The following is a 72,089-nucleotide window of genomic DNA, read 5'->3' as shown; positions in this document are numbered from 1 at the left end:
CAGCCCCATTTATGATTAAGATTTAGGCCATTTTAGATCAGAATTTTAAGGTTTTTGGTCATGGCCATTAACAATCTTACAGAACAGATGATTACTTATTCTGATAATGGCATTGTAAGGGATTAATTTAAAGCAACGTAGAGGCTAAGTTCCTGAGCATGAAAATAAGTAACATTCCAAATGGATTTAAATTTTGGAAATATCATTATTTTACTTTAACCACTAGGTCTAAAGTGCATATTTCTCCTATCTTTAAAACAAATGATTTAAAAGACTCTAAGGGTGATTAATTATATTGTTGAAGCAGTAACATATCTTTTCTCAAATTGATCTTAAACATGTGTCTGTCAGCTTGTCCCCAAGGACTGTCTGGCATGATACTTGTCACAGTGATTTCAGAAATTAGTCAGCCATAGAGCAGAGGTAATGGAGATGCGCCATTGCTTTCAGGAGTCAATACTCTACATTATTTTTAAATGTTCTTTGCTTCTTTGTGTGGTCTTTTATTCAGGACCCAGTATAGCTTGGACCTACATTTGAGCTGTGTAGGAAAGAATGTGATATTTGCAAAGAAATTTATTGGCAACTGGATGCAATTGTGAATTAAAGATATTTTAAATTTTTTGTCATCTTTCCCATTTTGTCTTCTAGTAAAGGTGCTTTTTGGGTAAGCTGAGATTTGTCATTTGAGTCTAATGATCTAATTTCTTTTCAAAGGAATAAAAGAAAAAGCCAACACTCGCACCTGAAAACTTGGCACTTAGGCATGAAATCAAAACGCCCATCTTTGTCACACATTAAAGCAGGTATGGAAGACAGTGGGCCTTCCCTGGTGGCTCAGTGGTGAAGAATCTGCCTGCCAATGCAGGAGACGGGGGTTTGATCCCTGGGTTGGGAGGATCCCCTGGAGGAGTATTCTTGCCTAGGAAATACTAGTAATTACTCTAGTAATACTGAAGGATCCCCACTCCAGTATTCTTGCCTAGGAAATCCCATGAGCAGAGGATCCTGGTGGGTTACAGTCCATGGGGTTGCAAAGAGTTAGACAGGACTTAGCGACTGAACAACAACAACAACAGTGGAAGGCAGTTTCCAGGATGGCTCCAAGTGACCCCACATTCTGGTTGTTCTGTCCTTGTGTAGCCCCCTGAGTTGGGCACAACTCTGTGACTCATTTCTAATGCAGAGAATCCAGCATATAAGAGACTGCAGCTTTCCTCGAGTCACCTGTTTCTGATTCTCTCTTAGATTTTTCCCTCTGAAGAAAGCCAGCTTCTGTGCTGTGAGCTGTCCTATTGAGAGGTCTGTGTGGTGAGGAACATAGGGAGGAACTGGGGCCTCAGCCCAACATCGTGGGTCCACTAGTCCCTTTTGAGCCTTGAAATGGCTACAGACTCCTGAAAGACTCTGAACCAGAACCAGAACTGGGGGCTAAGCAGCCCCAGACTCCTGACCATCTCAGAAACTATGAGATAATGAATGTTTGATGGTAATTTGTAATAAAGCAATACAAAGGTATTACCAAACATAACTTCTGACACTTTAACAACTAAAATCCATTGGGCAGAGGCCCAGAAGGACCAGTTTTATGCCACGTTCTACTCCATAACTAGTAACATTATATAATATATGGAGTAGGTGTTTAGCTAAATGCAGAGATAGCATCTCCTATTCCTTAATGTGAGATTTCATTTTCTAGAAGTCAGGAAAGAGCCTCAGGTCTGGTGTCAGACTGCCTGGGCTTCAATCTTGACTACTGGTTATCAAGTGTATAAATCTGAACAAGTATTCAACGTACCGAAAACACTCTTCTTCACTTTGAATGGAGGCAATGATCATACTGTTGTGAGAACTGAATGAGGGGATTCATTTAAACGACCAGTACACACTAAACATGGAAAATTACTATTATTATTGTCATCATTATCAGGTCAGAGAAAAGACAGTGGCAGCTTTTATTCCAAATATATTTTCTTCACAGCTTGAAAAAGAGTTACTTACTCTATAAAATAAGAACATGACTAAGTTCATTTTCTTCAGAAGACTATTGCTAATATTTGTCTCATGTTATAATTTAATTGCCAGTTCTATTTAGAGAGTACTTCCATTCTTAAAATGACATTGATATCCCTTTTTTCACCCTTAAAATATTTTTGATTTATAAATGTCTTATTTGCTCTGTGATGAAGTTTTTGTAAGTTTAACATAGGATGAAAAATGCAAGTACTAGAATTATCAGATTGATGACAAAACTTTTGAGTACTTCTTAGAAAACATCAATGTTGCTACAACATGCAGTATGTCTATAAGATGAGTGATTTTTTTTTAAAACAGGCAAAACTACCCATTCAAATGAATTGTTTCCTTCAGAATAATAACTTTCATTCAGAATAATAACTTTCATTCATTCCACAAGCATGTGTTAGCACCTCCTGTCCCAGGCATTATTCCAGGTGCTAGGGATTCAGTGATAAACAAAGTACAGTCTGTGCCTTCAAGGAATTTGCAGTTGGAGACAAAAGAGTTTCAAGCAACTTTGTGTTAGTTTAAGGGGTTCAGTGGGATAGGCTCTGGGTGCCATAAAAAAATAGGTGTGGGAGAAGACTCCTTGGTTGGGGTGAAGGTTGACATAGGTCCCAAAAGGTTAGCCAGAATCACTGGGCAGGGGAAACAGACAGGGCGGGTGGTTGGTGTTCCAGTCTGGGCAGGAGCCTGGAGACAGCAGAGCATGAGGCATGTCTGGGAGGCAACCAGTATTCACTGTGGTTGGATTTTGCCAGGCTACAAAGAGAGGAATGACCAGAGGTGAAGCTGGGGAAGGAAGCACAGTTCCCGTCATGAAGCATCTTGGGTGCCATTCCAAGCATTTTGGACTTTATGGGGAATGCTTTGGTGAGCCAAGGAATGACTTTAAGAAGAAAGTGTTCCCATGGGTAATATTCAATAATGCTCCTTTACTCAAAACTTTATAGAGCTCCTTTTAAATTACATTCAGCTTGCTCTTTTTAAAAATTCTTTTTCTTGATGTGGATCATTTTTTAAAGTCTTTAATGAATCTGTTACAATATTGCTTCTGTTTTACGTTTTGATTTTTTGGTCATGAGGCATGTAGGATCTTAGCTCCTTAACCAGGGATTGAACCCTCACCCCCAGCATTGGAAAGCAAAATCTTAACCATTGGACAACCAAGGAAGTCCCTAGCTCATTCCTTTGAATAGTCTCACTGCTGAGAATGCTTTTGAGGGTAGACTGGATTTAGGGGTGGGATGAAAGGTAAGGAATGGAAAAGAAACCAGTGAGGAGAATTGTGTTCTTTGCGTTCTATAAACAAAGTTGACGATGAAGCAGGTTAATATTAGTGAAGGGGTCAAAAATGTACTCTGATTATAAAGCCATGAGGTTGAATCTTTGCTTCTGACTGCATTTCATGGAACACACATCTGTACACTTTAGAATGTGTTCATTGGATGGCCACTTATGTTTTTAACTGACTTGGCAGCAGCTGAATCACCCAGATTCTTTGAAGGAATATTATCTCCCAGCCTTGGAAATGGCGCCCTGGGAAGCTTCCGGTCTCGGTCAGGGCTCCGCAGTCAGAGCAGAGCTGTGGGGCAAAATTTCCCCACTGTCCACACTTCAGACCACCAGCTGCACCAGCAGATGCAGCTAGGATTCTCATCTTGCTACACTGTCTACCAGTGTTTAAAGCATTTTTATATGCACTTATCTCCTCTAAAGTGTTGAGGACAAACTCTTCCAGTTCAATTCTATGATGTGTGAAGTCCTTATCATTATAGTAAGATGTTTAAGGCTGATACTGAGCATCAATGTTTTACATTCATCCTATTCACAAGTTTATGGCATTTGGAGGAAAGTTAGTATTTTTTTCCCCCCAGGGACATCATATAGCGTATTTTTACCAAGGAACAAAGCAGAAACTCATACTTGGGACTAAAGTATTCTATTAAAGCCATTTTATAGCTGTGAAATGCTTAACCTCACTTTTTACTTTTGATATCTAGTACATTGGTAGTTGTTGTTGTTGATTTGTTTGTCGGCTGCACCCTGTGCAGGATCTTAGTTCGCTGATCAGAGACTGAACCTGGGGCCGTGGCAGTGAAAGCATCGAGTCCTAACCACTGGATCCCCAGGAAAGTCCCTGCTGATAGTTTTTCTAATTTGGGAAATCAAATATCTTAGTAGTTCTTCTTCTTTAGCAGAAATACTCTCATAATCCTATCTATTTTCAAAAAGATTCTGCTGTGAGGAGAAAAGAGGCAACAGAATGAAAAAACAAAAGTAAAGGAGTCAAGAAAAAGGAGAAAAAAAGAGTACAAAAGATAGGATCAGGAGTCAGGTTAGCATACAAAATAGATACAGTGAGGATGGCACTTTTAGGGAGAGGGATACACATTTGCCTTAAAGCTTTTTTTATTGTTGTTGTTAAAGATGTATTTATTTATTGGCTGTGGTGGGTCTTCATTGCTATGCATGGGCTTTCTCTAGTTGCGGCCAGTGGGGCCTCCTCTTTAGTGACATCTTCTCATTGCAGTGGCTTCTCTTGTGGAGCATAGGCTCCAGGCACGTGGGCTTCAGTACTTGAAGCTCATAGGCTCAGTAGTTTCGGCTTGCCGGCTCTAGAGTGCTGGCTCAGTAGTTGTGGTGTGCACACAGACTTAATTGCTCTGCAGTATGTGGGATCTTCCCCCACCAGGGACTGAACCAGTGTCCCTTGCATTGCAAGCCTATCTTAACCACTGGACCACCAGGGAAGCTCTGCCTTAAAGTTTTTTAATTTTAATAGTCAAGAGGGAAAAACCAACACCACTGGTCGCCATTCCCAGAATCTCAGTGGTACAGTATCTGCTGGCAAATACAGGAGACTTGGGTTTGATCCCTGAGTTGGGAAGATCCCCTGGAGAAGGGAATGGCAACCTACTCCAGTATTCTTGCCTGGAGAATCCCGTGGACAGAGGAGCCTGGTGGACTACAATCCATGGAGTCGCAAAGAGTTGGATGTGACTGAGTGACTAAGCATGCACAGCATAGATGATTTAGAAAGATCACATCACCAGTAAAATCACCATCAGCAGCAGCAGCCTGCCTTTGGAGAAGCCTAGCAATTTGTGGTTGTGAGACCAAAGAAATTTATCATCCTCTAAGTACAGCTCATCAACTGTGAGGAAACCAAATAGACTATAAAGTAGTTTATTGTGGGTTACCTAACTTGGTAATATTTTGTACTGAAATAGCTAGAGACAAAAACCAAAAAGGGACAAACTCAAGTGGAGTTAATAATGATTTAAGACATTTTATAAAGAAGGGGCCATCAAGAAAGTTCCTATTTAATGACTCCAGCTCCACCCTACCTCTGCTAATGGCCACCAGCAAAATGGCCAGCTTGTATCTGCCTCTCCTCACTTCACTCCATTTTCTTAGCTGCCACAGAATCTGGGAACTGCAGTTTTTAGCCTCCCAGTCTCAGCTGTACGGGAAGACACAGTGGAAGGAGGTTAGAAGTCATACTGTGTAAATAAGTTCACAATATCTACCTCAGCAATTTTAATCCTCTGGATACTGATTAGTCTAAGAATAGGCATGGAATCCTGTTCTCACTGATGAAATGGTGATGGCTATTTTTCTGACAAGGGCTTCCCTTTTTCTTTTTAAAAAACATTTTATTATTACAGTGCTGTGATTTACAACATTCTGTTTCAGGTGTAAGGCACAGTGACTCAGTTTTACATTAATATATTCAGTTTACATTGCATAGATTTACATATATCCATTCTTTTTCAGACTCTTTTCTCATAGAGGTTATAACAGAATATTGAGAAGAGTTCCCTGTGCTATTTAGCAGGTTCTTGTTGGTTATCTATTTTATATATAGTAGTATGTGTATTTTAATCCCAAACTCCTCATTTATTCCTCCACCCTACATTTCCCCTCTGGTACCCATAAGTTTGTTTTTGATGTCTGTTTCTATAAATAAGTTCACTTGTATAACTTTTTAAAATTATATTTCACATACGAGTGATATTATATGATATTTGTCTTTCTCTTTCTGACTTCACTTAATAGATAATCTCTAGGTCCAAGGGGCTTCCTTTTCTGAACAAAAGACAAAACTTGTGAAGGAAATCATTCTCCACCCATACCTTTCTTCTTATCTGAAACACAGATGCAATGGCTGGCAATGTAGCAGCCATCTGGAGAACATGGGATAACGAGCATGAGAATGAAAGCTAAAATATTAAGGATGATAGAAAAGGAAGATAGAGCTGGGTCTTCAATGGCATTGTTGCACCAGACCTGGATTGCCTACCCTTGGACTACTTTTATGAGAGAAAGTATAAAGCTCTCTTTGTCAAAGTTATCATAGATGAGTTTTCTGTTGTTTGCTACTGAATGCATTCCTAAGACAGAACCTATTACAGTATTCCAGGCAGACACAGGAGTGATAGGTGTGAAAGCAGAGAGAAGCATTCAGACTCAGAATATATTTTGAAAGCAGAACCACGAGGACTTGATGATGGGTTGGCTGGAAAGGGATGGTAAGGGATGGAAGAAATCTAGGACGATGTCTACCTTTTGTCTAGATATGACAGATGGAAATGTAAAATCTTATTTTCATTCAGAACATGGGAAAATTCTTTCTCCCATCACTGCAGAAATAGCTAAGGAAGATAAAAACATTTTTTTTTTTTTTTGGATAAAAACATCTTCCTGTTGTTCTCCTGACACCTGTTTTCCATTGAGCCTAAGGGAAAATTGGGTTAAACTCATGTTAAATAATGCAGAAAAGGGTTGGAAATTCCTAACATCTATTATGGATCTTGTAGCTGGAACATACACATTCTCTCCAAAGCCATCTCATCATCAAAGCTTTTTACCCCATTGAGGTCCAGGTACACAAAACTAAATCCTGACATCAACCATTGTATTCTGGTTTTTATTGCTTGCAGGAGTAGACTATCATAATACTAATACCTCTAAAGAATATTATTAATTTCTTGAATCAGCAGGATAATGCTCCACAGCTGGATCAAATAAACATTCCAAACCAGAGCTTTTCTTTTTTTAAAGAATGTATTTTTTTAAAATGTCTACTATCATTACATATCTATATTTTAACATCAGGTGGAAAAAAAGAAAGATGACTTTGTATGTTTTCTGCTGATTACTTGCATCGCAAAGGCTTTTCTTTTGCTGATGAGAATATCCTAGGAATGTCAAACACATTGCCTGCTGAAACCAGTTACTTCTAAGGAAGATGGATCACCCCCCACACCTCCTAAGAGGGCAGATTTGAGGTACACGGATCACATGACCCCCTTCAACTCCCGTCCTGGCCCCAGCTGAAAGGACAGTAAATTCACAGGCGTGACACGGCATGACTAGGCTTGAAAGGGTGAGCGGACCACTTAAATTCTCTCCTTGTCAGGAATTTGAAATGAAAAACTTTAAGTGAACGAAGCAATCTGCCTGGGAAGGTAAAACTTAAAGTTATGAGGTACGGCGATGCCCTGAGAGCAGCCTGGAGGGCCTGAGAGGGAAATGAAGAGTTACGCTACTGGTCTGAGAGACAAAAGAGCCAGCCCCCCGCCCCCGCCCCGCCCCGCCCCTGGTGGTGGAAGATTCCCTAGTCCTCCTCCCTCCTCTGCCCACCCTGGGGAAGCTGCAGAAGGAAACCAGGTTGCAGCCCTGGCAAGACAAGCCTCAGGACCGACACAGAGACACTCAGGAAGTGAGCAAAGCCCTGTAGGTGACCCCAGAGCAGGGTGTCTTCTGCACAGCCTCCACCCACAGGCCCCCTCCCTATCTCTCAGTGAGCTGAAATAACTTGAGTCAGGCTCTGACTTTTGAAACAGCTCAACTAAACCCCAAACAGTAACAAAAGTTTAATGTCTTTTACAGTGTAAATAATAATTATTAATAATAATTAATTATAATGCCAGAATTATTGTTGTAAACAAATAATTACACCTTTGTAGTCTCTCCAGGCTCATGCTCCCTAACTGCAAGGATTATAGGAACATAGAATGCTTTCATATAAATGCCCCTGAGCAATATTTTATCCAAGGGTGAACCCAAACCTTACAGGAGGCATTTCATTCAAACTGGAGCATTCTGTGAAACAGGATGTCCAGAGAAAACATCTGTGCACCTTACTCCACAGGCCTGGGCAGGGTGTGATGTGTGAGGGAAGGGGGCAGACAGGGGCCTGCCTGACAGCCCTCAAAATAGCGTGGGATTGTGGCCCTCCACCCCGACCCCAGTAGGACAATTTTGTATCATTTTCCCCTCCTTGGGCCCACTCCCCATCCCCCTTCTTCTCTCCTCTTTCCTTTCTCCCCAGATGTTGGTTTCACCAGCCCAAAGGCAGCATTTTATAGTGTGAAAGTATTTGCATTGAGAGAGGAGACAAGAGTTGACTTAGCAAGTAAACAACAACAAATTTGCAGACAGTCGGAGGAAGCTTGAGGGAATATGGTAAAGTGGAATTGCAAGAAATCCAAATTGAGATATACATACTTGATATAGAACGATCAATGTTTCTGCTGATACAGGACACCATTTCTGCCAGGAATCTGCCACCTGGGTCCTGGGGAAACGGCAAATATGCAGGAGTCCTTGCTTCTCTCCCACACACTTCTCTACCTGCCAGGTACCCAGTTAGTCACAGACTAACGGACTTCATATTTGCATTTTAAAGGAAAAGGCTATAGTCCTTCCTCTCCCCAACAATTAATCTAAAGCAGGTGATAAGGGAGCTGCTTTATCTAGCTTCCTGGAAGATAGTAACACAGGTCTTTCAAATTCCACCATCTCTTGTTTGACACTTTTTTTTTTTTTAATTCCTCTCACTCCCTTTTAAACCAAATTTAACCAGTTCAAATACCCCCATAAACTGTACTCATACATGGTCGCTAAAGCAAAGATAAAGTTTTCTTATACCTCTTTCATTTGTTAAGTAAGAGATACTGAACCATTCCTGACACACGTCAGCCTTCAGGAATCTCATCCTATAGTGACCGCGGGAAGTTTCTCTATGGAGAAATGAGAACTTAAGGGCGAGAAAAAAGAAAAAACCCCAACGGTGCTAGAACCAGCAAACTAGCAGAGGAAGCAGCGTACACAAAGGCCCCAAGTCAAGGCAAGAGTCTGAGATACATAAGGAATTAAAACAAGAGCCAGTGAACTGGAGCATATTGAACAAGTGGGAAATGGCAGGATTTGATCTTGGGGAAATATGTAGAGGACAGACTGTGTTGGGACTTGCAGGCCACAGTAATAGGTTTGAATTTTAGTCCAAGCATAAAGGAAGCCTTTGAGGAGTTTAGGCTGTACTGTTATAATATGTTTTATGTTTCAAACATGTTGATACTGGTTATACAATGTTCAGAAATGGGCAAAACTCATCTATGGCAATAGAAGTCAGGAGAGTGGTTACTTCTGGGAGGTAATGACTGGGAGGAATTATATGGAGGGTTTGGGGGATACTAATAACATTCTACTTTTTGAGCTGAATATTGGTAATGCAGCTCTGTTCAGGGTGTGAAAATTCATTGAGCTGAATATTTATGATTTATGCATTTTTCTGTAAAAATTTGAACATACACATACACACACACACACATTCTCAGTATCTGAATAGAGAACATATTTCAGAAGCAATGCAGAAGGGAGGCCCCTTAGAAAGTTATTACAGTAGCACAGAGAAAAGTACATGGTGGCTTGAGCTGATATGCTGAGCGTCAAGATAGAGAAGAGAAAGATAGGAGACATTTTGGAGTGAAACTGATAGAACTTGATGATGATGTAGATATAGGAATTTTTTTTAAAAAAAGAATGAGTTCCAGGTTCCTGACTTGAGCAATTAGGTAAAGGGTGATGCCGTTCACTGAGAATGGGGAGGAGCAGATTTATAGGTAAAAGGTCAAGGATTTAGCTTCAGATATATTATGTGATTTTAGATGCCCGTGAAGCATTCAAATGGTGATATCAGGTAGGCTGTCTGGTAGATAAATTAGTGTTCAGAGAAGAGATCTCTAGAGAGGTGTAAATGCTGTCATTGCAGACATAGAGATGACAATAGAGTTATAAGGATATGTGAGACCATTTAGAAAAACAGCATTAGTCTCTCAGTCGTGTTCGACTCTTTGTGACCCCATGGATCTTAGCCCACCAGGCTCCTCTGTCCATAGAATTCTCCAGCCAAGAATACTGGAGTGGGTAGCCATTCCCTTTTCCAGGGAATCTTCTCGACCCAGGGATCTAACTCATGTCTCCTGCCTTGCAGGCAGATTCTTTACCATTGACCCACCAGGGAGCCCTAGGGAAAAGAGTAGAGACAGTAAAGCAGATGGACAGGACTGTGTCTTAAGGAACCTCATCACTGAGAGTTAAGGTAAAGAAGGAAGAACCAGCCAAGGGGACTAATAAGGTGGGGAAAGAGCTGGCAATCATGTTTGCCTAAGAGGGTTGCCTGATGCTGAGGCTGAAAAAGATGACGGAAAAGGGTCCACTGCATTTGACAGCATGGAAGGCTATTAATAACATTGGTGAGCATCTCTGTCACCATATTAACTATTCTAAGCCTTGTTTCTCTTAAAGCTCAACATTCAGAAAACTAAGATCATGGCATCCGGTCCCATCACTTCATGGGAAATAGATGGGGAAACAGTGGAAACAGTGGCTGACTTAATTTTTCTGGGCTCCAAAATTACTGCAGATGGTGATTGCAGCCATTAAATTAAAAGACGTTTACTCTTTGGAAGGAAAGTTATGACCAACCTAGATAGCATATTCAAAAGCAGAGACATTACTTTGCCAACAAAGGTCCATCTAGTCAAGGCTATGGTTTTTCCAGTGGTCATGTATGGATGTGAGAGTTGGACTGTGAAGAAAGCTGAGCACCGAAGAATTGATGCTTTTGAACTGTGGTGTTGGAGAAGACTCTTGAGAGTCCCTTGGACTGCAAGGAGATCCAACCAGTCCATTCTGAAGGAGATTAGTCCTGGGTGTTCATTGGTAGGACTGATTTTGAAGCTGCAACTCCATTACTTTGGCCACCTGATGGGAAGAGCTGACTGATTTGAAAAGACCCTGATGCTGGGAAAGATTGAGGGCAGGAGGAGAAGGGTACGACAGAGGATGAGATGGTTGGATGGCATCACCAACTCGATGGACATGGGTTTGGGTGGACTCTGGGAGTTGGTGATGAACAGGGAGGCCTGGCGTGCTGTGGTTCATGGGGTCACAAAGAGTCGGACATGACTGAGCAACTGAACTGAACTGAAGCCTTGTTTCCTCAGTAAAATGTCATAATAATTGTACCCTCTTCTCAGAGCCTTTAAGTGTGTAAAGCACTTCCTACCCTTGTATAATGTCTAACTAAATGTGAGTTGTTACATGAGCTAAGAACAAATGCTTGCATTTATGTAAGATAAGTTTACTAATATTCTCCTCATTAACTTATTATGAGGAATAATATGTTTTTAAAAGTAGATTTTTTGGATTTTCCTGGTGGTCCAGTCATTTAGAATCCACCTGGGAATGTAGGAGACACAAGTTCGATCCCTAGTCTGGGAAGATTCCATATGCTGTGGGGCAGCTAAGCCCATGTGCCATAACTACTGAAGCCCGTGCACTCTAGAGCCCATGCTCCACAAGAGAAGCCACTGCAATGAGAAGCCTGTGCACTGCAACAAAGACGGAGCACAGCCAAAAATAATTAATAAATTAAAAGAAAGATTTTTAAAAAGAAATTAGCTTTTTAAAAAAAAGCCACAGATAATTCCACAATCCCTATACTTGAATTAATTCTAGCCAAGTACATCTGGGAATAAGATGACCCAGCCATTCTTCAAGGAAGTAAAAGACTCCATAGTAGAGTTAGGCACTATCATCCATTTGCTTATGTCAGAATCCTAGAGAGAGGTAGTTGGATGTCAGTAAAAACCAAAAGAGCTATGTTGCAGAAAACATTATGATAAATTAAAGCACCATTTCTTTCATTCTCTACAAGAACACCATCTGCCTAGCTCCCTATGGTTACATTGCTGATGTCGATGCTTGCAGATGCACTGGGATTTAGCCAAAATTGTCACAGGGCTGAACAAAGGCAGTGGCCCAGGATGAAGGGATCCAATACCAGGAAAGACAGAGCCATGGGGTTGTCCACAGATTTTTCAGCACGAAAGCCAAGACGAGTCCAGGAACGTGAGGCCTTGCTCAAGGCCTTCATTTTCTCCATCTTCCTTATCTGGAGGTACAGTTCTAAGAAGACAAGTATAACTGGTTGCTGGGGCTGGCCCAGCACTGAGCCATCGTGGGTACTAGAGTTAGTTCCTCTATTCCTTTTTATTATTATTATTTTTTAAGTCTTTGTTGAATTTGTTAAAACATTGCTTCTGCTTTATGTTTTGGTTTTTTTTTTGGCCGTGAGGCATGTGGAATGTTAGCGCCCAGACCACAGATCAAACTTGAACCTCCTGCATTGAAAGGCAAAGTCTTAACCAGTGGATCACCAGGAAAGTCTCTCTTCTATTCCTTTTAACTGTGTGTGTGCTCAGTCGGTTCAGTCCGTGTCTATAGCCCGCCAGGCTCCTCTGTCCATTGGATTCTCCAGGCAAGAATACTGCAGTGGGTTGCCATGCCCTCCTCCAGAGGATCTTCCCAACCCAGGGATCAAAACTGTGTTTCCTGCATTGCAGGCAGATTCTTTACCACTGAGCCACTGGGGAAGCCCATCCTTTTAACCGAAGTTGGACTAATTGATCAGGTTTTCAAACTAATGTGGTGGAAGGTCATCTTTGGCAGCCAATGAAAAAAATATTACTCATCAAATTAGTTAATAGAATAAATGGAAAGAAACCCTAGAACGACTCTGGAAGCACACAGGGACTCATTCCTGGACCACCTGACACCAGAGCAGCTGAGAAGGAAACTCTCGTCTGCAGACGACAGGTCCATCTTCTCAGCAAAGGGCAGGTGGTGGGGTGGTCAGGATACCAGGAAAAACAGCGCTGACTGCTTGCCGAGCTACTGTGTTTGTGATCCCATTCTCTGGGATCAGAGAAGCCAATCGAGACCATTTCAAAAACAAACACTAAGAAAGTTCAAAACACAGTTTACTGGTCAAGTCCAAGTTAGGAATATGGGAATGAAAAAATTCAGCTAGCAATCACAAAATAGGAAAACAAAATCAAGTCAGTTACGGGGAGGAGACAAAGGCAATTCAAATCGGACTCAGGAATCAGATAACCAGCTAGGAAAAGGCTGGAGTCTGCAATGCCTGCATGTGTCTGAAAGGGCGTCTTCCTTCATCAGAGGCCAGGGTACAAGCTAAACAATTCTTTCACACATCAACACAGATCAGCTTCCAAAATCAGCAGCATGTCTCCAAGTCTCTTGAATTAATATAAGAAAGGCTGCAACATTGAGAAATGGTCTCCAGTTGTTCAAACTTAAGAAGAGTTAGTTTGTTGAAACTATCTTTGATCATGGATAAGTTATTGAATGGCAAAGCAGGATAATCAATTATAGGGATGACAAATCAGCTAGAAATTATATCTTAATATTTTTTGGTGTTGGATAATTCAGTGATTAGTTGATATTTGTTCAATATTAAAGAACAAGGGATACAATGAATTTCACTTTTATATCATTAGCATTTTGACCAACAATTCATTTTTTACTTTAAATTAGGGTGCCAAACTTAATTATTGATGATTCATTCATCTTCATTTGTTTGGAAATTGCCTGCTGCTGCTGCTGCTGCTAAGTCACTTCAGTCGTGTCCGACTCTGTGCGACCCCAGAGATGGCAGCCCACCAGGCTCCCCCGTCCCTGGGATTCTCCAGGCAAGAACACTGGAGTGGGTTGCCATTTCCTTCTCCAATGCATGAAACTGAAAAGTGAAAGTGAAGTCGCTCAGTCATGTCCAACTCTTCTCGACCTCATGGACTGCAGCCCACCAGGCTCCTCCATCCATGGGATTTTCCAGGCAAGAGTACTGAAGTGGGGTGCCACGGAAATTGCCTGAAAACTGCTAAATACTGCTTTTAGGATAGAATCTTGACTGACTGTAACTAGACTGTGAGAAAAAAATGTCCAAGTACAGTTTATATTTTAAATAACTGAATCATTACATGATTGTTTGGCTTTCCTAACAATTGATTTTGAATTGACACATTCTAATTTCTTCACAGAATGGAACTCGTCATTAACATAGCCAATTTAAAAAACCCTAAGCTCTACAAAAATTATTTAAGAGACTGTCTTTTGTCATGATATATAAGAATACAGCTCACAGTAAAGCTGAAATTTAGCAATCATCTAGTTAATTTGATTTATGTGGACAGATAAATTATCTGGTTGTCAAATACATAACCCAACCAATATTTCATTTTCTATTTTATACATGTGACTTTAATGATATGAGCATTTTACATTCAAGTTAAGTTTGCACCTGAAGTCTCTAATTAATTCATTTTCCCCCATGTATCTTACACTGATAACTTAATTGCCCAGATATAAGGAATGGTATAAACCAAAGCAGATTATAGATCATTAAATGCTATTTTAAATGGGACTTAGACTTGTCAGTTACTTTTGACCAAGCAAAATTGTGGACAAAACGTTTATCTCTGTTCCTCAACAATTTTCCATCCTTAGCCCTCTTTCTGCCCCTTCCACCTCCTCAAGTTCTCTCTCCATTCATATTAATTACTCAGTGCCATAAGACTTTCTTCCATGTACCAGCATTAGCTCTGACACTCATTCAAAAGTATAAATTATTGATAACATCTGAGAATATGAGTTTTGTTACTATTAGTTGGATTTTACCTACATTGTAACATCTAAGCTAAAACTCTGAAAGGGTCAATAAATGGGTAACAGAAGTATTTTAGAAGGATACACTCCTTGCAATTGCTCTTGAAATTGTACCAAGTGGCAATTTGCCTACTCCACCTGTGACAAAGGCAGGTAAGAATTCTGCACCAATCCCCTCTTCTCATAAAACTCTTTTGTTTTATAGAACCAGAAACTGTTTATCTTAATCATCTATGTATTGGTTTCTATTTTCCCTGCATCTTTGTAAGGAAGAGCATGGTGAAAGTTACAACATAAATCTTATGCTAAATATTCTAAATAAAGAATTAAAATGACAATCTCTAGATGCCATTTCAAATGACTGATTTTATTTCACAGTGTTCATAAGGATACTTTAGGAGTTTCCACCCCGCCCACTAAGTTAGTTAGTTTAAAATAATTAGGTAATTTCTAATTCCTCAGCAGAAAATAAATTATGTAAGTAGGCAAAATATCATTAGAAAAACAATTTGGTAGCCCCACTCTAAATTGCCTACAGTACAATGTACAGTATGCAAATGTTCATTCGTTAATTTTAGAGGACAGCATTTAACTGCAATAATTGAAAACAGCTCATAGCCTGTTCTGTGAAGAAACAAAACATTGTTTGTGTTAGTGTCAAGTAAGTTAATTATGCTTTATAATCTTCAAATGGAGCATATAATTGATTTATGAAATTCTGTTACCATTGCGTTTAGACCATTAGTAATCAAGAATTCTAGTAGTTTCTGATTATTCTCGAAGTATGAAATCAGCTGAGTATTCTATATGTTTAAAAACAATTCTGTTCAGAATACTTGTACTATAATAAAGTGAAGAATTTAAAACAATATATGAAAATGAAAATATATGAAAATGTGTTAAAACCACTGAAAAGATTACTTAGTTTTACAAAACATTCCATTTATTGTAGTAATAATTTTTAATTCAGTAAAACAATTATGCAAATTTTCTGTATTACTTGTAGAATTTTCATTATACTACTTAAGATCAATGGCTTACATGCAATTTTTATTTGTGACATAAAAACTGTAACATTTTAGCTGATCAACATTCTTTTACTCTGTTATTTTTAGATCTTTACAATTATTTGAGAAATTGAGGCATTGAACACATTGCCAAATATTTAGCTGAAAACAAACAAAAATGTTTTCAAACAAATGTAGATTTTAAAAAAGCAGTAAGATTACCTCAGTAACTCCCATCACCATCCCTGCAACCACCATCAGCACTACATACACTTTTCTTAGAATATTTTGGTATCATATACAGCCCTCTTAAAGCAAGACATAGTAAAATAAAAGGAACACTATTCCTAAATTTCCACTTAATGTAAAGAATTATAACTTTTGAACTTGCTGTATTTCAATATCTATGTTCAACATATTCATTGTTCAGATGACCTTGAACTTCAATAAATTCTACATATTTGATAAATGAGTGCAAGTGTGCATCTTAATTTTATGTTAAAAAGTTGTTAAAAGCTTTTAACTACATTTCTCATAAAACAATTAAGAAACAACATTAAACATTAACAGGGGAAATTTTAAGATATTTCATTATCTAAGTGTTTGATCATGCTTGGTATCCAGTAGACATAATCAGAAGAGTAATTAACAAAGCAATGGATTGGGAAGTGATTGCTAAAGAATATAAACTGTATTACTTTTTAATATTTTAGTACAAAAATAAGATCTTAGCAAACTTTTAAATATTTTAGTAAAAAAATAAGGTCTTAGCAAATAACTTACTTCATGTTTTTAACTGAATGTTCTTAAAATGACTAGAATTATAGAAAAATGAAGTTATTTTCTTTGCTATTTCCTGTGATTGTACATACCTTATTTTAGGCATTTACATTTGTTTCTTATTAGAATCAAATACTTGAATGTATTCCATGTGCAATATCTAGTACTAAAAGTGTACTTCAAAATGTAAAAATTGTATATATTTGAAATTTAAGGTATTCATGAAACAAATAAGCAACATTTAAAATAGTATAACATATTTCAGTGGGTTGAAGGAATTATGACTTATGCTATAACAAAGCAGGTGATTCTAAACATAAAGAAGTGCCTTAAAAGTATTCAATAAATTACCAATATTGAGATTTTGAAAGAGAAAAAGACCAATAGGTAATGTTAAGAATAATAAAATAGTTTTGCAAAAATTTTGTATAAGTTGACTATCATATATTGGACATTTTGGATTCAGTTTTTTTCATTCCTAAGAACTATCTTGCCAAAAATTTGCTCTGAAGGTAATTTACATTAACTATCTTTCTAAATGGATTTTGAATCAAACATAAGAGTTCTACTTCAAATCTGCCTCTTCTTTTAAGTCTAAGACAGTGACTGTATGCTTTTTTTACAGGGTAGATCTATCCAATAGAGATGCTTTTCTTTTTGAATGGTACACTACTTTGTACCATTTAACACATGAAATTCACATGAGTACCTTAACGCAATGAAAATTAATCAGTACCTGAACTTATGAAAAGAAACCCAGGTTTCTCTTGAGTTTAATAAATGCTTTGGAATGTTAAAGAACAAACAAACAAACAGAAAGTAGGCCTTAATACCTAATCAGTTGCATTCAGTGGCTAGATTTAAGAGTGGACAGAGTACCTATTAAGCTACAACTTTCAACTTTTATTTCTGAAGGAAGTGATCCTTGAGAAATGAGAGAGTTATTTAAGTTTTATTTGCTCTTGTATTTGGCTGCCATAAAATATCCTTTCTAAATGGCTTTAGAGTTTGCACTTAAAAAGAAAAATCATGATTAAATTAAACATGGTGAGTTAAAATTATAAACTTTCCCACAAAAGAGGGAAGCACAAAAACTTGAGTAAATCCAAGAAACAATATAAACATGAGACTTATGGACAATGCTCAATGTAAATTTCATATACTGTCAGATGATAAATATGTGTTCCAGATTGGAATACTTTAATTTTTAAAATGTTTAAAATCTCCTACAGTCCTTTCTGTTTCAGAAATTGAAGCTGCAGTGTTATTTGTGAACTAGGCCTTATAGCTTTTCTATACTTTTTACTTCTTAATTTTGTAGAATCTTCTAAAACCATCACAGATGGCTCTCTGAACTTTAGCATTGATCTGCTTGTCTTTGAAAGTCACAAAAAACAGAAGGAGAAGATCACCTTACCTAAAGATGCCAAGACTAAAGTTGGAAGTTAGCCATCGAGCTTTCTCTTTTGGAAAAGGATTTAATCCTGAAGTAATTCTAAGCCTGCATTTTAATGCAACTTTTCTACTAGAATACAAGAAACTGGATGGATTTCCCAACCCCACCCCACCCAACCCCACCCCTCGTTTGGGAAAGAGATGTTTTCCTTGTGGAAATCTGTAATCTGAAAAAAATATTTATATGAAGGATCAACAGTTGAAATAGCCTAAATGTTACTTCAAAATTTAAAGGCCGGCTAACGTAGAAGTAGTGAGAAATTCGCGGAGTTCCAAGGTCCTAGGCAAAGCGGCAGGTGAGCCTGCGCGTGCGTGGCAGACGGAGCGAGCGTATTCAAGGGCCCGGCGGCTGGCGTCCGAGGATCGTCGAAGGCGCGGAGTTTGGCGCGTCTGATATACTGCAAGGTCTGAGTTATACGAGCATTCCAGGGACTAGTGGCACGGATAGTGCTATCTGGTTAGAGTTGACCACGGAAAGAGGACGCAGTGAACCGGGGCGCACAGGAGTGAAGACGTTTCTTTTCCAGGTGCAAAACCAGGGAAACGCTGACCAAGACGCCCTGGGACACTGTGGGGTTCGGTTACCATTGCAGTGATCCCGAGTCCACACTTTCACGGGCTCCGCTCCACCTGTGAAAGCCTGTGAAAGCCGTCGCTTCCAGACTCAAGCCACCACACTCTTGCGCCGGGAAGGAAGGAGGGCCCGGGAAGCCCACAGCGCTGCGCAGCGCGGAACCCGACGGCGCGTGTGGCCGCGGTGTCTCCTCGGCCGCCCCGTACGGGTCAATGCTGGGAGTTGGGCGAGGCCGGCCGCAGCTCCCGACGCGCGGCCTCGCTGCCCGGCGTCTCCCCCCGCCGCCGACTTTGTCCCCAGAGGATCGTCCGTGGAGCTAGCGCTGAGGTTGCAGACGCCGGCGAGCCGGGGGCTCCTCTAGCGCCGGCAAGGACGTCACTTTGAGCGAAGGACACTGTCAAGTGCAAGTGAAGAAACAAGGAGAGGGGTACGAAGGGAATCTACCCGGGGCGCGTTGGACACTCTTACAATAGACACTATCAGTCGACGGAAACTAGCAGTTGAAGGTCGGGGGTGAGAAAACCTCACTTTCTGTTTCCTAAAGAGCCTCCCATTGCCCCAGAATTTAACCCCGCAGGAGCTTAGGGACATCCCCGCGCCGAAAATCCCTGGGACTGCCACCGCGCAGACCGGCGTCCCAGCCGCCTCCCGGACGGGCGCCCAGAGGCTGGCTCTGGGCCATCGTTTCTCCCGGGCCCGCCTGAGGTTCCGGGCCGAGCCCGGTCTTAGCCATTCTTCCGGCTGCGGGGACAGGCCTGGAGGCCTGGGCCAGGCGCCGCCTCGGGCAGCGGGGCTCCGGGTGGGCCGGGGACGTGGCCCCGGCGGGAGCGTGCGAACGAGGCCGCGCCTTCCCCGTCGCAGGGTGCAGGTGTTGGTGCTCCGTGGGTCGCTCGACCCGAGGCCGAATGCGGGCGGGACCCCCAGCTATTCTGGGAAAGGTCTAGGTTCGGGCGCCCCTCCTGGCTCCCCGGTCACTGTGCGCCCCTCCCTCCCCGCCTCGGGTGCAGTCGGTCTTTTTCAGTTTCTTTCCTCGACGCTTCTCGATTACACCATCCCTCTGCGGCACGCGCCCGCCGCCAACCCCGCGGGGGGAACTGGAGAGATCTGCGGGCCCCGGGGGTTTGGGTCGGGCCCCCTCGGGCCGGGGACCGAGGAGGGAGGCCGCCCAGCCACCAGCAGGAGCGGGAGGTGCGCTGGACGTCCGGAGCGGGGAGGGGGCAGCGCGGGCCCTGCGTGCCTCCCCGTCTGCCGGAGCAAAGCTGCTGAAGCTGCAGAAACGCGTTGGCGCCCGTCCACCCGCTGCAAACAAAACCAAACAAAACGCGGCGAAAGGAAAAGCGAAATGGCGCTGCTGAAAATGGAGCCTCGGCCTCTAGGACGTCTTTCTTTTCTCCTCCGTCTCTTACTTCGGCAACTCTGTTTCTTGTCCTTTAACGCCCCGCCGCCCCTCGGCTTTTCTCCCCGTAATCGCTACCCCATCACCCCTTTGCTTTTCTTCTTAACCATCTCCTTCCCCCGCTTTTCCTTCTTTTCTTTCCCCTCTCGGTTCCTCCTTCTCCATTTTGTGTCACAGGCGCTTCTCTTCTCAGTTCCTTTTCTGGGCTCGCGCTCCCCCGCCCGTCTCACTTGGTGTTTTCTGCGTGTCGGGGAGCGGGAGTGGTGGGGGTGGTGAGGCTAGGTATCGAATTGGTTTGGTGGAGACAGGGTTGGTTTTGTTTTTTTTTTTTTTAGAACTCAGATGGCTCCTTTAATTAGTCGTGCGCTCGCCCGGCGCCCTCGTCCCCCGCGGCTCTGCTCCTGGACTCGCGCGGCGCCGTCCCACCAGCCGGGCGTCACAGACCTGGAGGAGACTCAGGGCTTGCGCAGAAGTTAATACCTTTTTGAATTTTTTAAGCTTTAGAATATCATTTTTGCCATCTTCGCGGGCATGGCATACTTGGATAGATGGATCTCATTTTCCCAAGGGACTTCCAAGGACCATTTTAAGAGAAGTGTGTAGAGAAGACGGCAATGCTAATAATTTTTTTCCCCTTGTTTTCTTTTGAGCCGAGGGAACCCTAAGCACTGAGATACTTGTGTTCTCCAGGCCGAACTTTTTTGAAAATTACTTTTCCTTTTACACGCATTGTTGACTTTGATCCTTTTGAAGAATGAGGATGAACTCTGTTTAAAAAAAGAGAGATGCTTTTAAATACGTAACGCCCCAAAATGTGGTTCTCGGACAGTTTCTCTAGACGCTTTTATGATTTTGAAGTTCAGAGTCTCTAAGTGGTGTTCAGTGAAACAATGAGAAATATGTCGCTACGTTAAAGATAAAGCAGAAGGTGATATTTCCGGATTGTGCTCAATCGTAGTAGTAGAGTCTCGGGTTTGTTTTTGCTGGGGGTGGTGGTAGTGTTTGGGCAGAACGTGCCTTGGTTCTATTAAAGAATCAGCTGATAGAAGCTATTTCAAGTGAAGGGCTTCAGGCAACACAAAACTCTGAAAGCAGTGACATCATTTTCTGCCCTGAATGTGTCTTTTAGTCATGGTAAAAAAAAAGGTTAGTCTCTATACAATATTTGAAAACAAAAAGATTGTGCTTCCCAGTGTAATTATTACCAACTACCTTTCACTTTATTTTCATATCTTCTGACTAGTTTGATCTCTGTGGTCTGTCAGAACCATATCCTACAGAGAAAAATATACACATGCTCATTCCTTACAAGATTCTAGTGCTCCTGGAATTATTTGAAAAGATTTCAAAATTTCATAAGAAGAATCTCTTTAAAACTGTCTCAGGGTAGTATTCTTTGAAAGAATCTTAGAATGGTTCTTTAAAAATTTACCTTCCTTGGTTTTCATGAATTGCTTTGATTAAAGTTAGGTTATGTTCATATCTTACTTTCAGACTATTTCTTCATAAAAGAAAAAAGAAAGGAAGTAGTCTTGGCAAGAGCTAAACCAGTGCAACTAGGCCTTATTAAGATCCTAAATCTGTAAATTGGTATCCTCCTGGTATGTTTATCAAATTGAGTTTTACATAAACAGCTGACTTTATGTCTTTTAAAAATAGTTTAATCCAGACTCCTACTTCTTTTTTATGCTTTTCCCTTGATAGATAAGCAAAATGAGTCTCAGTGAAAGGGTAGGTAGATTTTTTCCCCCTAGACAAGCTTTCTAAAAATGGGTAAACTTCAAAAGTTATTACTGCCCTTTATTTTTTAATACCCTTCATTTTAATTGGAATGATTCAGTATTTATACCAAGTTAATCCTATTAAGATGTTGTTTCCTGCTCAAAGGGGATATATTAAGGCACAATTAAGTTTATTTTAGATGGACAACTTTGTATCTGCTCTAAGCAAGGGGGTGGGGGGTGCCTAGAGAAAAGTCTCATTTATTTAGAATATATAGATACATACTATTAGTAATGTTCAAAGACCATTGAGTCAGTGTATTGGGGAGAAGGGTATAAATCAGACATGGTATCTGATGTTGAAGTAAATACACATTATAAGGAGTGATTAGTTCTTTATTTTTCTCATTTAAAAACAGACATTCCTATGGAAAAGAATAAAATTAGGTCCCTACCTTACTCTACACACAAATTAAATTCAGATAGACTAAAAACCTAAATAAGAAAAACAAAACTTTAAAAATATTAGAAGGAAATATAGGAGAATATCTTTATGACCTTGGAGTAGAGAACAATTTCTTAAAACACTGAGATGCACAGTTCATAGGGGGAAGGATACACTGAATTATATTAAAATAAATTGTATACGTATGACAAAAGACATCATAAAAGGTTAAAAGACAAGTGGAGACAATATTTCCAAGACATGGACTTGACAAAAGATTAATATTCAGAATGCATAAATAACCTACATGAAGAATTTAATAATTTACATATGAATAATTTCATATGTGAAAGAACTGGGTAAGGATATACACATGTGAAATATAGTGCTACTAACAGGAAGGACTCATTGACTTAAAAAAAAAATTGATTTCCTTTTGGAGAAAAGGAAGGAGGGGAATAGGAAGAAATCCAAAGGGGGTGGTGATTCTTCATAAAAAGATCAAGGGCAACTACAGCAAGATGTTAACATTTTTGTTCTTTCTACTTTATGATATGACTGTTACAATTTATTTAAAATCTCTAGCATTAATTCCTAGTCCAACAAACAAATGACACATTTCTTTATCTTAATTAGTAATAACTATTGTAAGATGGTGTTCACATATAGGATGACAAAGTAAACACCATTCCTCAGTGTTTTTCCTATACCATGTTCAATTATTATATGATGTTCACATCAGAGATTTCTCTAGTTTGGTGTCTGTCTTTTGAAAGCTTGTTTTCTGAGTAGATTTAGTAGGAGAGAGAGACTTGTTTGAAGCTATGAATAAGCATAAGAGTGTTTATTCTAATATGACTAAATCATTAAAAATGCTTTTAAAAGCAAGCAAATTGAGAACTTTCCACGTCATTATAAAACACTCTTGAAAAATCAGTCTCAGGCCTAGAATGTAAGGCAGTATTTTGGCATGTCTAATTTCTTTTTGATGCAGATTGAGTGTTAGGAATTGGTATTTTGGAAGTACATATGTGGCCTCATGTTCTCATTTTATATGGCAGAAATTCATATAAGGTGTGGAGCTTCCCTGATGGCTCAGCTGGTGAAGAATGTTTGTAATGCAGGAGACACAGGAGACTCTGATTTGATCCCTGGGTTGGGAAGATCCCCTGGAGGAGGAAATGGCAACCTACTCCATTCCATTTTTGCCTGAAAAATCTCATGGACAGAGGAGCCTGGTGGGCTACAGTCCAAAGGGTCGCAAAGAGTCAGACATGACTGGATGGGCAGGCATACAGTGTATATTTCTACCATTGCTACTTTTCATTAACAGAAGTTTTATTTGCTTGTAACTTTTACAGGGACTAGTAACTTTCACAGAGACTATTCATATCATGGTGACACTGAAATAATATAATACTTCATTTGCTCTGAGACTTCATGTTTGTATTAGGCCAACGATCGTGATAAAGTAACACAGTTACTGTTTTGGTTACTCATGTGTGAACTGAGTGAGGGGTGTTCACACATTGTATGAACTCTGCCATATGCAGTGGTGTGTGTGTGTGTGTGTGTGTGTGCTCAGTCATGTCTGACTCTTTGTGACCCCATGGACTATAGTCCACCAGGCTCCTCTGTCCGTGGGATTTCACAGGCAGGAAAACTGGAGTGGGTTGCCATTTCCTATTCCAGAGATCTTCCCGACCCAGGGATCAAACTCATGTCTCTTTCCTCTCCTGCATTGGCAGTGGGCAGTGCCAAATACAATCATGTCAAATAAAAGTAACTTGAAATGTATGATTCTTTGGGCACATACAGATCCTGCCAATTTTGCTAAAGTAACTTCTGGAAGTTCTAGAGCTTTAATCAAAAACCTTCTATGACTCTCTATTGCCAACAAAATTACAGCCTGTCTCCTCTCTGGCATTAAATGCCCCTGTAACATTATTACGTTTGCATTTCTAGCCTCATTTCCAAAGGCTACTGAACAAGCTGTCTTTAGCTGCTGATCTATTATTATTTGTAATATGTTTATTTAGAAGAGGGTGTCTATACTGTCTTCTCTATCTTTTCTTTCTTTCTATATAAATTAGAATGTACTAGAAAACATAGCTAAAACAGAAGGTTGGGGTTTTTATTCTTTTGTTTATGTAACAAGTCTGTAGGTAAAGACTTGCTGGTATTTTCTCAGGGTTTCAGTGATGTCACAGCTCTGCAATTCACTTGACCTTTAACTCATGATTGCAGAATGGCTGCCACACTTTAAGTATCACATCTTCACCTTGGTACAGAAGTGAAAAAATAGGCAGAAACTGTTCCTCATCAGCCTGACTCATGTCAAGGAGGTAAAATATTTTCCAAAAGCACCCCACCAAAGGATTTCCTCTTACATCTCATCAGTCAGAATTTTTATATAGTTTAGGAACTGGGCCCATTTTTCCACATCAAAGAGAATCTTCTCAATGCCTAAACAAAACTGAAATTCTGCTTAGCCAGGAGGAAATGAGGGAGTGGCTTTTACTTAAACAGTAAACTCTGCCACATCTCCCAGTTTGCACCCAGCATCTGCAAACTAGTTTGTCCCTATCACACTCTTGAAACACCTTTGACTGCTATCGTCATTGACTTTTGAACTTTTTAATCTAGTGAACACTGTTTATTTTCTAACTTGCCTGAGCGTCTTCTGGGACTTACCCACATTCTCCTTGAAATTTATTCATTCACCAACTATCCACTCATCACTTACTATGTATCAGGCATTCTGATAGGTGAGAGTACAGAATTAAATCAGGCATAGTCTTGGTCCTCCACAAGCTTATAGTCAAGTGGAGAAGATAGGTGAACAGATACATGCAAAAATATTAGAGATGCTGTGATGGAATAAGATAAAGTTGGGCACAGAGAAAAGAGCAGTCATTTCTATAACTCAGGTGCTAGGCCACTTTTCAGGGAAGGAAGGGATGGTGCAGTCATTAACAAAGACAGTCTTACTGTTGCTTTGCTGTGGTCTCCGCCTCCTGTCCTAGAAGAATACAGTTGTTATCTAGTTGCTAAGTTATATCTGACTCTTGGGACTCCCGTGGACTATAGCCCACCAGGCTCCTCTGTCCATGGGATTTCCCAGGCAAGAATACTGGAGTGGGTTGCCATTTCCTACTCCAGGGATCTTCCCGACCCAGGGATCTAACCCATTTTTCCTGTATCTCCTGCATTGGCAGGGAGATTCTTTACCAATGAGCCACCTGGGAAGCCCAGAAAAACACAGACCTTTGTATAAAAGTGGGAGCAGATGAGGGCCAGAGAGCTGGTCTCCCCACTCCCCTTGGCCTGACAAATGTATGTGAAATTCCAGAGAAGAGTCAGTCAGCCTTTTTTTAAACTTCAGATCATCTGACACATACAGAATCCACCCAGTGTAGAGGTTATGGAGTGACTTCCTGGTTTATTTACTTCTCACCACTAAACCCTGGATGGACCATATTTCTGCTCTCTTAGATGTCAGAGCCTAACCACTCAGGATGGCAGAAAGGACATATCTGGGGAGATGCAAGCCTGTCTGCTGGATTGCAGGGTAGGACTGGGGAAGAAGTCAAGGCATGATGAGACAGATGGGGTTGGAGAGGTAGGTACCAGTTCACTGCACCCTTAGTGTCTCTGCAATTTTTTTTACAATGCTCAAGACCAAGAGAAATACCTAACAGTTCCATTCATTAAGTTGCTAGTTCCAAATGCCATAATAGTAATTTGTGCAGTGTCTGATAGATGTTGCTGCATTTTCCTCAAAATAAATAAATAAATAAATACATAGTCTACAGCAAATCTGAGGTCACGGTGTGGTGCCCAAGGGTGACTTGGTGCACAGTGTGGGAACCATGCTATAGGTTATTCAAGCTTTTTCATCTAGTAAATTAAATACTTAATTTTGTATTTTAGAAAGACCATTCTTCCAGTGAACTGGAGGCTTGGTTGGAATTAAGATACGATGCGAGGTAGGGAAATTATGAGTTAATGGCAGCCATTTAGGGAAGAAGTGATGAGGATGTAATATGCAGCATACTAATGAGAATGCTATTGGATCTAAACTATCTTATGAATGGATAGGATTTCCTTATCAATTGGCTTTGGGAGAGGAGAGATAGGATAATTCCTAGATTGCAGGGTTGGGTTAAAGGGTACATGATAATAGGAATGTAGGAAAGGCAAATCTTGGGAGAAAGAGTTCCTTTTCTTGGCATGCTGAATCTGAAAGGATGAGATGGATGCATGGTATTGGACCTCAGGAGCAGGTCTGGAAAAGAATTATAAATTCAGGGATTTTCCTGGTGGTACAGTGGTTAAGAATCTGCCCTGCAATGCAAGGGACATGGGTTCAATCCCTGGTTGGGGCGCTAAGGTTCCACATGCCGGGGGGAAACAAAGCCTGAGCACAACTAAAAGTCCAAACACTGCAGTGGAAAAAGATCCTGCATGAGGCAACAAGGATCCCGTGTGCCACAACTAAGACCTGATGCAGCCAAATAACTAAATAATTTTTTTAAAAAGAAAACCATTATATATATATAATGATACCATATATATACCATTATATATATATAAAGAAATGTACATTCACAAGTTATTTATCCAGAGATTGGGGTTGGCAGCATGACAGTAGACTAGGGAGGAAGCATCCCTGTGTTCAGAGTCAACAGGGGAAGAGGATCCTGCAAAGCAGACAGGACGAGGAGAGAGGTCATGAAGCTTGTACAAGGCAGTGCATCTGGATGAAGCCGGGACTCTACTCTTAACCATTGTACTGTGCAATAGACATCTGGGTCTCATATCTTCTGGGGTGGGACCCCCTGAGTAGAGCTTCCTAGCAGCAGCAGCATCACAAAGAACCCTGTGTGGGCTTATGCTGCAGTGGAGACGGTGGAGTAGAAGGCGGAGGGGCTCAGGAGAGGTGAGTGGCCCATCTCCAGGAGGGCTCTCTGCAGCAGCAACTCAGCCTTATGTCCAAGGAGCTGCCCTTGCTGGAGCCTCAGGAGAGGAGTGCCATTTTTGTGCCTACATTTTAAGAAAAAATAAGGTAATGGTCTGTTTACAGTATCAAAGATAATACGCTGATAAAGTAAGAAGGAGTGGTGAAAGTCCATGAAATCTGACCATTTGAGGGGTCTTGGTGACTTATCTAAATACTTCTCTGCAGTGTGTGTGTGTGTCCAGTCACTAAGTTGTGTCCTGCAGTAGAGGGACACAAACTCGAGGAGCTCAGAGAATAGCAAGGAAGACAGTCATGTAAACAAATAATAACAATATTGCAGTCATCTCACACGCTAGTAAAGTAATGCTCAAAATTCTCCAAGCCAGGCTTCAGCAATATATGAACTGTGAACTTCTGATGTTCAAGCTGGTCTTAGAAAAGGCAGAGGAACCAGAGATCAAATTGCCAACATCCGCTGGATCATAGAAAAAGCAAGAGAGTTCCAGAAAAACATCTACTTCTGCTTTATTGACTATGCCAAAGCCTTTGACTGTGTGGATCACAATAAACTGTGGAAAATTCTGAAAGAGATGGGAATACCAGACCACCTGATCTGCCTCTTGAGAAATTTGTATGCAGGTCAGGAAGCAACAGTTAGAACTGGACATGGAACAACAGACTGGTTCCAAATAGGAAAAGGAGTACATCAAGGCTGTATATTGTCACCCTGCTAATTTAACTTATATGTAGAGTACATCATGAGAAACGCGGGGCTGGAAGAAGCACAAGCTGGAATCAAGATTGCCAGGAGAAATATCAATAACCTCAGATATGCAGATGACACCACCCCTATGGCAGAAAGTGAAGAGGAACTAAAAAGCCTCTTGATGAAAGTGAAAATGGAGAGTGAAAAAGTTGACTTAAAGCTCAACATTCAGAAAACAAAGATCATGGCATCCGGTCCCACCACTTCATGGGAAATAGATGGGGAAACAGTGGAAACAGTGTCAGACTTTATTTTTCTGGGTTCCAAAATCACTGCAGATGGTAACTGCAGCCATAAAATTAAAAGACGCTTACTCCTTGGAAGGAAAGTTATGACCAACCTAGATAGCATATTCAAAAGCAGAGACATTACTTTGCCAACAAAGGTCGGTCTAGTCAAGGCTATGGTTTTTCCTGTGGTCATGTATGGATGTGAGAGTTGGATTGTGAAGAAGGCTGAGCGCCAAAGAATTGATGCTTTTGAACTGTGATGTTGGAGAAGACTCTTGAGAGTCCCTTGGACTGCAAGGAGATCCAACCAGTCCATTCTGAAGGAGATCGGCCCTGGGATTTCTTGGGAAGGAATGATGCTAAAGCTGAAGCTCCAGTACTTTGGCCACCTCATTCGAAGAGTTGACACATTGGAGAGGACTCTGATGCTGGGAGGGATTGGGGGCAGGAGGAGAAGGGGACGTCAGAGGATGAGATGGCTGGATGGCATCACTGACTCAATGGACGTGAGTCTGAGTGAACTCTGGGAGTTGGTGATGGACAGGGAGGCCTGGCATGCTGCGATTCATGGGGTCGCAAAGAGTCGGACACAACTGAGCAACTGAACTGAACTGAACTGAATATAAGATATAAGGTTTCCTATCCAGGGTGTAGATTTCTCCTGCCTCTGTCATTCACTCACCACTTGCTGCTTTGAAACATCTGTGCTCCTGGGTTCCATTTGAGTTTCTCTCTTCTCTGCTTGCTGTGTGCGTGTTTAATCACTCAGTTGTGTTCCACTGTTGCTGGTCCTTTGGATGGTAGCCTGCCAGGCTCTTCTGTTCAAGGGATTTTTCAAGCAAGAATACTGGAGTGGGTTGAAATTTCCTCCTCCAGGGGATCTTCCCGACCCAAGGATGGAACCAATGTCTCCCATGTCTCCTGCATTGCAGCCGATTCTTTACCCGCTGAACCTGCTCTTCCCCAGCAGTTTCATCCCAGCTTAGGACTTTAACCAGCACCACTAGACTCTTGATTTCTCAATCTATATCTCTAATTCCCTGAGTTTCTGATCTTGAGTTCTGCATCTCCAAAACAATGTGTGCCTGAGCCTGGGCACATGCAAGGTTTTCAGTCAATGTGAACTGCTTTAAAAGTTGATCCTAAATCAATGGACGGTCTACAGACATAGATTTACATATCAAGCCATCACATATTATAGAATAAGTAGATAAGGAAATGTTTCCTGCCAGATTTATCACCAAATGTCAATAATTAGCCAGAAACCAGGTGACAGTTTCAACATGCGAGTTGGGTTAGATACGGATAGTCACTGTGAGTAGTGGACTAGAATACACAGATTTGCAAATTAGAGTGCAGGTTCCACTGCCAACTTTGGGCAATTTAGCTAATTCTCTGCCTTTATTTCCCTGTTAGAAAAGAATTCAAAGACACAATTATGCTTCTTATTTTAATTAAAATATAATTCATGCATCATAAAATTCATCCTTTTAAAGTGTACAGTTAAGGGTATTTACAGAGTGTGCAACCATGACCACTGTCTAATTCCAGAACATTTTCATCACTTCCCAAAGAAACCCCATTCTCATTAACAATCACCCTCTAGTCCCTGACTTCTGCTCTGTATCTGTAGATTTGCTTATTCTGGACATTTCATATAAATGGAATCATACAATATGTGGCCCCTTCATGGATCACAGCCTTCCTTATTGTGGTGAAGGTGTCTGCGTAACTCAGTGAAGCTATGAGCCATGCTGTGCCGGGCCACGTAAGACAGATGGATCATAGGGAAGAGTTCTGATAAAACGTGGTCTGCTGGAGAAGGAAATGGAATCCACTCCAGTATTCTTGCCTGGAGAACTCCATGAACAGAATGAAAATGGAAAAAGATATGATGCCGTAAGATGAGCGCACCACCCCCACCCCCCCCAGGTTGGACAGTGTCCAGTATGTTACTGGGGAAGAGTGGAGGGCAATTACTAATAGCTCCAGCAAGAATGAAGCGACTGGGCCAAAGTTGAAACGACGTCTGGATGTCTGGATGTGTCTGGTATTGAAAGTAAAGTCTGATGCTATAAAGAACAATATTGAATAAGAACCTGGAATGTTTGGTCCATGAATCAAGGTAGATTGTATGTGGTCAAGCAGGAGATTGCAAGAGTGAACGTTGACATCTTAGGAATCAGACAGCTTACTAAAAAGCAGAGATAATCACTTTTCCAACAAAGGTCTGTATAGTCAACACTATGGTTTTTCCAGTAGTCATGTAGGAATGTGAGAGTTGGACCATAAAGTAGGCTGAGCACTGAAGAACTGATGCCTTCAAATTGTGGTGCCTGGGAGTCCCTTGGACAGCAAGGAAATCAAACCAGTCAATCCTAAAGGAAATCAACCCTAAATATTCATTGGAAGGACTGTTGCTGAAGCTAAAGCTCCAGTACTTTGGCCATTTGATGTGAAAAGCCAACTCATTAGAAAAGACCCTGATGCTGGAAAAGATTGAGGACAGGAGAAGGGGGACAGCAGAGGATGAGCTATTAGATAGTATCACCGACTCAGTGGATGTGAATTTGAGCAAACTCCTGGAGATAGTGGAGGTCAGAGGAACCTGGTGTGCTATATATAGTCCATGGGGTCACAAAGAGTCAGACAGGACTTAGTGGTTGAACAACACCACCACAATATGTGGTCTTTGAGTCTGATTTTTTTGCCTTTGCATAAAAAAAGAGGTCCAACCTACCATGAAGTTTTCAAAGTTCATTCATCTCACAGCTTATGTCAATACTTTATTCCTTAAATAAATATTTGATCCCTTAAATCATATTCCATTAATTGGACATAGCACATTTTGTTTGTCCAATCATCAACTGATGAACTTGGTTCCATCTTGAGATATTATGAATAATGCTGCTGTGAACATGATTGAGTTTTTGTGTGGCCCTACGATTTTAACTCGGAGAAGGCAATGGAACCCCACTCCAGTACTCTTGCCTGGAACATCCCATGGACAGAGGAGCCTGGTAGGCTGCAGTCCATGGGGTCGCTAAGAGTCGGTCGCTGAGCGACTTCACTTTCACTTTTCACTTTCATGCATTGGAGAAGGAAACGGCAACCCACTCCAGTGTTCTTGCCTGGAGAATCCCAGGGACAGGGAGCCTGGTGGGCTGCTGTCTGTGGGGTCGCACAGAGTCAGACACGACTGAAGTGACTTACCTTACAATTTTAACTGCCTAGGAGTGAAATTGTTGGGTCATATGACTCTATGTTTAACATTTTGAGGACCTGTGTAACTGTTTTCCAAAGTAGCTGTGATGCTCTGCATTCTCACCAGCAATGTCAAAGGGTTCCAATTTCTTCACATCCTGGTCACCACTTGTTATTGTCCATCTTTTTTATTTTTGCATGCCAGCAGATGTGAAGTGATATCTCATTGTGGTTTGAGTTGCTTTTCCCTAACAACTAATGATATTGGGCCGTTTTTCCTGTGTCTGACACCCATTTGTATGACTTCTTCTGAAATATGTCTGCAGATCCTTTGCCGATTTTTAAATTGGGTTAGTTTATTGCAGTGTAAGATTTTTTTTAATATATATATTCTATGTATTAGATCCTTATCTGAGATATGATTTGCAAATATTTTCTCTTTTTCTATGGTGTTTTTTTCCCCCCTCACTTTCTTGATAGGGAACTTGAAAGCACAAAAAGTTTTTAATCTTGATGACATACAATTTATCTATTTTTTCTTTTCTTTCTTGTGCTTGTATTTTTTTTTAATTGTTGCCTAATTCAAAGCATGGAATTTAAGGCCTATGATCTTTTCTAGTAATTTTATGATTTTAGTTCTTACATTTAGGTCTTTGATTCATTTTGAGTTCATTTTTGTATGTGATGTTTGTTAGGGATTCAACTTCATTCTTTTGTATGTGGATGTATAGTTGTCCCAGAACAATTTGTTGAAGACTATTCTTTCCCTACTAAATTGTCTTGGCCTACCTGTTGAGACTCAGTTAGTTATAGATATCTGGGCTTTCAATTTTATTCCATTGATCTCTATGTCTGTCCTTATACTAGTATCATAATTGCAATTCCAAAACCATAAAGTGAACTGTATTGAAGACATTCTTTTTCCCAAATTACTTGATAATTCAAGAGACATCAGTCTGAATTTTCTTTCATACCTTTTTGAAATAGAAGCCTTTGGATCAAAGTCTTCCATCTAAAAATAACTAAATTACATGCATAAATCTAAATTTATTTACTTATTCAAATATTTACTGGTGTATAGCTGCTGGCTGCCCAGGTGGCTCAGTGCTAAAGAATCCACCTGCCAATGCAGGATCTTTCAGTCCCTGGGATGGAAAGACTCCCTGGAGGAGGAATTTCTTTTCTGGGAAATCTCATGGACAGAGGAACATGGAAGGCTACAGTCCATGGAGTTGCAAAGAGTTGGACACAACTGGGTGACTGAGCACGCACATAGTTGCTTTACAATGTTGTATTCATTTCTGCCATACAGTAAAGCGAATCAGCTATACGTATACATATATCCCTTCTTTTCTAGATTTCCCTCCCATTTAGTTCACCACAGAGCATTGTGTAGAGTTTCCTGTGCTACATGGTAGGTTCTCATCAGTTATCCATTTTATACATAGTAGTGTGTATGTTGTTTAGATGCTGAGTCACGTCCGGCTCTTTTGCGAGTCCATGGACTATAACCCACCAGGCTCCTCTGTCCATGGGATTCTCCAGGCAAGAATACTGGTTGTTGTTGTGTTGTGTTAGTCGCTCAGTCGTGTCCGACTCTTTGCAACCCCAGGGACTGGAACCCTCCAGGCTTCTCTGTCCATGGGATTCTCCAGGCAAGAATACTGGAGTGGGTTGTTATTTCCTTCTCCAGAGGATCTTCCCAACCCAGGGATGGAACCTGTGTCTGCTGCATGACAGGCAGATTCTTTTACTGCTGAGCCAGCAGGGAAGCCCTGAGCCACTTGGGAAGTACTATATATGCATAAATCTAAATTTAAATGCTCACCTACATGAGCCTTTTATATAATTCTACTTTTATGTTGATGATAATGGGCTTTGGCAATCTCTCCTGTATTCTATGAAGCAGTTAAAAAGTCAATTATGAATTGAGGCATTCAATTTCTTATTGTTAGAATGCTGAATATTAATTGAGAACCTAGTGTTCAACTTCCAGTAAAAGCCTTCAAGTTATTAAGTTTAAAAAGTATTTTTTTTGGTTATACCTTGTAAAATTAGACAAACAGATTAAAAGGTCTTTAAATGTAAGAATTCTTAGAAATGAAAAATCTCTTCTTTAGGCAATAGAACCTCTTGGTTTTGTATTTCTGTTATTGAAAATCTTAAAGGGGAAAAAAAAGTTTAAAAATATTTCCAAGGAAAAAGTTCTGTGGTAGCAAGGTGAAACTTTCATGCTGAGGAAAGAAATAATCCTCTTGGATTGACATAGACAGTTGTATTTGGTTCTGTAGCTCATAAAAAAATTTGGATTTTGTCCCCCTGAGTAAAATAGATCACAACCTGTTTCCTGGTCTTGACAAAGGAGGGCCATGGCACAAGTTTTCTGTAGAGATCCCTTGTTGAATTGTTCGTGGATCCCCTATTATCTCTGAGAGATTTTTTTTTTTTTTTTTTAGACAGTGCTAAATCCTTGAAAAATCTCTGCTCCCTATATTTTATTGATTATGCTTAAGAATTTTGTGATGGTTAATTTTATGTGTCAACTTGCCTTGGCCAAAGGATGCCCAAATTGCTGGTCAAATGTTATTTTGGGGAGTGTCTGTGAGAGTGTTTCTAGAAGAGTTTAGCATTTAAATCAATAGACTGAGCAAAGAAGATCCCCCTGGCCAGAGTGGGTGGGTATCATCCAATCCACTGGGGGCCTGAGTAAAACAAAAGGCAGAGAAAGGACCTTTCTGTTTGAGCTGGGACGTCCATCTTATTCTGCCCTCAGACTCTGGTGCTCCTTTTCTTGGGCAGGATGGGGCTTATGCCACTGGTTCCTCTGGTGCCCAGGTCTTTGGGCTTGGGTTGGACCTCCTGCTTCTGGATGGCAGGTCGTAGTTCTTAGCTTTCATAACCTCAGGAGAAAACATTTCAGAAAAAATCTCTTTTTCTATTTGTATGTATCTCCTATTGCTTCTGTTTCTCTGAAGACTAGTACAAACTTCTGTGGCAGCCAATCGAGGACAAGAGGTACCCTTGTCCAAACCCTGATAAACCCCAGCAGCTCCATGTGAGTCTTACTTCACAGTTTCAGAAATTAATATGCATCTGTTCACCAAGAGGTTAACAGGTGAGGAAGACTGTTATCATAACCAAGTGATAAAGGATTTTATTTTTGAACCACAAAACTCAATGATGATTCACTGATCACAACAGATCATGTGAATGATCCATCCCACCCCCAAAACCGTAGGCAATGGTTATTCCCCTTTCAGGTGGCTATGTCTCAGGAGATGAAGTGTCCGGTCAGAGTGATTTAGTGAATATAAAATTGAAACAAAGAAGGGGTAATTAGGGGATTTTAAAATAAAAATTTTAATTATTATTTCAAGAATATTTGTTTAAATAAATGAGATTATTCACATTGTATGATGTTGAGGAATACTGAAGTCTGTTCTGCCAAACTCAAGGTCATTGTCACCTATCTCCCTGGGCTTGTTCTAGCCTCATTTTTTTTTTTCCATTTTACCATTGTTTCAGATGGATGTTATAGCATCCAGTTTATTAAATGTGTTAGAGGGAGCAAAAGCACCCAACCTGAATCTGTTTATGAGGAAAACACCAGACAACCTGACATTTAAGGACATTTTACAACGTAACTGGCCTGTATGCTGCTGAAATGTCCAAGTCATGGTGTGTAAGAGACAAACAAATAGATTCAGGAACTGTTACAGATTTTAAAAGACTGAAAGACAGTTCAATGACATGCAAATCATGACCTTGGATTATGTTTTGCAATAAGGGACCTTAGTGAAACAACTGGTGAAATCGGAATAAGATCTACAGATTAAGTCCTAATCCTCATAATGCCGTATCAATGTTAAGATTCTAATTTTGATCATGATTCTGTGGTTATGTAATGAAATTCCTTCACTTTAGGAAATACCCCAAAGTATTTAATGGCTATCACATCTGCAATTTACTGTTAAATCAGAAAAAGTTAAATATTGAGAGAAAGAGAAAAAGTTACAGTGTAGTAAGATAACAACATTTGTGACATTTGGTTAAATTCTTTGTACTATTCTTGCAACTTTTGTGTCTGAAATCATGTTAAAAAAAACAACAACTTTAAACTAGTGGGAGATTTTTAAAGTCTCCAAATTGTTTAAAAACATGTCTAATGTACAGTTCTCAAAAACAAAACAAAAAAAGAGGCAGGATAGCCTAGCGGTTAAGAAAGTAGTCTGGAGACTTCCCTGGTGGCCCAGTGGTTAAGAATCTGCCTTCCAATGCAGGGAACCAATGGTTCAGTCCTTGACTGAGGAACTAAGACCCCTCATGCCCTGAGGGCAACTAAATCCACACTTGGCAGCCAAAAATACATAAATACTGAAATAAATAAGCATAATTTTTTTTTTTAAGTGTCTGGAGTAACATGCCTGGATTTGAACACTGGCTCTGTCACTGACTGTGATTTTGGGTTAGTTTCTTAACTCTAGTTTCTCTACCTGTAAAACAGGGATGGTAATAGTGGAAGTTACTTAACTAGGTCACTGTAAAATTTAAACAGGGAAACATTGGTAAAGGACTTGGAACAGTGCCTGAAACAAAGTCTTATATGTTAAATAAATAAATTTAGAAAAGCACTTCAGCCTTAGCAGTACCAAAATCACCTTTAGGAATAGCAGTGTTTTAAACTTTTAAAAAATTTTAAAGTTTTTTTAGAAACAGTCGATTTGACCTTTTATTAGTCTCATCTTTGGTCAACTTGGGATTACTGTTGTTTCCCTTGATAATTCTGGTACTAAGTCTTTTAGTCAGCTTCATAGTAGGAATCTGTGAACTCTACTAATATTTTACAACAATATGACTATAACTTTCATTTTCATTTTCAGTTGTTCAATACATTTAACATAACTAAGTCAAGTCCTATAGGAGGTATAAAGACATAACATTTCTGAGCTCTAGGCATGTACACAAGTTAGAAGGGGTTTAAATAGGTACAGAGATGGCTGCCAATATAATATGAGGTTTGGCCAAGGAAAAAGTGCTAGATGGTTACAAGAAGGAAAGATTAGATCTAGTTGGAGGGATCAAGAAAGGTTTCATAGGATGAGACCACTGTATGAGCTTGAAGGAGAAATAGGCTTTAAAAGGCAAGATGACAAGGGAAGGGTATTCTAAAAACAGGCATGAGAAGAAAAAAAAAGGTACAACAACAAGGAACAACAGGTGGTACCTTGGGCAAGTTATTTAAAGTTTAAATAGATTTAGGACTTAAATTTAAAACCATTATAAGCCTTAGTTTCTTCATCCATAAAATGGGTATAACAGTAGTATCCATTTATTGGAGCTTAAGTTCTATGTAGGGAAATAGGAACATGGAGTATACCTTGTGAATATTAAGCAGTGAAAATGGGGGTGGAAAAGTGGAGACAAAGTCAAAGTTTAGAGCTGTTGCAAAGGTAGAATCTATGACTTTCTGAATGATCCAAGGTAAATAAAAGATAAGGAACTTGGATGATACTAGGATTTCAACTGAGCTTCTAGAAGAGTGGTAGTGTCCTTTAAGGGCCACAGGGGGGGAAAACTACCTTTACCATATCTCATAAACATTGAGCTTGCGCTTTGTTTGTGATATCTCATATTTGAAAAACATCCTTTTGGTGGGATCATACTTTAAATATATAAGAGCACTTGTTATTTACAATATTCTAGGATGAATCATTTTGTAAATATTGTCAAATCTTTCAAATATGGATTTATTTGAGCTTGCTTGTGCTTTTTTTTTTTTTTTTTTTTTTTTAATAAAAATGACCTGTATAATGTTTATATGCCTTTGAAAACTCTAATGATGTTATGGTCAATGTTTCATTGAGTGAACAGTTCATTACATACCAGCTCTTTAACAGCTACAATCTTCACAGTGATTCAGTTGACTTTAATTCAAGGTTTAAAAATCCATTTACAGGATAGTAGCCACAAGGAGGAGGCTATTCCCAGGGCTTTGGTCTGACTCCCTTTTACTGCATAGCAGTTTTAAAATGTGACTTCAGTTAGTTTTGAAAGTGGGTCTCATAGTTCTTTACTTGCTTTTAGAGACTGCTGGTTCAACATTCTCTTTTAACTGATTTCCTTGTGTCCCAATCCTCTCCCTATTGAGGTGATTTCTCTAACTCCCTGGATTTCTTTTTAAATTTTAACTAACTGGATTTTTCTTTTTTCTAATTTTTTAAAATTTATTTATTTTAATTGGGGGCTAATTGCTCTACAATATTGTGGTGGTTTTTGCCGTAAGATTTTTCATTTTTAACAACTCAGTCACTGTCCTTTTGAAATACAGGAATTGAAAAGAATTAAGGTCATGCACAATTGTGTTCATGAAAATCCTGTGGGTTGCGTCTTCTATTGGTTTGAAATTGGAAGCATGGCTTCTGAGAGCACTGAAATCATGATACCAGGAAGGTCTATAAATCAGTGTGAGCCATCTTGCCTTGTATGTCAAGATAGGTGGATTCCATTTGCAAGATGTTCTTTTTCTCTCTTTTTTCCTCTCTGAGATGGAAATAAAATATAGAGGCCCATTAATCTGCAGAGGTCAGCTTCTTTGATAGGGCACATTCTTGGAAGAGTTAAAGTTGCAGTTCATTGTATATAATATACAAAAAGGGGGCAAAATGCCCAGTCCTTTGTACTTTTAGCAATTATAAAGACCCTAAGTATTAATGAAGCTGTAAGAATCATTTGTTGTGGGTTATCCTGAAATTTAAGGAAAAATGATGTGTGTTTCTGAAGTTAATCCAGTGGACTTAATTTGGCTTTAAAAACTGGGCATAGATATTAAGGCCTAAAATGAGATAATCACAAAGATTTAGATGACAACACATGCACTTATTTTTGTAAATGGGCATTTTGCATAGAAGTTACATTTGATATGCATCATGGGAGTGAAATGTTCATATTCCATTTAATATATGTTCTTTTGAAGAATTTACAAATAGACAAAATGGCAAAGCTAATGAACTGTGGATATAGCAATTTATTTTCTTAAAAATATTAACAACCACAGAACTAGGCTTGAAGACTAAATTTTAAAGAACTGTCTTCACATAGAAAAAAAATTTTAGGATACAGTGAGCTAATTAATTAGTGTATGATGAGCCAATTATTTCTTTTTCTCATCAACCTTTTCAGCATCTCTCTTTTTCAAAGTTAGAATGTTAGCATGATGACTGAACTGAGGAAAAGAGATTGGAGCTTTAGGTAATCTCATGAATAGAACTGTCCCTAATATTTCAAGCAGCAGAGTAAATATTGAATGAAAGGGTGGTGAGGTACTAGTCGCAGTCTGTTCTAACTGAACAGTAACAAGCACAACAGCAAAGGAGAGAATACTCATTTTGGTATTCAGAGAAGAAAAACCAGTGTCTCATAGTTTTTGCTCACATTAACAGGTACATAAAACGTTTAAGTATGGATGTAGCATCATATAATGAAAGCAGATTCATTATATGTTCTTTATAAGTACTTCCTGGATTTTTCTTTAATTCAAAATTTTCAAATGCATTTCTTAAAGATCTTTTTTTTTTTTTTTTAGGGCAGCGTGGTACAGCTTGGTATGAATCCACAGCTGTTTGATATCTCAGTGCTTTCAAGGAACTTCACTAATAGGTTCCAAACCCAATTTAAGTTGTCTTATCAAGCCACAGGAACTCAAAATGTTGACTGGACTAAGGCACACCACATACAACTTCTATAAATCAAGATATGAATTCTTCCTCAAGGGATTCTAGACAGCAATTTAGTGACTGTTAAAAATTTAAATATAGATTTGTCAAGTGGAAAGTAGCAATTCTCTGAGGCGGAAAGAGGGGGAAGTGTCTAGGGTTTTGAAGATTATCTCAAAAGGCATCAGGATATAGTCACACAAAGGGTAAGATTTTCATATAGTGTATTTACAGGGATGTAGTGTTTGCCACAGGTGTTTCTGTGTTAGGGATTTTCAGGCATTAATCATAAATCATACTTTTTTTTCTTCTTTAACTTCTCTTTCCTCAAATTGGGTTGTAAATATCCTGTGAAATGTATGTTTTCAGTGGCATAGTTCAAATGTAGGTGTACAGGCTAATTTCAGGGAGACTTGGGAGCGAATTTAGCAATTAACTACAGTGTACAGAGATTAAAGAATAATGCTGTAGCTTTTCCCCAATAACAAAATGTAAGTGATGAGTAATTGCACTTAGAGATTAGTACACAACAAATGGGAATTGTATATACGGATTATTTTAATAATACCTGAATATAAAAATGAAGAAGGCAGATACAATTCAGATGACCTTGGGAATGCTACACAAGAAAATTATGAAGATTAGTGAACAAAGCACCGGATAGAGTTTGAAACAAAAGGAAAGTTTCTCAGCTCATAAGATTAAAATTTTTATTTCCCTATAAAACGAACATAATAAATAGTTAACTCCCTGAAACAAAACGTTCCAAACGGGAGGGGGGTGGGGAGTAACAGCAGTATTTTAACTCTCTTGCAATATGAAATTCGGCTCGATCTTGCTGTATTTTATAATTTTACAGTATGCTTAAAGGTAGAAAATAGAATTAAAGGGTTAGAAATGCTAACTGGAAAAATTGGATTTTAATGAGAGGAATCAGTAAGCAGAAAAGAAAGAAACATTCATGCACTGCCTTTATTATTCTTCATAAAGGTTATGGCTGGAGGTGGTAACCACATCGGAGTCTCTGTGGCGCAATCGGTTAGCGCGTTCGGCTGTTAACCGAAAGGTTGGTGGTTCGAGCCCACCCAGGGACGCTCTTCTATTTTACAAGATTGTCGCCGGCAGTTTTGCACAAATCATGGGGTTGAGGCCTCTGGGCTACCCTGAGCTGGATTTTCGGAGCCGGTGAAGAACAACCGCGGGTCTCACTTCGCGGTCCGCGGGCAGGCGGAGGGGGGAATTCTTCAGCTTCCGGGCGCGCAGGGGCCCCTCCTCCAGCCGCCTCGCTGCCCGTGCGGCCAGGTGGGCGCTTCCTGCCAGCCCCGGGCAGGGCGTGTGCGTCCAGCGCCTTAAAGCCCCCGCGTCCTTTCACTTACACGCCCTCAGTTCCTAGACTCCGGCCCTCACCCGGTCGCCCGGGCAGCTCGGCTCGTGCCCCGCCCGCTGGGCTCCGGCGCCGCGAGCGCGCGCTGAGGCGGGGCGGCAGCCGCGTCCCGGCCTCGAACCCGCCGCCCCGGCTCCCGCGCGGCCGAGGGGCCGGCGTTCCCCTTCAGGACCCTTACCGTGTCGGAGGTTGACTGAACGTACGTATTTAATGTCAGGTTCAAGCTGTACATCGACTTAAGACACTCCAGGTGTTTGTCCCCCCGCCCCCGCCCCCGCCCCCCGCAGTGTTGAATTGTGCAGCATTTTGTTTGCTCCCTGTCACCAAATAATCCCAGAATTTAACTTAGCCTGGCGTTGGTAAACTCAGAAATGTGTCATAAATAAAGACTCTTTGTGACACTATTGTAAGAGTATGTGTATATTTTACTTTTTCTACTAAAGTTTTAGAATTTAATAAACAATAGAATATACCTGCAAAATGTCCCATATATTCGGAAAGGGAGAAAGCTTTATTTTACAACTGTGTTGTTGTTACACATTAAAAAAAAATGAGAAAGATTAAAAATGAAACTGCTACTATATTTTACTTCGACATTCTATATGCATATTACCGTTTCACAAAGCTCTCGCAAGATAGTTACCTTGTACTTTGTTCTCTAAATATATGCTGCCTTGAGACTTAATCACAGGTTCATCATGATAATTATTGTCTTGGGTGTAGATTAATTTGAAAGATGATTCTGGAGAAAAGTGGTATGTCTTATCCCTGAGAATATACAGTTATGCTCTTCTTCATATTTCCTCCAGGTTAACATATTAATAAAGGCTAATGTTTTCTGCATGGTTACTCCTTGCCAGGCACTGTTCCAAGTGCTTTCCTGGGTGAAAGTGTGAGACCTTTGCAACAACGCTCGCAGGTATGTCCCGTGGTTCCCATTGTACAGATGAGCCAACTAAGTCTCCATGTGGTGCTGAGTGATTTGCCTAAAGTCACATTTGGTTCCTAGCACAGTGCGGATTAAAACCCCAGTTATCAGGCTTCAGAGCCCACACTCCTCAACCCTGTACTACCTACTCAGAAGTTTTCTCCTCTAAAATAGAACTACTTAATTGATTAGTTAATTTAAAACCAAAGGTAATACTTTAATTGGTTTTTCTGAAGTTTCATTAATATTTTGTTCCAAGTTTCACAAAGGAAAGAAAAAAAAAAACAACCCACTGAACATTCATGAAATACTAAAGGGCATTGTTAAATCTTGTATTCATTGTGCTGCTTCATTGTACTGAAATGAAAACTGTGTGGAATGAAATCATCCTGTGAAATGTGTCTTTAGAAAACAATTTTATAGCATTTGTGTCCAGAAGACAAGGTTAGAAATAGAGGTGGGTTGGAATAACCCAGAGAAAATATGGAAGAAGAAAAAGAATAGGTTCAAGCCAAGCTGAGGGGGTTAACATGGTGTCTAGGAATTCTCAGACCCCTGGCTGGTGTTGGGCCATTGGGGTGCCCAGTCAGACCCCTATTTCAGGACACTTTTGTGAGAGAGTTACCAGGATTTTCACTTGACTGGGGCCTAGGTGGCGGTTTTAAATTTGATCCTAAATTTCTAAGTATATTCTACTTCACCCTATTCAGGCAGCTAATGGGATTTAGAGGCCAGAAAATAAAGAGAGAGGATTACATGAGAAGGGAGGTGGGCTGAGGAGTGCAAAACTGCTCTCTAATGTAAGTAGTTGATTTTATTATGTGGGCAAGTGCTTAGTGATTTTCTTTGTGCTGGGCTGTTGCATACAGATAGGATAGATGAGAAACATTTTAGAAAACTTGCTTAAATATTTATGGATATGTTGGCTTTGTACCGTGTATATTAGTAACAGTATAAATTATGTTTCTGGGGCAGCTGCTGCTGCTGCTGCTAAGTCGCTTCAGTTGTGTCCGACTCTGTGCGACCCCATGGACTGCAGCCTTCCAGGCTCCTCCACCCATGGGATTTTCCAGGCAAGAGTACTGGAGTGGGTTGCCTTCTCTGTGTTTCTGGGGAGTGTTATTTTATTCCTAGTTTCATGGGTCTGTAATATCAACGAAGCCCAGGCTATGCCAAGATCATTTAGAGCATTAGTTAAAGTTTGAAAAGCATTTGAAAGGCTTTGTTGAGCATCTAAGCATGTAAGTATGTTCCTGATGAACAGTGATATACTTAAACTTACTATGTCAAATCAGAGGGAAACTCATTGCTGCTAAGTCACTTCAGTCATGTCCAACACTGCAAACCCCATAGACGGCAGCCCATCAGGCTCCCCCATCCCTGGGATTCTCCAGGCAAGAACACTGGAGTGGGTTGCCATTTCGTTCTCCAATGCATGAAAGTGAAAAGTGAAAGTGAAGTCGCTCAGTTGTGCCTGACTCTTAGCGACCCCATGGACTGTAGCCTACCAGGCTCCTCCATCCATGGGATTTTCCAGGCAAGAGTACTGGAGTGAGTTGCCATTGCCTGCTCCGTGTTTCTGGGGAGTGTTATTTTATTCCTAGTTTCATGGGTCTGTAATATCAACAAAGCCCTGCTACTGCTACTGCTAAGTCCAGGTTATGCCAAGATCATTTAGAGCATTAGATAAAGTTTGAAAAGGATTTATAAGGCTTTGTTGAGCATCTAAGCATGTAAGTATGTTCCTGATGAACAGTGATAAACTTAGTATGTCAAATCAGAGGTAAACTCATTGACATAATGCAATAAAAGGTTAATCAAATACTATGGTTTATACACACTTATTAGAGAAAGTCATAGTTGTGTGATTTAAAATAATTAACAATTTAAAGAGTTTTTTTGTATTGTAGCATTTCTTTACATAATGGAAGTTGGGCATGTCCCACATGGCTAATATGTTTCTTTTTTTTTTTTTTTTCTTTTTTTCCCATCCTGAACCCCCCTCCCTCCTCTGTCCCCACACCATCCCTCTGGGTCGTCCCAGTGCACCAGCCCCAAGCATCCAGTATCGTGCATTGAACCTGGACTGGCATCTCGTTTCATACATGACATTTTACATGTTTCAATGCCATTCTCCCAAATCTTCCCATCTTCTCCCTCTCCCACAGAGTCCATAAGACTGTTCTATACGTCAGTGTCTCTTTTGCTGTCTCGTATACAGGGTTATCGTTACCATCTTTCTAAATTCCATATATATGCGTTAGTATACTGTATTGGTGTTTTTCCTTCTGGCTTACTTCACTCTGTATAATAGGCTCCAGTTTCATCCACCTCATTAGAACTGATTCAAATGTATTCTTTTTAATGGCTGAGTAATACTCCATTGTGTATATGTTTCTGTCTTCATTTGTAACACCTGTATCTGATACCATGTGATACAAGGTTTCAGTTCAGTTCAGTTCAGTCTCTCAGTCGTGTGTGACTCTTTGTGACCCCATGAACCACAGCACACCAGGCCTCCCTATCCATCACCAACTCCTGGAGTCTACCCAAACCCATGTCCATCGAGTCGATGATGCCATCCAACCATCTCATCCTCTGTCATCCCTCCTGCCCTCAATCTTTCCCAGCATCAGGGTCTTTTCAAATGAGTCAGCTCTTTGCATCAGGTGGCCAAAGTATTGGAGTTTCAGTTTCAACATCAGTCCTTCCAATGAACACCCAGGACTGATCTCCTTTAGGATGGACTGGTTGGATCTTCTTGCAGTCCAGGGGACTCTCAAGAGTCTTCTCCAACACCACAGTTCAAAAGCATCAATTCTTCGGCACTCAGCTTTCTTTATAGTCCAACTCTCACATCCATACATGCTACTGCTAAGTCACTTCAGTCGTGTCCAACTCTGTGTGACCCCATAGACAGCAGCCCACCAGGCTCCCCCATCCCTGGGATTCTCCAAGCAAGAACACTGGAGTGGGTTGTCATTTCCTTCTCCGATGCATGAAAGTGAAAAGTGAAAGTGAAGTCGCTCAGTCGTGTCCGACCCTCAGCGACCCCATGGCCTGCAGCCTTCCAGGTTCCCCCGCCCATGGGATTTTCCAGGCAAGAGTACTGGAGTGGAGTGCCATTGCCCTCTCCAACATCCATACATGACCACTGGAAAAACCATAGCCTTGACTAGATGGACCTTTGTTGGCAAAGTAATGTCTCTGCTTTTTAATATGCTAGCTAGGTTGGTCATAACTTTCCTTCCAAGGAGTAAGTGTCTTTTAATTTCATGGCTGCAATCACCATCTGCAGTGATTTTGGAGCCCAGAAAAATAAAGTCTGCCACGGTTTCCCCATCTATATGCTGCACAATTGCACTCATCTCACATGCTAGTAAAGTAATGCTTAAAATTCTCCAAGCCAGGCTTCAGCAATACGTAAACCATGAACTTCCAGATATTCAGGCTGGATTTAGAAAAGGCAGAGGAAACAGAGGTCAAATTGCCAACATCTGATGGATCATCAAAAAAGCAAGAGAGTTCCAGAAAAATATCTATTTCTGCTTTATTGACTATGCCAAAGCCTTTGACTGTGTGGATCACAATAAACTGTGGAAAATTCTGAAAGAGATGGGAATACCAGACCACCTGACCTGCCTCTTGAGAAACCTGTTTGCAAGTCAGGAAGCAACAGTTAGAACTGGACATGGAACAACAGACTGGTTCCAAATAGGAAAAGGAGTACATCAAGGCTGTATATTGTCACCCTGCTTATTTAACTTATATGCAGAGTACATCATGAGAAACGCTGGGCTAGAAGAAGCACAAGCTGGAATCAAGATTGCGGGGAGAAATATCAATAACCTCAGATATGCAGATGACACCACCCTTATGGTAGAAAATGAAGAGCTAAAAAGTCTCTTGATGAAAGTGAAAGAGGAGAGTGAAAAAGTTGGCTTAAAGCTCAACATTCAGAAAACTAAGATACAAGGTTGGGGGGGGGGCGCAAAAAACTTTAACCTGCCAAAGAAACACAATTGCCTTATTTCTGCATTCATAGCACATCCTAATGAGTAATGCCCACATTAATTTTAACTTTGTTTCTCTGAAGTTTGGTGGACTTTGTTGCCTGAAATGTTCAACTGATTGTTAGAACCCAGAAGAGCAGAGATACATTGGTGGTAGAAGAAACCTTAATGCATTCAACTAGAAAATAGTTTAAGAAGTTGAAACCTTTTAGATAATTAAGAATGTTAATTTTATCAGCTGCAGCATTTCATTTAAAGTGCTTCATGTTGAGCCTCTTTGGTGGTGTCTACGTGGTTTGTGCTTTTGCATATTGAGAACAATGGTGTCTGTGTTGTTTTACATGTATTTGGTCTTTTAAAATTTTTATTGGATCATGGTTGATTTACAATGCTATGTTAGTTTCTGCTGAACAGCAGAGTGAATCATACTCCACTTTTTCCAAAACATCTGTTGAACTTACAAGAAAGATGTGAGAATAAAGGGTATCTCTAAAATTGTACTACATACCTCAGTTTTAAATTGTTTTCATAGCTTAAATTTTTAAGAAAAGCCATTCAAATTTTAATTGTTCAGTATTTAAATTAAAAAATGTAGAGATTCATATCTTTAAGAAATCTCTTAAAATATAATTTTAAAAGGAACTCTATTAAGCTTAAATACATAAAGAACTTTGCACAAGTCTTTAGGAGTACAACTGAAGAAATTTTTACAAAATACACACACTTTTGTAATCATCTTGGTCAATACATGAAACAATGTTAATATCCCATAAACCTCCTCTTTCAGTCACCAAAGTTCAGTTCAGTTCAGTTCAGTCAATCAGTCGTGTCCGATTCTTTGCGACCACATGGACTGCAGCATGCCAGGCCTCTCTGTCCATCACCAACTCCTGAAGTTTACTCAAACTCGTGTCCATTGAGTCAGTGATGCCAAAATGTAACTTTTAAACTGCAAATATATGGATTATTAAGTTGAAGTGTGAATTTTAAATTGTCATAGTTCAGACTCGAAAATAAATTTACTACCAAACCCTATCAGGTAAGTATTTACACATAAAGGTTAGGAAAAACAATAGGAATTAGAAATCTGTTTTCATGCTTATTCACTTTTGACTTAGTCGTCTATGACAAACTTGCTAAGAATAGATTTGTGTTATTAAGAAAGTATGAAAAATTTACTATTTATTTGAACTGTTGAATTTTGTCTGTAAGCAAATAAAGTGCTCTTCTATTGACCCCACCCATTAAAAAAAGAAAGAAAGAAACAAAAACAACCTTCTAGACATGAGGGCATTTCAATTAATATTTTTTTTAACTTTTTGACAATACATTTTAAACTTTAAAACCAAGATGAGATTTAAGATTAAAAGTTGAAATAAGAGATGATGACTCTTGGTCTCCCAAATAATATATTCTAAAATCTTAAGAATTTTGATCTTGAGTACTCTGTTGGAGGAACACAAATAGTGGTCCTGTTTTTTCGAAACTATATGTAATTATAAAGGAAAATCTGATCTGTGTTGTACAAAAACTATGCTTAAAGTTGTGGAAAGTTTAGTTTTTAATATGACTGAGGAAAACCATTCTAGAAAGAGTCAGCATGCAAGAATCCACAGAAGTTTTACCTCTTTTAGAAAAATTCTTCATTGTTATTTATTAAAGTAGTATATACCTAAGGTTATAATAATAAATATATGTATAAATTTAAGTACAGTGAGGTTTACTGCAACATTATTTATAATAGTGAAAAATTACAAGCAAGGTGAAATATGCAACACTGATGGAAATAGTGAAATAAATTATGGTATATCAAACATTGGAATACTATATAAGTATTTACAAAATTTTCAGGAAAAATGCCTTTGGACAATGTTAAAATATTGCATTAGGTATACAAAGCTAGATTCAAAACTATCCAAAGAGCATGGTACCACTTTTGTAATGAGACTGAATTGATCTATTTTCTCTAATGGTATAATACTATCAGTATTTTGGCATAGATTTATACCAAAATAAGATTACACTGAAGTAAGAATACACCAAAATAAGATTATCAGTGGTTTTTCTTTTTATACTTTACTTTCCAAAAGTAAGTTTATTATCTATAATAAGCATGTATTATTTTTATTTGTTAACTAACATCTTTATAACTTAAAAATAATGCCTGAACTCATACTGTATATAAAGTTTTGAATTGTTTTTTCTCTGTTAAAATTAACATTGAGGGTGAATAAGGAGCTCAGATGTAAACCTTTGCGTGTATGATCAATAATTTTCAACAAGAGTGCCCAGACCACTTAATGTGAAAAGATAAATCTTTTCAACAAACGGTGTGAGGAAACCTGAATATCCACATGCAAAAGAATGAAGTTGGGCCCTTACTTTATACCCTGTACAAAAATCAACCTGAAATGGATCAAATACCTAACTGCAAGGTCTAAAATTATACAACTCTTAGAAGAAAACATAGGGGGAATGCTTTATGACATTAGACTTGGTTCTGTTTATTGGATGTGAGATCAAAAGGACAGACATCAAGAACAAAAATAGATAAATTGATAAACTACATCGGAGTTAAAACTGTCTTTACAAACAAAGGACACTCAGTAGAGTGAAAAGGCATCCCATAGAATGGAACAAAATATTTGCAGATAATGTATCTGTTAAAGATTTAATGTCCAGAATATATACAGAACTCCTATACTTCAACAATGGGGAAAAAGTCCAATTTAAAAGTGGACAAGTATTTGAGAAGAAATTTCTCTAAAAAAGGTATACAAATAGCCATTATGTGCAAATAAGCTCAACATCACTAACCATTAGGGAAATGCAAATCAAAACTACAATAAATACTACCTTGTATGCATTAGGATGGCTATCCTGAAGGACAAAAACAACAAGCAGAAAATAACAAGTGTTGGTGAGGATGTAGAGAAATAGGAAGGCTGGTGCATTGCTGGTGGGAACATAAGATGGTGCAGCCACTATGGAAAATAGTATGGCAGTTTTTAAAAAAATAAAAAATAGAATTACTATAAAATCCAGCAATTTGACTTGTGCATACATACCCAAAAGGATTGAAAGTAGGATGTTGAAGAGATATTTGTATACCCATGTTCATAGTAGAATTATTTGACAATAGCTAAAATGTGGAAGCAGCCCAAATTGTCAACAGGTGAATGGATAAGCAAAATGTGATACATGCATACAGTAGAATATTATTTTGTCTTGAAAAGGAAAGCCATTCTGACACACACTACAACATGGTTGAAGTGCAAGGACATTATACTATGTGAAACAAGCTTGTCACAAAGATACAAATACTGTATATGCCACTCATAGGAGGTACCTAGAGTAGTCAAATTCAGAAATAAAGTATTTAAGATGGATGGTGGCTGCCAAAGGGTAGGGGAAGCAGGGGAGTGTGGACCTGTGGTTTAATGGGTATAGAGTTCCAATTTTGTAAGATAAAAAGAGTTAGGGAGATTGGTTGTACAACATTCTAAATGTACCTATACTATGAACTGTGCACTTAAAAGGATTAAGATGGTAAAATTAATCTATATATTTGCCACAGTTTTAGAAATGATATTTAGGAGATTTGTTTCCCCTTGTTATATAAGACCTACTGCTGCTGCTGCTAAGTCACTTCAGTCGTGTCTGACTCTGTGCGACCCCATAGATGGCAGTCCACCAGGCTCCCCCATCCCTGGGATTCTCCAGGCAAGAACACTGGAGTGGGTTGCCATTTCCTTCTCCAATGCATGAAAGTGAAGTTGCTCAGTCGTGTCCGACTCTTCGCGGCCCCATGGACTTCAGCCTATCAGGCTCTGCCATCCATGGGATTTTCCAGGCAAGAGTACTGGAGTGGGGTGCCATTGCCTTCTCCATAAGACCTACTATAAAGCATGTAAGAAGATAGGTTATTGATGAAGTTGTTTCTAGTGGTCTACTTATTTAAGAACCATCCTTAAGGACATTTAATTTTTTGAAGAAGGTAGTCTCTCAAGGAGAGGTGGAGGAGGGGAGCAGAACTCCCCACCCCTTAAGTATGTGTTGTGTAGAGTGATTTTTCTTCCAAAGAGAGCAGTATGGAAAGTGGCTGGAGGTTGGGGGTGAAGAAAGAGTAGTGTTCCGGTGGAGAAATCTGACAAACACTGCCTCCGGCAGAGGATCAGGACCTCAAGGGTGATAAGTCACGTTGATAGTTTGAACCCTTGGTATGATGACATTTCACGTCTGTGGTTCTTCCTCTCCCAAACTCATAATCCAGTCTGTTCTGATGCAAACCTCTAGTCTGATAAAAAGATCAGGCCATCGTCAGTGCAAGGTCATCCTACAGAATGTTTGACTAGTACTCCTTGCAACGATCAAGGTCATCAAAAGCAAGAAAAGTCTGAGAAATTGTCACAGCCAAGAGGAGTCTAAGGAGACAAGTTAATGTGATGTGGTGTCCTGGATGGAATAAAGACATTAGGCAAAAACTAAGGAAATTGGAATAACCTGTGGACTTCAGTAATAATGATATGCCAGTGTAGATTTGAGAATTGTAACAAATGTACTATATTAATGTAAGATTAATAACAGAGGAAACCGAGTGTGGGGTGTGTGAGTGCTCTGCATTATCCTCTTAAATTTTTTTAAACAAATACAAAGTTCTAAAAAATAAAGCCTATTAAAAAAAAATAAGGTAGCCCTCTAGAACAGTGGGGAGAGGACTGCATTTTCAATATATGGTATTGAGACAGTTGGTTCACAAATCAGGTTCCCAGGGAAACATACTAAGATGCTGGGATTTGGGTACAAGAGGTGAAGTACTCTAAGGAAAAATGAGATTGGACAGAGGGAGGAGTGGAAATGGGTTAGAGTTACAACAGAGACCCTAACCAATCCCATAGGAAACTCTGGAGCTGAGAAGACCTTTCAAAAAGATCCCAAATCAAGACAAAGGTGCTAAGCCTCTGTACCTCCATACTAAACAGTCATTAGTTAAGTTAAATCGCTCAGTTGTGTCCGACTCTTTGTGACCCCATGGACTATAGGCTACCAGGCTCCTCCATCCATGGGATTTTCCAGGCAAGAGTACTGGAGTGGGGTGCCATTTCCTTCTCCAGGAGATCTTCCCAATCCAGGGATTGAACCTGGGTCTCCCACATTGTAAGCAGATGCTTTCCAGTCATTAGATATATACAAATCTTGGGGAGGGGTCGGAGCCTTGGGCAAAACATCTTTCTTTGGCCAAGGGCAATTCCTGAAGAGTGATGAAGCTGTGAGTTGTCAACAGCCAACACTATCATCAGAGTTGGAGAAAGGCGTCCCAAGAGGTGCCACCCTGAGTCACCGGGCTGTCACTGTATTCTTCTCACTCCTAGCAGGGAAGGAGCAATCCTTTTTCTCCCCCAGTGATCACTGTCAGGTACTCTGTGTGTGCTCAGTCGTTTCAGTCATGTCCAATTCTGTGCTACTCTGTGGACTAAAACTCAGCAGGCTCCTCTGTCCATGGGATTCTCCAGGCAAGAATATTGGAGTGGGTCGCCATGCCTTCTTCATCAGGAACTCTTTACAGAATGGTAATTACTTTCCTTGCCTGCTGGTCTCTCAGCAAAAAGAGCTTGAAGTGATTTGGAGGGAGCTGTGCTTTAAGTTTGTTAACAGTCTTGCTGTGTCTCTTGGTGGAAGCAAGAATTGTGGATACAGGAAGCACACATTTCTTAAGTACGTTATTGGAAGTGATGGTAACATGTTCTACTCCTACATCCAAACCTTAGTTCCCATATATTTTATGTTCCCATATATTTTATTTATGACACAATATCATGTAATGGTGATTGACTTCAGGTGTATACCATGTCCCAAGGAGCAGCTATCCAGGGTATCACCTCTAAGCCAGCTTTGGCTTTGGTTCAGTTGTCTTCAAGTGGCCATCCCACTGCCCTCTCTGCCCAGCAGCTTCTGAATAATGTAAGTAAAGAAAAGTTGATCTCATGGTCATATGCCCATTGCTGCACCTTCTCTGAAGAAAGGTGGCTTGATGTGATGCAGTGTGGGCCCCAATCACTGATCGAGCACCACCTCTTAGATAGTGGTGTAGCTTAGGTTGTGTGGGTGTCAAAGAGAACTGCCTGTACCTATAGCATGTATCAGTCAGAAGCCTGCCCCTGTCAGGGTGGAAGGGCTCCAGTGTAATCAATTTGCCATCACATGAGCAGTTGGTGTCCTTAACTGGTTACCATGTTGAGGACTGCATGGTGTTAGTCTCTGTTATTGGCAGAATGAACTTTTCAGCAGTGGCAGCAACTGGCTCAGACTTGGTGAATGGCAGTCCATGCTGTTGGGCTCATCCCTAGCACCATGGCTGTTCCATTCATGAGCTCACTGACTCACTGTGGGGCGGTGGATCACAGATGCTGGCTGATGGGAACTGGCTTCCTTGTGGGAATTAACACACAATATAAAGAACGTTACATTTTATGTCCAATGCCATTGGCTCATCCACATCCCTCTTCCCCAGGCCTCCTTTAAAAAAAAATCCTTCTAGTACACTGTATTTTCTATTTGTATTGCCAGTGACATGGCTTTATTTTCTAATAGGCTTTCTCTAGTTTCAGAGAGTGGGGGCCTCTTTGGTTTCACTATGCGTGCTTCTCATTGCACTTACTTCTCGTTGTGTAGCACAGGTTCTTGGGTGTACAGGCTTCAGTAGTTGTGGCACATGGGCTTAGTTGTGGGATCTTCCCAGACCAGGGATCACACTGGTGTCCCCTACAATGCAAGGTGGATTCTTAACCACTGGACCACCAGGGAAGCCCCTTCCCCAGGCCTCCTAACCCCAATTGTTTTGTTATCTGTTGCTGCATAGCAAACTACCCCTAAACTTAGTTATTATAATTTAATTATAGCTCATGACTTTGTGGTTTGGCTGGGCTCATTTGGGGGGTCTCTTCTACTTGTGCTGTGTGGGATTTTTCACTCAGTTGCAGTCAGATGAGGCTGGGCTGGATATCCAGGTGCCTCATTGCTCCTCCATGTGGCCACTCCATTCAGCAAAATAGCCAGAACTTCCTACATGTTGTCTTCAGTGTCAAATTGCAAAGAACTGGAAGCTGCTTGACCTTGGTGCCTGCCTTCCAAAGTCCCAGAATATCACCTCCTTGCATGCTGTTAATCAATGCAGTCATGGGCTCCAGCCTAGATCGATGGGACATAAGCTTTGTCTCAGGTGGGAGTAGCAGTAGGTGCATGCAGGCAGGGGCAGAATTATTCAGGGTTGTCCCTGGAGAATAGCTGCCACAGTCCACCCTCTGCCCACAATTCACATTTCTCCCTTACACAAAACACAGCTCGTCCCTTTTCCCAGGACCACCAGTCTCATCCCATAATGGTATCAACTTGAACCCAGGATTTTATCATCTAAATCAGGCATGGACATTGATGGATCTTCTCAGTTGTGTTTCTTTGGATGTGGCTCCTTAGTATGGTTCTTCTTGCTCTAAAGATCTATAAATTAGAGAAGTTACTTGCTTAGAGATGATAAGACAAGAATAGGAAAACTGGAATAGCCACGGGGGTGGGATGGGGAAACAGTAGGCACACCATAGTCATGATTTATGAGCTTCTGAAATCGTGCAGGGCACACATTCCCGGTCCTTCACTGTAGGCCAGTCCTGATCTCTAGGATTAGTTCCCAAGAGTCTTGGCTCTGCCCTGAGTCATCCTTCGTTTCCCATAATAAATAGCCCCTCTCTGAAGGTAAGCAGCTTTCTTAGCCTGCTTACTGCCTGCAGAAGTTTGAGGGTCTTGAGACCTCTTTTCATCATAAAATGACTATTCCTTTCAGTCCAAGTGGATACAGTTCATTTAAAACATCATGCACTTTGTTTATATCAGATCACGGACAACTCCACTGGAGGAAAGCCACAGCTACGTATTTTTCTGAAACGGGCCTGTGAAGTTCCTCTGGGACTACGTCCTTGGGATTCTTAGAAGCCCTGTTGTCTGGGAGAGAGGCCATATGAGGCACACCCAGAGGATTCTTAGAAGGCTCTTTGTTCGGCTGAAAGGACTTTATGACACATCACTTAAAATCTTCCTGAGGTTTCAACAAAGTGTCTCACGGTCCCACCCTTAATCTGAACTTGACACTGAGGTATGTTTTTCTTTGTGTGTCCTGATTTTATTTTTTTTCCCTTTCCCTCTGAGTCCATTTCTTACCTTGTGAATTGCTTTCAAATCCAGTAATCTTGGTTGCTTTATATTTCCTTTAAGGCTGCTCAAAAACTGTATACTTCCTTAAAAAAATTTTTTTTTTCTTTTTTACTTTACTCTTCATAGGCAGCTAAAAGCAAAAACAAAATAAAGCAAAAATGGTCTTTCAACAGTCTGCCTGTAAATATCCTCAGCCAGACTCATGTGTTCCTTAGGTCCCTTTTCTCTTTCCCAAAGTGCAGGTGAGAGTTTCACCACTGGGTGTGTCATACGTGTGTTTGCACAACGTGCTGTTATGACATCATAATACTCAGGTCACCTTTCCTTCAGTCTCCAAGAGCAATTTCATTGCTGTCTTTCAAGTCTTTACTTTGATCTCTTGAAGGAACTCCATCCTGGTCCCAAGACAAATGCCACATGTTTTAGATTTTTGTCAAGGCAGACACCGTTTTCAGGTACCAAGTCCTGTTTTAGTTATCTGTTGTTGTGTAATAAACCACTATAAAACTCAGTGGTTTAAAACAGCCCTTTTATTATCTCTCTTGACTTCATGGACTTAGCTGAGCAATGCCTTGATTGACGTCAGGTCTCATGGGGTTGTACTCAGATTGGGCCTGGGACCAGATGCCTGGCGCTTGGCTTCTTCACCTGGCCTCTCTCTCCAAAAGACATCTTACCCTTCAGGGCTTCTCTGGGCCTCTCTCCATCAGGGCAGCCTAGTTTTCTTCTTCTTTTTTTTTTTTTTGGCTGCGCCTCACAGCTTGCAGAAGTCTTAGTTCCCAGACCAGGGAATGAAACCAGGCCCTTGGCAGTGAAAGCTCAGAGGCTACTGGACAATCAAGGAATTCCCCAGCATGGTTTTCTTTAAATGGCAGTCCAGGGCTCCAAAAGGGAGAGAGTGAAAGATGCTAGGCTTTCTTGTTGCTTGATGAGCATGGAAGTCTCAATGAGTCACTTTCCCTGCATCTTACTGATGAGAGGAGTTGTAGGCTGTGCCTAGATCCCCAAACTCCAGTTGTTTATGAGAACAGAGACATGTATAAGGAACCGTGGGATTGTTGGGGGTCTTTTTTGAGGACATGCCACTACACCCATCTTCCAATCTTTCACCTAACTAGCCAAGCACTGTCTGTATTCTTCCCCTGGGCTTCCTTTCTCTCTATCTGGAGGGACCGCCTGAAACTCTGCCCCTTGATCAGCTTTGTCCTCACTGCTGCTCAGTAGGATAATTGGGTCACTGCTGTCCAGCAGGATAATTGGTGTCAATCTTTGGCTTGCACCCATGCACTGACCTGATCCTTTGTGACTTTATTCAGCTCTTTTCTTCCATTGTCACCTCTTCATAAGAGACCCTCCCTGCCCCCGCCAGTTTGGCCATAGATGTTGGCTGAAGGAGAGGGCCTGGGGCAATACTGGTGGGTGAGGTAGGGTTTTAGGCCCACTGCTCCCACATCTCCTTTGACCCTGATCCTGAAGGATCATGTCCATCTCATTGTGGATGACTGTGGAGCTGCTCGACTTTATAACATTGTGGGTCTGACAGAGCCCAGCTCAAGATGGTGGTTCTGGTCTCATGATTACTCAATGACATTGTGGTCAGGTGCACTGTACCTCAACCCTGGAGTGTGTTCAAGGATGGGTTTTGGATGGTGTGTAACTATTGGCTACAGATGGTATGGCCTTGTTCCAGAGCTCTAAGGGTCTATATTATGATTCTCATTTGTGGGATGGCCATTAACTCCACAAGGCACCTTTTTCCACCAGAGACACATCTGAGACCATGGGATATGTTGAGTTGTATGGCCCTACTGGCAAGGCTGCTTGCATTACAGTCCAGACTTACAGCAGTACCCCTTCCTGTTCTGGGCTCCACTCAGCCCTTCATGTCACCTGATAAATGGGTTGAAGTAGTGACAGTCAATGTGGAACCTGACGAGCCCTAGCAGGCATTGGCCATTTTCTTAGTGATGGGAAGTGTGAGATGCAGTAGTCTGCCAGTTACTTTCCGAAGGGGTCTCCCAACCATAGGATTCCTTGTAACTTCACCAATATGGTGGCCTCTGCATATGGGATCCATTTCTGGACAGCATGTATCGTACCAAGGCCTCTGATGTACTTTGCCTTCTTGCTTATCTGCTGTGTCTGTCATGTCATCATTAGGGTGGACCACCTCACGATCCTGCAGAATGTCTAGGTAGTCCAGGCTGCTCAGACCATACAATGAATGGGGTGAAAGAATTAACATGACCGTGGAACTAGACTGGAAATATAACTTGTGTCTGTCCCACATGAATGCAGACTGCTTCTGACCTTCCTTCCTGGTGGGATGGCCACTGTGCATATACCCTGGACCTTGTTAATTGCAGGTACAATCAAGGCCACCACTTGATAAAATTTGTGGCAGTCCACTATCATCCTCCAGGATCCATCTGATTTTTGGAAAGATAAAGCCAGTGAATCCAACGCAGATATGATGAGGACTTCCTCTGCATCCTTTAGAGCTTGAAGTGGCGGGAGTCTCTGCGCTTCTCCTTGTGACATGATATGGTTTTTATTTTCTAGCTGGTTGGGGGCATAAGGATGCACTTTCAAAGCTTCCCATCTGACTAGTCCCACTAGGATAGGTAGCTCATGCCCCACAGACCAAAGAAACAGTGTGGGGCTTTCTGCCAACTACCAAGTATATCCATATCAATTATGCATCTATGCCTTCAGCACTGCTGCGTGGTCTTTGAGACCAGGACTCCATTCGTTACCTGAATCGTGAAAGTGCCCACTTGGGCATCAGTGTTAATTCAGACCCTTTGCTCTTGGAATGTCTGGGAATTCCTTTCCCCCTATGTACTGGAGTGAACAGTTATGTGTCCATTTGGGGTAAAGACTGGGAGAATCTTCATCATAAATACCATATGTGGTAGGATTCTTCCTCCCAGGATGCAGCCAAGCTTTAATCAGTGGGTTCCCAGCTTGAGGGATGGCTCAGATCCAGAATCTAGGCAGATTGTGGTTATCTTTTATTGGGGTGATTGTTCTCAGTCCTTGAAGTCTCTTGATTGTGTTATTTGGGGACTGTGCCTATTGGCTGCTTATCCATCTTGTTCCTAAGGATGCCATGTTCTGTGATGCATCTCCATATGTCAGCAGGTCAGACTCCACTCTTCCCCACTCCTTCAATCTAACCTTGCCAGTGATTACAAGAATTGCCCACACCCTGCCCTCTGTTCAACACTGTACTATCCCAGTTGCTATCAGGGAGCCCAGTTCTGTAGGAGCACCCCCAGTGTCAGCCCAGCCCACAGATGACAGCCACACTGACCTTGACAGTGACGTTGGTGCCTCTCACCCTGGTGTTTATTTATTCAGGGGCATCCCCTGGGCTCTCCCACAGAACAGTGTTGGTGAGTGAGTTTGCTAAGCTGACACAGTAATCCACTCTAGAACATTCCTCTGAACGTTTTGAACTTCTTTTTTCCTGTCCACTGTGGCAGTTCTGGGATTCCCTCTTCATCAAATGTAGCCACGTTTCCTACAAGCTTCTCAGAGTCCCAGCGTGTGTTGGCATCATCTTCCAGAATACTTATTTAGGGTTAAATCCTGTGTCATAGGGTTGTCCATATTGATCAGCTTTCCTTTATCCAGCTTTGTCTTCCACTCACTTTGATCCAATACCCTTTGATTCAAACACACTCTTGGGACTTTGCTGGTGGTCCAGTGACTGACTCTGAGCTGTCAATGCAGGGAGGCCAGTGGGGGAGGGTGGGGCCCAGGTTTGATCCCAGGTAGGGGAACTGTAGATCCCACATGCCGCAAATAAGAGTTCACATGCTGCATGCAACTAAAGATCTTGCATGCTCCAACTAAGACCCGGCACAGCCAAATAAATAAATACTTAGATACACACACACTCTTGGTTTTTGCTGGTACATGTTAGCTTGGTCCTGTGGCTCCTTTGGGGGGCATAATCTCTTCTCTTAGCAGGCAGGGTTACACAGGTTAAGTAGACTTAACCCTACTTATTTGTCTGATGGCCAGAAGGGAGGTGGGGGTAGGTCTGAGGGAAATGTGTTTATTCTTGCAAGACAGAAGACTTTGCATTATCTTGAAACAAGGAGGGAGGCGTGGCCTTTCATGGGGTAGGGTGGGCTACTTCTGCAGGCCCAGAGGCTGGGGAGAATGGGGGAAGTAGCATGTCCCCATCACACGCTGTAGGGTCAACTCCTTTCCATTAGGCTCTGTTCTTAAGCAGCAGATGGGCCAAGCCTGAGCATTCAGCCTCTTCTGAAGCTTGGCTCCTCCTGCAGTAATTGAGTCTTGGACTTGACCCTCAGCCTTTCCTGCTCTCCACTCATAGGAGATGAGAGTCTCCTTAAATGGTGCCAAAGAGGCTGTCTGACTTCACATTCATTTCTAATTGGCCTTAACCCCAGTCTTTCATTGACTTTCTCTGGTGCATCTGTAGTTCTCAGCAAGTCTTCTAACTACTGCTTTTTCATTTCTCAAAGTCCTGAGATATTGCAATGACCGGTACATTCCCTTTCACCAGTATGCTACCCCTGTTCATGCCATGCACATTTTAATAACTATATCACCCTCTCATGACAGAGACTGTCTGCGCCCCATTCTACACCAGGGATGGGTCTTCAGTGTCAGCTGGCCAGTGAGAGTGGGTGATCCAGCTCCAGAATTTGTTTCAAATAAATTTCTGAAATTAAATAACATGAACTTACCTGCTCAGATATGTCCGACTCTTTGCGACCCCATGGACTGTCTCCCGCCAGGCTCCTCTGTCCATGGGATTTCCCAGGCAAGAATACTGGAGTGGGTTGCCATTTCTTCCTCCACAGGATCCTCCCGACCCAGGGATTGAACCCGCATCTCCTGCATTGGCAGTCAGATTCTTTACCACTGAGCCATCAGCTCAGGAGGCCCCAGCCAGGATATTGCCACTAGGATATCTTTTTGAAGAATCAAATGGATTCCATTTTTATTGTGAGTAGTTTTTCCTTAAAGTTGTTGTCATATTTGATTCTATTTGTAGCAATTTAAAGCAGGTTATATGTTGTACTATCTTTTCTTTAAAAACAGACAAATCTAGATTGAAAATAATTTGAGTGTTTATTGTAAATACAGTTGTAGAAGCAGAGTTGGGACTAAAGGGAAAATACATCATGTCTCACAAAATGGATTGAGGTGTACATTATCATGAATTTATTGCTTTTTGTTTGTAGATGCCAGAGCCGAGGGGTCTATTAACATAAGTAAGAGTTCATGGAATGACTTTTTTTGGGGAAGAGAAGCCTTGAAACTTAAAGTCACTTGCAGATGAAACATTGAAACTTTGAGTTTGAAACTCCTCTCTGACTATCTGGTGCTCATTATAGCATCCATAAGCCCTATATCATGTAGTGACTTGCATTGTAGTTATTGCTACTGTTTTATCTTTTCTCTTAGGTATTTCTTAACATTTTAAAATGTGGCTTATTAAAGATAACTTGAGAATACAAACAAAAGGGAAAAGTGTTAGGCTTAGTTGTAATCATATTGTGCATCCATTTCTGTGCTGTCACTTTTCCTTTGTGTCTTGTAATTTTACATGTAAATATCATGTAAAAGTGATTTACCCAGACAAGTATGTAATACATTTTTAGTGACATTTAGCATGTATTCCACAGCACATGTAACTATTTCAATACCACCGAACACTTATAATGTTTCCTTTCTTCACTGTTATACATGATAACGAAATGTGAATCTTTGTATATAATGACTCCTCCCTCATATTTAGAATGAATTTCACAAGTAATATTTTTATGAACAACACTGCTGAGGCAGAGTGTTACTATATTTGAAGTTCTTGATATGTGTTGGTAAACTGCCTTTAGCAAGGGCTGGGCCACTTTGCAGCCTCACTGACAATATGTGAGAATATTTGTTTTGCCATCTTTCTGGCAGCAGTGAGAATTATCATTTAAAAACTAGCCCCCTAATATTTTGATTGGTAAGAAGAGTGTTTCCTTATTGCTCTGGTTTTTATGTCTTTGGCTACTGGGGATGTTGATAATTTCCTCATGTTTGTGCACTTGCTCTCTCTTCTGTGATATGACTGTGCGTGTTATAATAATAAAGCTATTTATAATATTGTATATTGCTATAATATGTAGTATTGGAGAAGGCAATGGCACCCCACTCCAGTCCTCTTGCCTGGAAAATCCCATGGATGGAGGAGCCTGGTGGGCTGCAGTCCATGGGGTCGCTAAGAGTCGGACACGACTGAGCGACTTCACTTTCTCTTTTCACTTGCATGCATTGGAGAAGGAAATGGCAACCCACTCCAGTGTTCTTGCCTGGAGAATCCCAGGGACGGGAGAGCCTGGTGGGCTGCCATCTATGGGGTCACACAGAGTAGGACACAACTGAAGTGACTTAGCATAGCATAGCATGGTGATTAAATATACTATATATAGTATATTGAATAAATGTACTATATATTGGAAAGACCTTGATGCTGGGAAATATTGAAGGCAAAAGAAGAAGGTGGCAGAGGATGAGGTGGTTAGGTAGCATCACTGACTTAATGGATATGAATTTGAGCAAACTCTGGGAGATAGTGGAGGACAGAGAAGCCTGGTGTGCTACAGTCCATGGTGTCACAAAGAGTCGGACGTGACTTAGCAACTGAGCAACAACTAAATTGATATAATTCATATACATACAATTCACCCAGTTATAGTGTACAGTTCAGTAATTTTTAATATGTTCACAGAGCTGTGCAGTCATTGCCATGGATAATTTGGGAGCATTTTCATGACTCAAACAAGGAATCTGGTACCCACTGGCAGTCATTTCTCATCTTCCTTGAAACCCACCCCAGACCTGGGCAACCACTCATCTGTACTCTCTGTCTCCCTATGTCTACTTGCTCTGGATTCAAGAGAATCATACAAACATTTCATATGATATGGTATTTCAGGGCTTCTGTGGCTGACTTCTTTCTCTTAGCTTAAGTTTTCAAACTTCAGCCATGTTGTAGCAGATATCAGTACTTCATTCTTTTTTTATTGCCCAATAATATATTGTCATATAAAGATTTTATACATTTTATTTCCACTTATCAGTTGATGGCTATTGGGGTTATTTCTAGATTTTGATTATCATGAGTAGTGCCTCCTTGAACATTATAAGTTTTTTTTTAACTTTTTGTTTTACATTGGAATATAGCTGATTAACAATGTTGTGAAGGTTTCAGGTGAACAGCAAGGGGACTCAGCCATACATATACATGTATTCATTTTCCCCAAACTCCCCTCATATCCAGGCTTCCACACAACCTTGAGCAGAGTTCTGTGTGCTATAATGTACAGGTTTTTGTGTGGACATGTATTCTCACTCCTCTTGGGCATATACCTAGGCATGCAATTGCTGGGTCATATGATCACACTGTATTTGAACTTTTGAGGAACTCCCAGACTGTTTGTGCATGATTTTTGCATATTTATCTTTTGGGATGTTGGTATTTTTCTTTTAGATTTGTATGAGATTTTTATGTACAGCCAATATTCATCTTGCATACTTGCAGAAACTATTTTATCTCCATAGATTGCTTGTCTTTCATTTGTAATGTTTTGTGTGTATGTGCAGATAGTTTTAATTTTTATATTGTTGGTTCTGTCAATACCTTATTTTGTAACTTATTTCATTTCTAAGCTTTAAAAAATGTTCTTCTGTAAAGTTTGATAAATATCAAGGTTTATTATAATTTTTCTATAATTTGATCTATAAAAAATTTCATGACTTCATCTATTTAGTTTATCTGAGAAAATGGTATGCGATCTCCATTTTCCTAACACGTCTTCCCTCTCCTGATGAATTTTTTGGGGGGGTGGAGCTTCCGTGGTGGCTCAGTTGGTAAAGAATCTGCCTGCAAGGCAACCCTTGGGTCGGAAAGATCCTCTGGAGAAGGGAATGAAAACTCACTCCAATATTCTTTATCATTTATTATTTTTTAAACATACTAATATTCATTTTGTTCAGTATATACATTTTTACAGTAGTGCCACATGGTTTAAATTGTTGCAAGTTTATGTTTCATATCTGGAAAAACAATCATTTTTCCCTTCTTCATCTCATTTAATGAATTATTTTTTTCAAAAATTTCTTGACGATTCTTATTTTTTTCCAGATGTTTCCTGGATTTTCCCAAAGTCATGTTATGCTTTCTAAATACTATTGGAATATGCACTGCTCTTACATTAAATGCCTAATTTGATTTTGAGAGACTTGACATTTTAATAGGATTGAGTTTTGTCATCCAGGAATCTTGCCTATCTCTCTGGTTACAGCGTTTTGAAATATCTTAGCCAAGTATCGAGCTCACATGGAAATTATGTCTTGTTTATTTCCTTGCTGGGGTGGATCTAGGTTTTGTTGGGGGGGGTGCTGCAGCTTGTGCAGTTTTGGAGCCATTCTTTAGGGAGAATAATGAGGACACATTATTATGTATTTTAATATGTTATTAATGCCTTTAGTGGGCTTCCCAGGCGGTGCTAGTGGTAAAGAACCTGCCTTCCAATGCAGGAGACACAGGAGACTCAGGTTCGATCCCTGGGTTGGGAAGATCCCCTGGAGGAGAGCATGGCAACCCACTCTTTTATTCTTGCCTGGAGAATCCCATGGATGGAGGAGTCTGGTGGACTATGGTCCATAGGGTCTCAAAGAGTTGGACAAGACTGAAGCAACTTAGCAATGCCTGTAGTAATAAGCCATTTACCAAACTTAGAAAATATTTTTAAGTACTCGTCTGGTTTTCCAATTTGGAATTTCTATATAAATGTTCACACTGTATGCAAATAGCAATGGCTTTACATTATCTTTTATACCTTTTCCCATGTCTTAAACTTCTTGAGAGAAAGGATTGTAATTAATAAATGTTAGTGATGGATGATAAACACCAAAGTTATATTCATAGAGGACTCAGAAAGATGAATTTGATACTCACCAAATTTCATGCTTCAAATGAAACAAAATTTTGCAATACTGTAGGATGTAGCCAACAGTCCCATTAAATTTGCCTTGAAGACATATTTTATTGGAGTGTATAACAGCGTACTTTGTATTGACTGAGTTTTTAATACCATTTTAATGCTCTAAACTCAGAGTATATTTATAGAGAACATTCAACAGTTTTCATTCCAGAAATTATTCAAGAAACTTTGTATTTGGCCTAGATTCTTGTGCCAAAAATAGATTACCAAAATGGGAAGAAAACTTCCTAATGAAAGAGTCTTGAGATCATAAATCAATAATTAGGTTAAAAAGCCTCACTGGAGACTTCTAGTTAAAAAACAAAGGGAAAAAAAAAGGACAGTTTATTTGGCATATATTTTCTACTATTACAGCATTTTATAAAATAAGGGATCAGATTTTTATAGGCCATCTGAAAACTACATGTTTTAGGAATCTCAGTAGGCAATCTGCCTTATTCTTTAATGTCTTTGAATTCTAATGTAAGGTGTTGTAGGACAACAGAAAAAATAGACGGTTCAAGTTATTTCTTAGTTAACTGCCTTTGTTGGAACTGAAACAAGTTTTTGGAAAACAAAATCCTACAGAGCTCAAAGGAACCGTCAAGTCTGCAGAACATTATAGTTGATGGCCCTGGGAACACCACCCCTGATTCTTAATTATCCAAATAACCAAGAATTCTGGGATGTTTTTAGTAAAGTCTTTTTGTTTTAATAATCTAAGACACCTATATGCAATTAGAAGTGCCTAGAATATTATGATTATAGCTGTTAGTTAAATTAAAATGAAAGTGAAAGTCGCTTGGTCGACTCTTTGCAACCAGGCCAGAGTACTGGAGTGGGTAGCCTTTCCCTTCTCCAGAGGATCTTCCCAACCCAGGGATCGAACCCAGGTCTCCCGCATTTCAAGCAGATTCTTTACCAACTGAGCTATCAGGGAAGCCCTTAGTTAAATTAAATGCATAATTAAATGTTTGGGACACGGAGTTAAGAAGTGATGTGTTCAAAAGCATGTACCTTTAAGTGGCATTAAGTAACCCACCATTAACGTGGAGGGAGAAAATCTTAGGGGTGCACCTGAAATTGTTTTCAGTTAATCTGACTTAATTAGATTTTTGCCATTTCCTAAACAGAACAAAATAAAAGCATCTTAGAATTTATATGTGCTTTCAGAGTTGGTAATCATAACAAAATCTGTAAGTTTTAGGACTTTGTTTTAATGTACGGGAGTTTTGGACATTTCTTCTTGTAAATTTTTTTTTCTGTACAAATGGGAATAAAAAGTTGATTACAGGCATATGTCAGTGATATCATGCATTTGGTTCTAGATTACTGCAGTAAAGTATTCCACATGAATTTTTGGTTTTCCATTGCATATAAGTGTTATGTTTACACTTTCAAGTGTGTGGTAGCACACTATTAAGTGTGCACTAGCATTATGCCTAAATGTACACACCTTAATTTTAAAATACTTTATTGCTGAAAAATGCTAAAAAAATGTATAATGGTAACATCACAGATTACTGGTCATGGATAACCTAACATACAATAGTAATGAAAAAGTTCGAGTTACTGTGAGAGTTACCATAATGTGATGCAGAGATAGAAAGTGAGCAAATGCTCTTGGAAAAATGACCCCAATGGACTTGCCCAAGGCAGGGTTGCCAGAAGCCTCACTCTGTAAACAGTGCAATAAAATCTATGAAAGACCGTAAGGTGAAGCACAATAAAACAAGGTATGCCTATATCATTGTGAATTAGCGCAGAGGAAACAATTGCTTGAGATGCACGACATTCCATTCAAATCAAAAAGCCTGAATTTGGAACAAAATTGTGAAAGACACAACTAAATAGAACTTCATAACCCTTAATTACCTTAATTGTGGCCAGACAAAAGAAAGAGATGAATAACAGTACAGTTGTTATATCTCTTCCAATGGAGGGCTTTAAATGGAATATATTGTGATTAGTGTGTGGTTGCTTCAGCTTTAACCTTTTATCGTTGTCTAGTCTTTAAAGCAGGACGTGCACTATCATATCTAAAAGCTCTTTAATTTTTAAAAACCCCAGAGAGCCTTTATGTGTGACTTAATTAAAGTTCACATCAACCTTAAATGTGTATCCAAGACAGTTTTCAAAACACGCTTACATATAGCCTGTATGTATCAGCTTACATACAGCCTGATCATCAGAGTATGATTCACTCATAATCATAATCACGATTCACTCATACTCTGATGAGCATCTCCAGTGGTTCTCACTCAGGGCAGCCCCTGCACTGCCAGAGAGTTTGGAAATGAGGCGCATTTAGGGTTGATAGAATGATTTGATATGTGGGGTGCCACTGGCCCTTAGAGAGGGGGCAGTTTGTTTGGTGTTACCCCAAACTTAACTCTGTTCTGCACAATGAAAAATACTCTTGAGTCCTGCTAGAGTTTTTTTTCTTCTTCTTCTTCTTCTTTTAATTAGATGGGTCCACTGGGAACCCCTACCCTTTTATTAAAAAAAGTATTATTTTATTTATTTTTGGTTGTGCTGGGTCTTCGTTGGTGCATGGGCTTTTCTCTCGTTGCTGTGAATGGGGTTTACTCTCTAGTTGCCTTGCACAAGCTTCTCATTGCAGTGGCTTCTCTTGTGGCTCACAGGCTCTAGGGCATGGAGCCTTCAGTAGTTGTGGTACATGGGCTTAATCGTCCTGCAACACATGGGTTCTTCCCGGACCAGGGATCAAACCCATGTCTCCTAGATTGGCAGGCAGATTCTTCACCACTGAGCCAGCAGGGGAGCCCTGCTGCTGGAGTTTAAAAAACATGCACTGAATTAAGGAATATGGTCAATGATACTATAATAACTTAGTCTGAGGATAGATGGTTACTGGACTTCTCATGATGATTGTTTCCTAATGTGTGCAAATGTCAAATCAGTATGTAGTACACCTGAAACTAACACAATGTTGTATGTCAACTCTGTTTCAATAGGAAAAAAAAAAAAGAAAAGACACCCTGAGCCATATCCTACTACAAATATGTTAATAGTACATTAACACTGGTATAAATCAGTGGCCCTTCACTATAAAGTAGTACTGAAAAGTTCTATCAGAAGCTACACATAAAGACTCATAATTTAGGAAAAGTCGTTATGGACATAATGTCATTAAATGACATAAAGATATTGTGTCAGAATTACTGGAAAACTTACTCTGTGTATCTTATCTTTAAAACTTTGTTACTTTCTTCATCATAAGGGTTTTTTTTTGGCACTAATTGGATGTTTTAAAAGATTGTATCAAAATATTGTTGATCTTGATTACTGAGTTTAAATTTAAGGAGACTTTTAAATTTTGTGCCCAAGGTGAGTACCCCTCTCCCTTCACCCTAGTCCTGGCTCTGATGTACACAGTTAGTTGAATAAGGTATTAATGGAGTCAGTCGTACAGTTACTGCAAAGGCAATGAAATCTTTTGTTCCCTGGAGCAAAGATAGAAACTGCAAATCTCTTAAGCCATGACACAACTTAAGACCCCCAAAGTTACACAGCATCTTTTTGCTGGATTCTACTGGTCAAAACAGATCACTGGATTCTGCCCGAATTCAAGGAAAGGCAAAAGAGCCTCATCTGTTGGTGTTGGAGTGGCGAGGTTATATTGTCAAAGAACCTGTGAGATGGGAGAGATTGTTGTAGCCGTCTCTGAAAGCATCATCTATCACATATCGTGAAATGAAATTCTTACATAATAGAATCTGAGGCCCAATGTTTTAAAAAATGAAAGCAGCACCCCAACTGTAATTTAACAGAGGAATAGAAGAAAATAATTCATAAAATGTGTATTCAATATATAAATGCTCAGGTATGACTACACTAAAGATCTAGTAAGGTAGCCAGATTTTTTTTTTTCTTTTTTGACTGTGCCGTGTGGCATGCAGCATCATACTTCCCCAACTGGGGATCCAACCTGCGCCCCCTGCAGTGGACATGTGCAGTACTAACCATTGGACCCCAAGGAGGTCTCAAGTACCCCGATTATTGGAACCAGCTGCCATGCTGTGAAGAGGCCTGAGAAGTCACGCAGAGGGACTCACCTGGAAGAGAGGTACGGTCTGCGCTGATCTGCAGCTGAGCTTCCAGCCAGCACCAACTCCAGTTGTGTGGGTGAGACGATTTTGACATCTTAGCTGTCCTGAGCCTCACTTAACATCACACCAAACAGAAGAACTGCCATGTGAACCCACAGAATCATGAAAGTAATAAATTGCTGTTTGGGCTTGTTCGTTCTGGTGTCATAAATAAACAAAGTAGGCTATGAAGGGGGACATTAGGAATATTCCTTATAAAAAGGGTTGTTAAATCTGATACTATTGGGGAATTTCCCTGATGGGTCCAGTGACTAAGACTCCATACTGCCAATGCAGGGGGGCCTGGATGCAATCCCTGATCAGGGAACTAAATCTCACATGCTGCAACTCAGACCTGGCACAGCAAATTTAATTAATTAATTAAAAATCTGATATTGTTGAGAATCACTGTCACAGATAGTAAATGCTTTACAATTAGAATGTTTAAAAGATTCAATAACTTGCAAAAATGTATTTTCTAACTGAAGATAATTTGGATTAAAAAATTTATCAATTCCCGGATTTAACAAGAGAACCAATAAGCCAGAAACTTGTCACAGCCATGTCTGACTTTTTCTTATTTCCTCTCATTTTTTTTTTTTTAAAGTGAAAAGTTCATTATTCTCTACTGTGCTCATTCACTTCAGTCTTGTCCAACTCTTTGCGACCCCATGGACATAGCCCGCCAGGTTCCTCTGGCAAGAATACTTCTAGGGATCAGGATATCTTCCTGACCCAGGGATTAAACCCATGTCTTGCGTCTCCTGCATTGCAGGTGGATTCTTTAGCACTGAGCCACCTACTGGAAGACAGAAGAACATAGGCAGGGTCAGCTGTAGGTCAGTGGTTGCCTACTTGTGGGTCAGAAATTACTGAGGCCTCTTAATCTCCATACTTACCAACTATCATCTCTCTGCTAATTCTCAAATGTATACAGATGCTGTTATGATTAGGAATGTACAGATGAATTAAAAGTGTTACTAATTTTCTAGTTTTTTGGTCATTTTTCATTTTTCAGTTCTGGTGGTATTTTGACATTCAGAGTTTTTATATTTGAAATATTGGGAAAACCATTGGCGGAAGTCCCTATATCTACCTACTAATAGATTTGTAGCTGCTAAGATTCCTTCAAACCAATTAACAACAGCAAATTAACCACTGTCTACTGTTCATTTGGTTTTATGGACCTTGACTTCTTCCTATAAACTGAACAAGTATAGGAAAATTAATTCCATAGAAAAGTTCAAGAAGAAATTTAGGTGGCTTCCATAAGGTAACAGAGCTCTTAATTATCCACCATAATGAGATTGCTTCATGGAGTCATTTTTAGAAGGCAAAGACTTAAAAAAAAAAATTTGGCCACACCATACCACCACATTTGGCATGTGGGATCTTAGTTCCCCAACCAGGGATGCAACCCATACCCTCTACATAGGAAGTGCAGGATCTTAACCACTGGACCACCTAAAGAAGGACCTCTCACTGGAAGTTCTGAGAAGGCAAAGACTTTTTGTATAAAGGCCACTGGGAGAAAATAGAAAAGCTAGTGGGTGTATGAAGAATGGAAATTTTTAGTAATTTGTGGTATATGACTTATATGCTGTAAGTAAATAAGAGTAGGTCTGGAAGTTCCACATTAGTAAGTGTTTATTAAATTTGAACATATCTTATAATATTTTTATAGTGCTTTGTATTTTACAGAGGACTTTCCTGACTGTTATCTATCTCACAAGAGTGTCCTGAGAACCTAATGAGATGTTCTTCCCACTTATAGACCAGGACAGTGAGTCCCAAAGTGAAATACAGAGCTAGGGCAGGAGCTTAAATCTCTCAGAACTCACCTTTATGATAAAAAATTATAAAACGTGTGTTCTAGTTAGGTACTGGTACTGGATTTGCCAGTTCCTAATGGATATTAACTTGATGTACTCAGCCAGAGAGAACCTGCTGTAATATCCGTGCAAGACAGAGAGAGGGAGAATGATACATAATCTTAAAATATGAACAAAATCAAGGTGAGCAATGTTGTTTGAAAAACTTACACATTGAAGTGATTTCACGTAATTATTATTCTTATTCTTTGATATGGACAGTTGATTTACAGAATGAATAAAAGCACCTCAGTGCTGCTAAGTCGCTTCAATCGTATCTGACTCTGTGTGACCCCATAGACGGCAGCCCACTAGGCTCCCTGTCCCTGGGATTCTCCAGGCAAGAACACTGGAGTGGGTTGCCATTTCCTTCTCCAATGCATGAAAGTGAAAAGTGAAAGTGAAGTCGCTCAGTCGTGTCTGACTCCTAGCGACCCCATGGACTGTGGCCCGCCAGCCTCCTCTGTCCATGAAATTCTCCAGGCAAGAATACTGGAGTGGGTAGCCATTCCCTTCTCCAGGAGATCTTCTTGACCCAGGGATCAAACCCAGGTCACCCGCCTTGCACACAGATTCTTTACCATCTGAGTCACCAGGGAAGCCCTTGCATCAAAATTGGAAGAGACTTTAGATATATATAATTGAACATAGGTGTTTTCCATTTTTTTCTCCATTTTTTTTTTTTGTTGTTGGTGACCAATTGATATTTATCAACTTTTAAATTTTGTTAATAAGAAAAATCCAAAGATGAAGTAGGAACAGGAAGGGGAGAAGGAGGATGAAGAGATAAATAACCATCTGTTGTCATCACTATTTCACGTAAGATGGAACACAGAATAAAGGACAGTCATTTAAATTGGGCAGAGCTGGCTTCATGAAGCTCCTTTTCTCACTATCCTGTGGAATGGTGGGAATTTAATGCAAGCTTCACACACTTGCATTGGTAACCACGGATGTAGGACCATCGCTTCATTTTACAGATGAGAAGATTAAAATTTCTCTCCAAGTAAATCCAAACATGGGACTTCCCTGGCAGTCCAGTAGTTAAAGACTTTGCCTTCCAATGTGGGGAGTTGGAGGGGGAATGGAGGTGAGTTCAATCCCTGGTGGAGGAGCCAAGATCCCACATGCCTTGCAGCTAAACATACACACACACACACACACAAAACAGAAACAATATTGTAACAAATCAATACTTTTAAAAGTTGGTTCACATAAAAAAAAAAAAAAGCCTTAAAAAAATCCAAACATCCTTTAAGATGCATAGTTAAGTTGATTCACAAAATAGTTTTTGTTGTTTCTTTTCTTTATTTAAAAACTTTTTTTAAAGCAAGAGGGTCCTACTTCAGTTTCTGTGCTTATACTGACCCCTTCCTTACCTTAGAGATAATGAATCTTAAAAGGTTTAATTCTAGTATTTTGTAGAGTTTCCTGCTATCATGTCAAAAACAGTACTATCTTTCTGGTAAACACTGGCTTCTTTTCCTTTACATTTGCACTGCAGTTGTGCATAGAAATTTATTTCTCTGATGTGAAACCTGAACGCTGTTCTAGCTCCTGATGTCGTTAACCAGAAAAGTCAAGTCCTGTATTCACATTAACTAGGTTGGTGTATAAGTAGAATTGGGGACACTGTTATAATTTTGTTATAAAACATAATAGGATTTTTGTGACATTGTTATCTTCGTAATGCCATGTCTGTTGTTTTTTTGTTTTGTTTTGTTTCCTAGCTTCTTTTTTTTTTTAATTTTATTTTATTTTTAAACTTTACAATATTGTATTAGTTTTGCCAAATATCGAAATGAATTCACCACAGGTATACATGTGTTCCCCATCCTGAACCCTCCTCCCTCCCCATACCATCCCTCTGGGTCGTCCCAGTGCACCAGCCCCAAGCATCCAGTATCGTGCATCGAACCTGGACTGGCAACTCGTTTCATACATGATATTATACATGTTTCAATGCCATTCTCCCAAATCTTCCCATCCATAGTCTTTCCAGTATAGAGAACTTTGTTTTCTTAATATAGATATTCTGGTTTCTTCCAAATCTGCATACCTAGGAAAAAAGATGTTAAATTATTTGTTGAAATTGGACATTATCACCAATCTTTTCTTCTTCATCAATCCCTCTTACTTCCTTTTCTCTTCCCCTTCTCTCATTTTTAGCTCAACTCCACTCTTCTCCCAACACATTCCTGTTTCCAGAGTTTCCAAACTACATCTTTTGAAATTCCAGTTTACCTTTACATCAATGTAGAATTTTTCATTGTATTAAAATTCTAAGAAGCACTTTTTAATATCAATCATTTACACCCTAGTATGAATAAGTTCATGTGTTTCTCTCTTGCCCCTAAGATCTAATTTCTTTTTGAGTAAGAGAGACAGAGAGAGGGAGAGTAACATGAAGATAATGGATCTTGAAGAAGGGTGCCATCAAGTGGGGAAAATGGCGAAAGAATGGCAAAAACATTGACCATGAATTTCATCTACTTTACAGTTTACTTGGGACTGAATGTTGCTCCACTTAAAAAAAAAATCCATCCAAGTAGTTAATCAAACTTACCTGCAGACAACTTGAAGTGGACAAAAGAGAAATGGGAGTAGTTATGTTTAAAAAAAAAATAGAAAATCATGCTTTACAAATAATGAGCATAAATCCTTCTTGTTAATCATGGTGGTTTGGGTAAATGCATTTATTTGTGTTCCCTCTGTAAACCATACTCAAAGGATATTGAAGGATTAAAAAAGACCAAACACACAAGAACTAAGAGAATGGGAGGAAATGACAACAGACAAAAGATGTCAACAAAGACTGAACAAGTTGGGGAGTGATACCTGATTCAGCAGTATGAATAAGGTGGAAACCCTAGACTGCTGGTAGAGAGCCAGCTTCTGTCTGCAGAACCCCAGAAAGCCCCAGGAATTGGCAGGAAGTAGGAGTCTCTCAGACAGGGGTCCCAAAGTGGCACCAACATTCACAGACTTCCTTGAGAGGCTCTACTTGGACTTCCGGAGCAGGTCAGCCACCTCTCTCCAAAGACTGGCTGTTTGCTCAGGACAGTGTATGGATGATTCAGAGGCAAACAAAGCAAAGGAAATTATCTGGGAAAATCTGTATGATAGAACCTTGTGTGGCTTTGATATTTAGATTTAAGATGCTAATAATGAGTCATAGAAGGTTAATTGATTATGCTGTAACTACACTGAGAGGAGGGAAGATGGTTTTGAGGCAGGAGGGAGATGGGCACCCCCTCCCCAGGGTAAATAGATAGGAGGTTATTCCCTATGGATCGGCTGGACAATTACGAGAGAAGGCTGGGCCCTGGCCAGACCACATATTTCTCATTCTCAAAATCAGGAGACTTCCCTGACTATACGTGCACAGAAAGTCTCCTTGGAAGTCAAAGGGAAGAGATGCTAAGGGATGCTCTACTCACAGGTCTCTTCAGTAGGATCCAT

At 40.2% G+C, this 72,089-nt stretch overlaps 1 long non-coding RNA gene and 1 other non-coding gene across 2 annotated transcripts; both read left to right on the top strand.

The window, feature by feature from the left end:
• The first annotated feature begins 18,825 nt into the window (after window positions 1-18,825).
• Window positions 18,826-50,059, top strand: LOC138990382 (uncharacterized). The gene is made up of 3 exons (XR_011466444.1): window positions 18,826-19,170; window positions 41,288-41,397; window positions 43,451-50,059. It is a non-coding gene; the product is annotated as an uncharacterized lncRNA (long non-coding RNA).
• TRNAN-GUU (transfer RNA asparagine (anticodon GUU)) lies at window positions 40,115-40,188 on the top strand. Its single transcript has one exon. It is a non-coding gene; the product is annotated as a tRNA-Asn (tRNA).
• Window positions 50,060-72,089: the final 22,030 nt, after the last annotated feature.

This window comes from Bos mutus, chromosome 13 (assembly GCF_027580195.1).
Source record: "Bos mutus isolate GX-2022 chromosome 13, NWIPB_WYAK_1.1, whole genome shotgun sequence".
Lineage (NCBI taxonomy): Eukaryota > Metazoa > Chordata > Mammalia > Artiodactyla > Bovidae > Bos > Bos mutus.
Note: the sequence above shows the minus strand (reverse complement) of the source record. Positions and strands in the feature narration are given on the sequence as shown.